Below are 72,089 nucleotides of genomic sequence, written 5' to 3'. Positions count from 1 at the left end.
TAGCTTTTGGATCTAGTTTGTCTAATGAACATGCAATTGAATATCCAAAGCTATAAACCCTAGATCTATCATACAATTAATCATATTAACATAAAATAGGGTTTAGATCTAACATTTGATTGTTATATAGCAATAACAATCTATTCCTTGGCTTCAGAAAGCTTAGTGCCTCAAGTGTTGGACCTCTAATGGAATCGCAAACACCACTAAGCAACAAGAATGAAGAGGGAAGAGAGGGGAGGCACCAAAAACGGCTGGAAACCCTAATCCAAGTGTTCACCCCGTTTTTGATGCCATAAGGGTTCCTTATATATGCTGGCTATTAGGGTTTACAACTAGGAAACCCTAATCTGACTGCTTAAGCCCTAAGCAGCCAATGGACTCCCTCTTTAGAAGCCTTGGACGATTTCTAATGGGTTTCCCCATAGAATTCGTCCACTCCAACTTCTATGGAGTCCATTAGCCCATCTATGTAATTATCTTATAATTACACAATAAGTTCCTTAAGTTTAATTAATCTCTGTTAGCCACAAAATTAATTCTTGACTAATATTAATTAAACAATATGATTTCTCTTTTAATATATTATTCTCATAATATATTAATAAATTATAATTAAACCTTTCTCTCTGGTGGTTGTTGAGGCCAACACAAATAATAACCCTAAATATTACACACTAAAATAGTGTATAGTGGTAAAGGGATCGAATCCACGGAGATTGGTTCAATTTGATAACTCTATGAAAAATCTCTTTGTAAAAATACTTGTAAAATAACAATAAAAATAAAATGGGGGGTTTTGGTGTTTTGAATACTTGATGCTAACTAGAATTAACTATGATTTAAATAGACAATTGCAACAAAAATAAGAATTTGATGTAAAATCAATAAGGGAAAGATGGTTGACTTAAAGTTTTCTCACTTTGACTTTTGATGAACATATCATTAGAATTCAATGGTGCAATACTTGTTTTAAATCCTCAATTTGGCTATAGTAATCCAAGGAGCTTGAGATTACCTAGACTTTTCTTAATTGTTGAAATGGCTAGAGAAGCTCATAACAATTTCCTTAGTCAAAGTCACTAATTCCAAATAGCATGTAATTAGTGAAAGTCAACTAGCATTAAGAACCAAAAAGTCACCAAATCCAAGAGGGGTCAAATGCTTTCACCACCATGTTGGAGGAAATGTTTTTATGATTGTGTGAAGTAAAATCAACACAAAAATCATTTGTTGCTTGCTAATTTGAGGATCCTTTACTTAATCAAGAAATTAGCCAACTAATCACCACAAACACATTTAAACTCATGAACTAAAACATACAAGTAATGATAAGATGTTAAAACACAAAACATTTCCATAAAGATTCAAGAACATGTTCATGGAATCTTCAACATTCAACAAAAGTTCAAAGGATTGAACAAAAGTCAACCAAGATTAGTTTAGCCAAGCATGGCTAAACACAAAGAAACAAAGTTAGAGAAAATTGTACCAAACATTAAGCAAGAATCAAGAGGTAAAAATATGATGTTCTTCAAGGGTTCTTGGCCTTCAAAAGTCTTCAAAACTCCAGAGAGAATCTCCAAAAATCGGATGTTCAAGAGTATGCAAAAGATGGGCACCAACCTTCCTCAAATAGCTCAAAAGAAGGAATTCCGAAATTGCCCCTGCAGGGCCTTGCGCGACCCGCGTGCTGGTGCGCGGGTGGGTTGCGCGGGTGGTCCCTGGGTGTAGCATCTTTGAAGTTTTGGGCCTTCATAGCTTAGCCCACTTGGCCCAGGTCGATTCCAATCACCTCCTAGCCCATTTTCTTCAAGTTTTTCTTCATTTAAAGCCCAATTTGACCTCTCCAAATCCTCCAAAGCTCGTGAACTCGCCCGATTAATAATTTTCATACGCTTGAATGTTCCCCCGCATCTTTCAAATTTAAAGCTCAATTCTTCCAAGCCTTCAAGCAATTGACAAGTCCACCCCATGAATCACCTTCATAGCCATCAAGCATGAAATCTCCAATTCCCTTCAAGCCCAATCGCCTCGCAAGAGTGCTGCCCCGCTAGTTTCCAAGAAAATCTGCAATAATGCTCAAGAAACTAGAAAGTACCCCGAAATGGTCATAAAAATAACAAAAGGGAAAATATGCATGAAAGTTAACTAAAATGAGAATGAAATGTACTAAAATAAACTATAAAAATAAGTAAATAAAATGAAGCTATCAAATCACCCCAAGCTTAAACCTTACTTGTCCTCAAGTAAGACAAGACTAAATGAACTTGGGATGAACTACCCTAGAAATAAAAAGAATGGATAGAACCATGGAACCTGTTCGACGTTAGTCAACATGGTCAGAATTGATTTCGCTGCTATCTCACAACTTTTTCATCCGATGACAATGGAACCATAAACCACAGCCAGGACAACTCCTTTAGGTGAGTAAGGAGGGATGAGCAGTCGCAGCCTCAATGGAACATGTATACAATGAAGAACATCTGTAGTAGGGAGAAAGCAACTGGATGGGCTCGGGTGGAGCGCTTCTTTAAGTGTACACTCTGATCTCACATTTGCTGGTTTCTCTCATGTGTAACTAGGTTTAATCGCTCGGGCACCGTTGTAGGAATCAGTTCACTTAGTGTTGGCCCAAACCTCCCGTAGTATCCGACTCGACAGTCTCTCTAACATCACCAATTTGTGAGAAAGAAAAAAAAAATAACAACTCGATCTATATACAATAAAACAGATCTATACAAATGAATATCAAATGTCGGGTGACCAAGATGTTGGGAAATTTGTTCAATAATCGAACCGGCCACCTATCTAAGATAGTTGCAACTGAAAATTTGCATGCTTCATTTTGTTTTTTTTTTGTTTTTTTTGTTTTTTTTGTTTTTTTTTTTTTTTTGTTTTTTGTTTTTTGTTTTTTGTTTTTTTTTTTAAGATGTTAAAACCCTTTGACTCAAAATTTGGTTCCCAAAGGTGTGTAGGTGGAACCGAAAGGGTAATGATATAATCCGAATGGCCTAAGTGTGGAAATGACCATGTGTGGAGCATAAAGATGTAATGTAAGCTCCTTTTCAAACTTGTGGTTTTTCAAAGATAATGAAAATGTCCAAGTGTGGACTAAAAGACTCTCTAAGCTCTAAGAAAATCGCAAAAAGATATGGTGATGTAAAGAGACCGGATATGGATTCTACTCGGGGACAAGCACCAATGCTTCATCCTAACAGTTCTAACATGATCAAGTGTGATCCTCTCCGCGGTAGTGACCGCAAGGCTAAGAACACCCATTGCTATAGTATATCCTACAGTTGTTAGTATTGTATGCATAATTCTTCATGAAAACTACCTGTCCATGATCACTTACCCCTTTAAGCTACCAGCATCTGATCCCAAGTATGAAATCCCAAACTGCAGATAGTGGTCCCGATTCGATGGGTGAGATAGCAACAAGATCCTGGACCAATAATGATACAATAACTGTGAACCTGTTCCATGGCATCCAAGAGAGGTGAGAATAAACAGACAACAAAAATGCATGAATGCTAATGTCTTAAGCTAAATGTTATGCAAAAATAAAAAGTAGAAAAGAAGAAAATAAAATCTTTTTGAAATTTTATAAAATAAAAAAAAAAGAATGCAAATTAACTTAAACTAATATGTTATGCAACCTAACTAAAAATGCATGAAAAAGAGTAAGAAAAAAAAGGGAAATGCCCCACCCCAAGCTTAAGAACAAGCATTGTCCTCAATGCTTAAGGAAAGGGCGGAAAGGACCTAAATCGGAGGGTCGGGCGGCGGGAAATGTCTGTGGCGGTGGTTTCGTGAAATTACGACCGGTAGAACTCCGCCAATCTTGAATTTTCAAGCAAGGTGGGTGCTGGAAGGTTATATGAGAGGAATGGAGTGGGAGGTCAAGATGATTAAATGAAGAAGAAGAGAAGCTGAACATTTTAATCTATGGGTCAAAAAGGGTCAATTTCGGTCAATGTTGGTCAAGAAAAGTCAAAAGGTCAACTCATTAAAACCTTTGGTCAACACCTGGTCAAATAATAGCCAAAAATAGCCCAAATTGCCCAGCACAGTGCGCGGGTCGCGCAGTGTAGCACGCGGGTCGCGCAGACCTTGCAGTTAAGTCTTGGACCAATGTCGCTTCATCACACCTGGCCGCGCAACCCACCCGCGCAACAGCACGCGGGTCGCGCAACCCCCTGATCCTGATCTTCATTTTTGCTTCATTTTTCTTCGTTTTTCACCCGTTCTCGCTTTGGAAGGCCCCAAAAACCTAGAAACTCTTGATTTCTTCAAAAACAATTCTTTTGAATCCCAAAAGCATCTTCAAAAGTCATTTATTCAAATTAAAAACACAAAAACACAATGCTTTCCAAAAATGCCATTCTTTAACGTCTTTGGCGAGACGCCTCCAAACTTCACTTTAACACTTTGGGGCATCCAAATGGACGACATCTTGGACATTTGAATCAAAAACTTCATTGAATGGCTTCAATCGATGTCCATTAACCTTGTAAATTTTCCCTGTGTCGACATTTTTTAATTTCCACACCTCCATTGAGACTCTTTTCTTGTATTTGACTTTCTTTTTACGGGAGAACCATACCGGACTCAAACCTTTGATAATAGCAATCATCCAACCATATTCTTTCTTGTACTTGTTCATTAAGGTGACCAACTCTTCCTTCTTTGACATGGTTTTTGAGTAGGTGACCGGTTGGGCGTCTTCTTTCTTGTGATACGTATCCTTTGAAGAGTCCGACAAATTTATCGCTTCCATCTCTTGTGGTTGGTCTACCAATGGAGTTAGTTTCTTAATGGTAGTGGGCGGCTCAACCTCTCTTTCATTAACCCCTATCACTTCCTCTATAGTTTCATTGTCAGCTTTTTCAATTTCTTCTTCTTCTTTGACAACCTCTTCCACTTCTACTTCTTCTTCCTCTTCTTCATATAACACTCTTGGGCCATCAAAAATTTTCTCATCATTCAAAGGAATGGAACATGAACTATGCGATGGGCTCTTTTCGGATGGTAATTTGTCTTGAGCTTCCATTAAACTAATTGATTGAGCAATTTGTGTTATTTGTTGCTCTAAGCTTTTGAGGCTAGCTTGGGTTGTTTCCTGAAAAATGTGGGTAGAAGTGGCAATGCTTTTAACAATGTCCTCTAAGGACATGCTTGGCGTTTCAGTTTGTTGAGGAGGGTAAGGATAGGGTTCTTGGAACAGTGGAGTTGGTGGGTATTGGTTATTTCCCCAAGTTTGGTATGGGTTTTGGTATTGGTTATTTCCCCAAACTTGGTTGTTGTCCCACCATTGATCATGTTGAGGTTGATCATAACTCGATTGGTTTGACAAATAGTAGCTTCCCTTCTCTTGCACGTCTCCCCATTCTCCTTGTAAATATGAACACATGTCGGAATGATGTCCATTTTGGGCACAAAAATCGCAAAGAAGAGGTGTGGGCTGCACACTTTGGTCACTTTCAATCATCATAACTAACTGAGCTAGCTCAGAAAGTCGCTCTTCGATGCAAGGAGTGTTCATCTCCGAACCATACTTCTTTTTTTTTTTTTTTTAATTTCAGGAATTTAAATTTGAGTACCTGCACAATGAGATCTAGGCATAGAGAAACAAATTGATTAAAAATAAACCAATCCCCGGCAGCGGCGCCAAAAATTTGGTGGTTGTCGAGGCCAACACAAATAATAACCCTAAATATTACACACTAAAATAGTGTATAGTGGTAAAGGGATCGAATCCACGGAGATTGGTTCAATTTGATAACTCTATGAAAAATCTCTTTGTAAAAATACTTGTAAAATAACAATAAAAATAAAATGGGGGGTTTTGGTGTTTTGAATACTTGATGCTAACTAGAATTAACTATGATTTAAATAGACAATTGCAACAAAAATAAGAATTTGATGTAAAATCAATAAGGGAAAGATGGTTGACTTAAAGTTTTCTCACTTTGACTTTTGATGAACATATCATTAGAATTCAATGGTGCAATACTTGTTTTAAATCCTCAATTTGGCTATAGTAATCCAAGGAGCTTGAGATTACCTAGACTTTTCTTAATTGTTGAAATGGCTAGAGAAGCTCATAACAATTTCCTTAGTCAAAGTCACTAATTCCAAATAGCATGTAATTAGTGAAAGTCAACTAGCATTAAGAACCAAAAAGTCACCAAATCCAAGAGGGGTCAAATGCTTTCACCACCATGTTGGAGGAAATGTTTTTATGATTGTGTGAAGTAAAATCAACACAAAAATCATTTGTTGCTTGCTAATTTGAGGATCCTTTACTTAATCAAGAAATTAGCCAACTAATCACCACAAACACATTTAAACTCATGAACTAAAACATACAAGTAATGATAAGATGTTAAAACACAAAACATTTCCATACGGATTCAAGAACATGTTCATGGACTCTTCAACATTCAACAAAAGTTCAAAGGATTGAACAAAAGTCAACCAAGATTAGTTTAGCCAAGCATGGCTAAACACAAAGAAACAAAGTTAGAGAAAATTGTACCAAACATTAAGCAAGAATCAAGAGGTAAAAATATGATGTTCTTCAAGGGTTCTTGGCCTTCAAAAGTCTTCAAAACTCCAGAGAGAATCTCCAAAAATCGGATGTTCAAGAGTATGCAAAAGATGGGCACCAACCTTCCTCAAATAGCTCAAAAGAAGGAATTCCGAAATTGCCCCTGCAGGGCCTTGCGCGACCCGCGTGCTGGTGCGCGGGTGGGTTGCGCGGGTGGTCCCTGGGTGTAGCATCTTTGAAGTTTTGGGCCTTCATAACTTAGCCCACTTGGCCCAGGTCGATTCCAATCACCTCCTAGCCCATTTTCTTCAAGTTTTTCTTCATTTAAAGCCCAATTTGACCTCTCCAAATCCTCCAAAGCTCGTGAACTCGCCCGATTAATAATTTTCATACGCTTGAATGTTCCCCCGCATCTTTCAAATTTAAAGCTCAATTCTTCCAAGCCTTCAAGCAATTGACAAGTCCACCCCATGAATCACCTTCATAGCCATCAAGCATGAAATCTCCAATTCCCTTCAAGCCCAATCGCCTCGCAAGAGTGCCGCCCCGCTAGTTTCCAAGAAAATCTGCAATAATGCTCAAGAAACTAGAAAGTACCCCGAAATGGTCATAAAAATAACAAAAGGGAAAATATGCATGAAAGTTAACTAAAATGAGAATGAAATGTACTAAAATAAACTATAAAAATAAGTAAATAAAATGAAGCTATCACTCTCCTTAATTCATCCTACATATTGCTATGGTGAAGGCAACCCAAAAGGATCATGCTCATAATCGGGTCAAGTACATACCAAAATAGTTATGGACTTAGACACTAATCCAATAGTCTCCCACTTGAATAAGTCTAATAACTATTTTGCATAACTTTAGAACCTGATCATCAATCGTAGCTTTCAAAAACCGTTGTTAACTCTGATCATATCAGATACGCGTGTCCTTTTAGATACGAGATCATATATTCCTCCATTCTCAAGATATCATATAGACACAATACATGAATTTTGATCATTCTTTCTATATTGTTTCCCGACATCCGATTTATGATGACTGACAACAGACTACAATTGAACACATCAAGTTAGTCCCGGCTTGGCCAAGCGCTTAGGTGTCATCACTAAATCATCGAGGGGACCACATATATCGCTTTTATCCCACTTTGGGTAAAAGGAATGAATAAACTTTGACTCAAATGTTCACTTGCATTTACTGATCGAATCACACACAACAATAAGTTTTATAACACCAAGTTACTAGTGCGTTTACTTATCATCAATGTGCAACTGACCAGCAAATAACAACTCACACGTCTCGGTTTCTAGATATACAATATTATCATCTCACAATCACTCGTGATAAAATCCATGAAGTAATTCATGTGAGCGTGGGTTTAATCCAATACTATAATCTTATCAAAGCACTCATGAACTCTACAACAAACTTTTGCTATGTCTAAACACTCTAGACAATCTACAGATAGATTCATGACATTCTTCCTTCATACCTACTTCCAACGTATGACCGACTGTGGAGGTTCGAATAACCCAATTATTCTAGAAGTCAAAACATGCAGATTGAAACACAATAATAATATTTAATCCTATATTGTCACACCCCCAAACCAGAACGGCGGAAACGTTCGGGGGCGGATAACTTCATGTGGTAACGTAACAAATGAATACATAGTAAAGAAAGAATACAACCATCATATATATATATATATATATATATATATATATATATATATATATATATATATATATATATATATAATTGAAAGTTACATTGTTTAAAAGAGTACATGTTCAAAACCAATTACAATATGATGCCAAAAATATGAATTTAAGCTGGCGCCGTAGCGTTCCTTCTTCAAAAAGCTGTTTGGTACCTGCAATTACTGAGTCCCTGAGACATACAAGTAGTTTTGAAAGAGTAGATCAACATTTAAGCTGGTGAGTTTCATAAGTATTTAAAAGATAGTATTTGTATGAACTAAAATTGTAACGACCCAAAATTTAAGACCAAAAATTTCTTTTAATAAATCATTACTTAAAGTAAAGTCATCATTCCAAAACATAATATGAGTATAAGTTTTCAAAACACATGTTCATTATCAGAGTAAACATTCCCAGGCTGTCTAATCTATGGTGTGTGCCATGCGATCACCCCGAGCTCTTCCCTCCGCTACCGAAAGTACCTGAAACCAAAACTGAAAACCGTAAGCACGAAGCTTAGTGAGTTCCCCACCCTACCACATACCATGCATAACCACATACTGCACATACTGGGCCACGCCCCCTATCTTGGGCCTCGACCCCTACCTCGGGCCTCGCCCGCTACAACGGCCCGCCGCTCCAGGCCCCGCCTGGCTTCGAGCCCCGCTCGGATACAGATCTGTTTACTTAGGCCTCGCCTGTCACAGGGCCTCGCCCGTCAACAATTAATAACACATAAACATTTCACAACACATAACTAACACATGCAACTGGTTCTGTCCTAAGGCCTCGCCTATCCTGGGCCTCGCCCATGTCCTGCTACTGATGAGTCATGGAACCCTGTCCACGCTACTAATGGTAGTAAGGTACGGGCCTAGCCCACTCTCACTCCTGTTCTAGTTCGGGCCTCGCCCCTATTCTGCTACTAATGAGATATGGAACCCCATCCACACTCTGCTATTGGTGAGATATGGGACCTCGCCCACACTCACCTCCCTACCAGGCACATACATGTATCACACAGACAACAAGTATAACTATCATATAAACAATTCCCTGGGCACCCGCCCGCTATTACTAGACCTCGTCCTGAAAATAATACTAGCATATTGTGCCTAGGGCTAACCCCTGGGTCTTCTACTCATAACTACATGGGCCGGCATTGTGGCCTTAGACCCATTCACACAAAGGGAAACTCACCTGCAGTGGCTGAACTTGTTGATGATCTCACTAGATGCTGCATGACAACTCACGGAACTCCTGCTCCCCTTGCTCCCCGAACTACCAATATCAATGCAACACTGAGTCTAACTGACTCCTGAAAGACAACCAAGTCCACCCTGGTCCAAAGTCAAAGTCCTGGTCAAAGTCAACCTTCCAGGTCAACCCTACTCGCCGAGTCACCCTACTGACTCGCCGAGTTCAAAATGATCAGATTCCTTCCATCCGCGACTCGACTCACCGAGTCAGTCCATAACTCGCCGAGTCTACCGATTTCTGAGTCCAGACCTATCCAACTCACTGAGTCTCCACCCGACTCACTGATTCGAGTCACAACTCGAAAGGTTTGGGGTTTCGCGACCTGACTCGCCGAGTCCAAGGCAACCTTCATACGACTCGACTAGTTGTTCATCCCACTCATCGAGTTTCTCCACAACTTCATGCTACTCGCCGAGTCCACTCAAAGGACTCGCCGAGTCCCTTCAGTTCTCCTTACATGCAGAGGATTTTAGAGTCATGCATGGACTCCAAACTGTAGATCTACCCTTCCCAAGCCTATTTTACACGTAAAGTTGCAAACTTTACGTGTAGAGAAGGAGATCTAGGCAAAATATGCCATAAACTAGGGTTTAAGGCCAAGGGGCTTCAAAATTGACTTAATGGCTGATACTTTATGCTTCTCCAGGCCATAACACACTTGGATCTGAAGTAGCAACTCCAGATCCGGCTTCTAACCCATAAGGGTGGCTAATCATGGCTTAAAATCCCCAAAAGTCACAACCAAAGTTAGATCCAAGAGAAGGAAATGACTTAATACCTTCAAATGCTCTGAAATGATCCCCAAACTTCGGATCCAAAGCCACACCTTGATGGTTCAAAGATTCCCACTTCTACTTCTTCCTTTAAATCACTCAAAAATGGCCAAAAGCATGAATGAGCACAATGGGCGCTTAGGGTGCGGCGTTCTGGGTGAAAGGGGCAGTAAAGGAACCCTAGGGGAGAGAATGGGATTTTTAAATAGGCTCTAAGTCCTGATTTTAGGGTTTTCCCCGCACAGACCAGACTCGTCGAGTCCCTTTGACCGACTCGCCGAGTCGGTCACTTATTCCTCGACTCGGATCCCGCTCGGACTCGTCGAGTCCTTCCTTGGATTCGCCGAGTCGACCCTTAAATTAGGGCTTTCCTTTCCTTTCTTGGCCCTTAAAACTTTGGGTGTTACAAAAATGAAATGGTTTGTTTTTTTTGTTTGTTAGTTTCTAGAAAATCCCATAAAATCAAAACCAATGTTTGTTAGAAAGTTGATGTTTTCCCATCTGTGAGTAGTAGTTTAAAAGTTCCAAACTTGTATCACAATTAGGTTTTTCATGCCTAAAGAAGTTAATTTATGTACGTATAAAACCTCCAATACGTCTGAAAAACCCCGTAAATCAAAGTGTTTTTAATACTCTATGTGAGTTTTATAACCATTCTATTGACTAGAAATGCCTATACACAACGTTCTTCAGGCATTGGAATGTTCTGACGTTTGTCACCCCAAATGGTGTACTGTAGCTAACAGTCAGAGTGTGGGGTTGTCAATCCCGTATAGATCTATACACAAACACCATGCTCCCCCTCCAAGGGATTCTGGTATATAATACAGGACTTGAAATGTGTACTCGAGCGTACATGAAGTTTAATGTCACACAAAACTTAGTATAAAATAGATTTACGTGTTAAAATGTTCGTTTGTTTTTGTATATGAAAGTAACTTCTTGAAATAATATTTCCAGTATGTAAAAGTTTGTAGTGTTCTCGTAAAACCATACCTATTATAGTTTCCTAAAAGTGCGTTTCGTTTGTATAATAATCCCTAGTGAAAATGCTCACTTGTTATGAAAAGTATAATCTTTGTAGTGCCAAAACTGGGCACATATACTTGTAGTATAAACAAAGTGTTTGATTTACATAAATACATAAATCATTTCTTATTTTAAAAGATAAGATGTTATCGTGGTATAATTTTCATACGAAAGTTTCCCTATAATAGTGATAAATCACATATGATTCCATTGATAAAAAGCGTATAATGAAACTTTATTATATAACACACGATAATAATCGAGTGTTTTACTTGTATCCCTCCCCCCTCCCTTAAAAGCATATAAAAGTATTTATAAAACATTTACAATTTTGGATTGTAGGGGTATGAACTCACTTGAAAGATCGAAGAAGGCGAGATGAAAACCGGACAGAATTTTGACTCGAGAAAGCGGATTTTCTCGGGATTCTCGGGAATCTTGGGAGCACAAACGACCTTTGGGACTTGAGCAAGGTAACCGGGACTTCGGGATAGCACATGCACGGAAAACAAGGCAAAAACGCAAGAAAGATGAGAGGAATTGGCTCTTCTCTTCGGAACCCTCGCATCCCTTTTATAGGGGGTGGGAACCGCCTCGGTACGTTGGGCGTACTCATGCGTCATGCGTGACCGCATCCTTGACTGCTTCGGACACTAGATGGGACGGGGCATAGCCTCGCATAGGGGCGACGTGGATGATCCGAGGCCTAGGACTCGAGTACGCTCGGCGTACGCGTATACGCTGGGCGTACTCGGCCCGTGACTCAGCCTTCGGATAATACCGAAATTAAATTAAAAAATATATTTTTAATATTTAATAAACTTCAAAAATTCATATCTTCTTCATACGAACTCCGTTTTCGACGTTCTTTATATCCACGCGTAGGTGAAACTATACTCTACAGCTTTCGTTTAGATTCCGTTGGCAACTTTTTGAAATTATTTTTATTATTTATTTTTAAAAGGTCGCGGTAAGAAAATTTCATTAGAAATTCATAACTTCATTATCAGAAATCTGTTTTTGCCATACTTTTTACCGTTGAAAACCCATTGTCGAGACCTTCGATTCTCATTTAGGTCATTCCGGTCAAAAGTCGCTCGATCTCTGTTTCGAGTTTTTAGCTGTCCGTTGCTAAGCCGAACTTGGAAAATTCATAACTTACGTATACGAAGTCAGATTTGGGCGTTCTTTTTACGTACGATCACAGTTTAATGACATTTAACATAATAGGTAATTTAATCAGTGATTTTTTGATATTTTATTTTCGAAGTTAATTTCATTATAACAAACGTGGTTACAATACTTGACTTTTTAGGTCGTTACATAGAGTTGAAATATCGGGTTGTCACATAATCCTCTGTTAGAGGGAATTTTGTCCCGAAATTTAAAGTAAGAAAGATACAAGTGAATCAGAGAAAAAGATGTGGGTACTTTTGTTTCGTCTGATCTTCGCGTTCCCATGTGAATTCAGGTCCTCGCTTGGCGTTCCAATGGACTTTCACGATGGGTATGCGACTTTGTTTCGTTTGTTTGACCTCTCGGTCAATGATTTCTACCGGTTCTTCCACGAAGTTGAGGCTCTCGTTGATCTCGATCTCATCGAGTGGGATAACAAGTCTCATCGAACAGACACTTTTTCAAGTTCGATACGTGGAAGGTTGGATGTATGTTACTAAGTTCACGTGGTAGATTAAGTTTGTAAGCTACAGGGCCGATTCTGGCGAGAATCTCGAAAAGCTCTATGTATCTTGGATTTAGCTTTCCACGCTTTCCAAAGCGTATTAAGTCTTTCCACGGCAAGACTTTCAATAGAACGCGGTCTCCTACTTGGAATTCCAAAGGTTTCCTCCGTTGGTTAGCGTAGCTTTTCTGTCGGTCTCTAGATGCTTATAACCGTTCACAAATCTGAACGATCTTGTCTGTCGTTTCTTGTATGATTTCCGGATCGGTGAGAGTGTTTTTAGTATCTCGTCCTTTAGCTAACTGTGTGTCGCCAACTTCCGTCCAGCACAGAGGGGACCTGCACTTACGACCATAGAGGGCTTCAAATGGAGCAGCCTTTATGCTCGTATGATAACTATTGTTGTATGAAAATTCGACAAGGGGTAAATGAATATCCCATGCCTTTCCAAAGTCAATCACACAGGCTCTCAACATATCTTCCAAAGTTTGTATAGTTCTCTCACTTTGCCCGTCTGTTTGTGGATGGTAGGCTGTACTCATGTCTAGTCTAGTCCCCAGGGAACTTTCTAGTGACTGCCAGAACCTTGATGTAAATCTACTATCTTTGTCAAAGATAATGGACATCGGAACACCATGCAATCACACTATTTCTCTTATGTAAGTTCTTGTAAGCCTTACCATCTTGTCAGTCTCCTTGATTGGTAGAAAATGCACGGATTTGGTCAATCTATCGACGATGACCCATATGGTATCAAGTCCACCCGTTGTCTTGGGCAACTTGGTTATGAAATCCATAGTAATCCATTCCCATTTCCATTCCGGTATCTCCGATTTTTGTAGTAATCCTGAAGGTTTCTGGTACTCGACCTTAACCTTAGCGCAGGTAATACATTTACTTACGAAGGTAGCAATCTCTGCTTTCATGTTAGGCCACCAGTACAGTTTCTTAAAATCCAGATACATTTTATTTGAACCTAGGTGAACGGAATACCTCGTGTTGTGTGCTTCGGTCATGACCACGTCTCTGAAACCACCATGTCTAGGTGTCCAGATATGGTCCATGAGATAATAGGCTCCGCCACCCTTGATTTCTAGATTCTTTTCCATTCCTCTCAGGGATTTACCCGTCACATGTTCGGGTTGCAAAGCTTCCAGTTGAGCCTCCTTGATTTGTGTGGATAAGTGGGAATGGATAGTTATATTCAGAGATTTGACTCTCCGACCAGTGTATTCTTTTCGAATGAGGGCGTCAGCTACTACATTGGCCTTTCCAGGATGATAACGAATTTCGCATTCATAATCATTGAGTAACTCGACCCATCGTCGTTGTCGCATGTTGAGCTCCTTCTGATCGAAAATGTGTTGAAGGCTCTTGTGGTCGGTGTAAATAGTACTCTTCGTTCCATACAGGTAGTGTCTCCAGATCTTCAAAGCAAATATCATTGCTCCTAACTCAAGATCGCGTGTTGTATAGTTTACTTCATGTATCTTAAGCTGACGGGAGGCATAGGCAATAACCTTCCCTCGTTGCATAAGAACACAACCAAGTCCTTGATTTGATGCATCGCAATACACTACGAAATCTTCTATCCCTTCGGGGAGGGATAGTATCGGTGCGGTGCACAAGGCCTGTTTCAGTGTTTGGAACGTCTTTTCTTGTTTTGCTTCCCAGTCAAAGACCACACCTTTCTAGGTTAATGTAGTAAGAGGTTTCACAATGCTAGAGAATTTCTTTATGAATCTGCGATAGTAGCCAGCTAGACCTAGAAATTGACGAATCTCTGTAGGTGTCTTTGGTGCCGACCAGTTCTTAATGGCCTTAATTTTGGAGGGGTCCACATGTATCCCTTTTTCGCTAACAACGTGGCCCAAAAATTTGACTCTTCGAATCCAAAATTCATATTTAGAGAACTTCGCATAGAGCTTCTCTGATCGTAGTGTTTCTAAGACTCTTCGTAGGTGCTGACTATGTTCTTCCATACTTCGGGAGTAGATAAGTATATCATCGATGAAGACGCTGACGACCTGATCCAAGTAAGGATGACACACTCTATTCATTAGGTCCACGAATACTGCTGGTGCGTTGGTTAATCCGAACAGAATCACTACAAATTCGTAGTGTCCATAACGGGTTCGGAAGGATGTCTTGGGAACATCTTCCTCTAGCACTCGTAATTAGTGATATCCGGATCGTAGATCTATCTTCGAGAAGTAGCTCGCTCCTTGAAGTTGATCAAATAGGTCGTCAATGCGGGGCAGAGGGTAACGATTTTTTACAGTAAGTTTGTTCAGCTCTCGGTAGTCGATGCACATATGGAACGATCCGTCTTTCTTCTTTACAAACAAGACCGGTGCTCCCCAAGGTGAGAAGCTTGGTCTAATGAATCCTTTTTGGTGGAGTTCGTTAAGCTGACTGGAAAGTTCTTGCATCTCTGCTGGTGCCAGACGATAAGGCGATTTTGCTACTGGGGTAGCCCCTGGAACTAAGTCGATTCTGAACTCGACTTGGCGTTGTGGTGGTAATCCCAGTAGTTCTTCTGGAAAGATATCGGGGAAGTTACGTACTTCTGGAATGCTGTTAGTATCTTTTACTTCCTGACTCGTATCGACAATGTGTGCAAGAAATGCATGATAATCCTTCCGCAAACACTTTCGAGCTTGGATGCACAAAATGATGTGAAGGTTTGTACCTGATTTGTCGCCGTAAATCACTAATGTTTCATCGTTAGGGAGATTTAGACGAACGGCTTTTTCAAAGCACATGATGTCGGCGCGAAGAAGACTTAACCAATCGATGCCAACTATGATGTCGAAACTTTTAATTTGGACTGGCATGAGGTTGATTGGGAAAGAGTGATCGTCTAAAGTTAATGTACAACTCATGTATATGCAATTAGTGTTTTCCATTTTTCCATTTGGCATTTATACAGTGAATGATTCTTCTAACATGCTAGGTTTATGTTTAAGTAAGTGAATAAAGTTTTGGCTCACGAAGCTTCTCTCTGCTCCACTATCGAATAGTATGCATGCATATGAATTATCGAGAAGAAAAGTACCAGCAACTACTGTAGGATCAGCTACGGATTCTTCATGACCAATAGCCAAAACTCGTCACACTCCACCGGTATTCGCTGACTTTGGGTAGTTTCTTTTGTAGCGGCCCACCTCGCCACAACCGTAGCATGCTTGGCCTACACCAGCATTGGGAACTTGAGTGATTGGCTTTACGGGGGCCTTGCAGAAACGGACAATGTATCCCTTTCTGTTGCAGTTGGAGCACTGCATTTTTGGGACAAGGTCCATTGTGGTGGTAATTACATTCGGTGTACTTTGGGAGGTTGCCCACATAAGGATTTGTTGGGTAGAGATTTGTAAAAATGGTAGTAGGTACAGTAGCAGCATTTACTGTAACCAGTTGTTGTTTCTTCGAGGATTCTTGGGAAGACCCACCCTTCCCTTTATTTCATCCTCTTTTCTTGTTATTGTTGTTGTTGTTGTTGTTTCCCTTTTGTGGTTCTGGTGCAGAAATTGTTGAGTTTTGATGATTTCTGTGATCAACAAGCGATTGTGTCAGCTCTTTGGCACTTTCAAAAGTGTTAGGTTTTGAAGCTAACACGCTTAACTGAATTTGGGGCGACAGTCCCCAAATGTATCTCTCAATTTTCTTGCTCTCAGGAGCAATCATATATGGGCAAAGGATTTCCAGATCGCAGAATTTGTTGGTATAAGTTGCTATGTCGGTACCAATCATTCCAAGAGTCCAGAGTTCGTGCTCGAGTTTTTGAATCTCTCCTCGTGGACAATACTCCCTCATCAGCATGATTTTTAAGCTCTCCCATCTTATTGAATTCACCACTATCAGAGTAAGTACCTTAACGTGGTCATTCCACCAAGTTAAAGCTCTATCAGTAAGTGTGTACGTTGCAAACTTGACTTTGCTGTGTTCGGGGCAGGAGCAGATTTCAAAGACTGATTCCGTCCTTTGAATCCACTGCCTTAAAATCATCATACCACCCGTTCCATTTAACATCCAGGGTTTAGCCTTCGTAAAGTCTTTATAGGTGCACTCCCGGGGTTGCCCATGACTATCGCCATGGTTGGAAGGATGTATGCCAACTCCTGAACCAGTAGTAACAGGGGTATTGATTTGTGACATGGCAGCCACCACAGCTGCGGTGACTGCTGCCTGGAATATGACAACATCAAATTAAGGAGGTGGAGGTATCGGTGCTTCCCCACCGTTGTTTCGTCTCGGATTTCTACGCGGAGGCATCCTTCAACTAAAGATTGAAAAGACAAGGGTAAGAAGTCCATAGTATAGAAAATGAATGTGTCTTATGAACTAAATCGCTATAGTTCAACAACAAATGATAGTATGAGTCTCAAAGATAGAAGAACGAAGGTTATTCGTAAATCCGAATATATGAACAAGCGTATGGTTTTTCCATAATATTTTAAAGATTGAACGAAATACTCAACGTAGTAATAATAGCGTGCAAATTATATTAATATAATAGATGATACAACGATCACGAAAATTTGACCCTTAAAAGGGTTTCCGGTTACAAGATTTTAAGAAAGTAAAAACTTTTAGCCGAGGTCCTAACTTATAACAAAATTTGAGGTTTTCGCAAGTACTACTTGCGATGTGTGATGCGCTTGGAGCTTGACTCCGCATCCGATTGCTTTGATTCCATAAGACGCCTATCGAAGGCGGCTTGTTGTTCCCTCAACTCTGCGAGGGTTGCAATCATTTGTGTTTAGAATGCATCGTCACGGAGATGGGTGTCATTCTGCAACATATCCAGACGACGGATGTCGGCCGTGTGAACTTGTACTTCCAAGTTGATTTCACAGATTCGATTTGCTTGGACCCCCGATTGATAGGACTGGTTGGCCATATTACCTACCATGACCGGAAGTGCTCGGTCGGCTGAACCTCCGTCCCTGATGTCGTAGAAGTTTCGACACATACCGTAGGGAGAGCATATCCCTTGTTGTTGGCTCCAATGGTGGAGGTGACTTCCCCAAACGGGGGTCGGTCCCTGGAAGTTCCTCCTAGTGGCTGGAGGTTCGACTACTTCTGGTTCTGAGTCTGTACCAGAGTCGTCCCCTTCTTCCAACTCGATAGGTTCTTCATCCTCTTCAGGATCCTCATCTACCCATCCTCCATTTCCCTAGGTCGCGTAGTAGGGGTCCCCTTGTGGGTGAAATCCAGCCATTTGACTATACGAGAATAGGGTTATAAGATTTGAACAAAATTTGAAAACATGTAACACTAATTAATCTATTGTATGCACCAAGAATTCCTATAGTATTTAAATTGTACGTTTGATACTAGTGTCCATTTTGGTAAGTTTTGACTTGTTGCTCACTACGATCATTCCTCGATATACGTTAGTCCAATCTCGGATAAATATAGTTGATCCGGCTATATTCGCCCTAAATTCGATTACATATCTCGAGAACTAATCGTAGCATCCAACTCGTCTTAATACTTTTTGTATAGTTCTCATCATGAAAATATGTCGTTATATGCATGTATTTTATATTTTCATGACCTAAAATAATCTATTTAAATGAAATAAGGATTTTAGGTGTGAAAACCTTTTGTCAGAGACTTTGAGTCCCTCAGCATTTATAGTTTGTATATCTTATGAGGTTCAATATACTTAGTTCACTATAAACATTTCTCTGATACAATCTGTCACACCCCCAAACCAGAACGGCGGAAACGTTCGGGGGTGGATGACTTCATGTGGTAACGTAACAAATGAATACATAGTAAAGAAAGCAATACAACCATCATATATATATATATATATATATATATATATATATATATATATATATATATATATATATATATATATAATTGAAAGTTTACATTGTTTAAAAGAGTACATGTTCAAAACCAATTACAATATGATGCCAAAAATATGAATTTAAACTGGCGCCGCAGCGTTCCTTCTTCAAAATGTTGTTTGGTACCTGCAATTACTAAGTCCCTGGGACATACAAGTAGTTTTGAAAGAGTAGATCATCATTTAAGCTGGTGAGTTTCATAAGTATTTAAATGACAGTATTTGTATGAACTAAAATGAAATGGTTTGTTTTTTTGTTTGTTAGTTTCTAGAAAATCTCATATTTCCTACTGGTATAAATGTAGCCTTAAATCAAAACCAATGTTTGTTAGAAAGTTGATGTTTTCCCATCTGTGAGTAGTGGTTTAGAAGTTCCAAACTTGTATCACAATTAGGTTTTTCATGCCTAAAGTAGTTAATTTATGTACGTATAAAACCTCCAATACGTCTGAAAAACCCCATAAATCAATGTGTTTTTAATACTCTATGTGAGTTTTATAACCATGCTATTGACTAGAAATGCCTATACACAACGTTCTTCAGGCGTTGGAATGTTCTGACGTTTGTCACCCCAAATGGTGTACTGTAGCTAACAGTCAGAGTGTGGGGTTGTCAATCCCGTATAGATCTATACACAAACACCATGCTCCCCCTCCAAGGGATTCTGGTATATAATACAGGACTTGAAATGTGTACTCGAGCGTACATGAAGTTTAATGTCACACAAAACTTAGTATAAAATAGATTTATGTGTTAAAATGTTCGTTTGTTTTTGTATATGAAAGTAACTTCTTGAAATAATATTTCCAGTATGTAAAAGTTTGTAGTGTTCTCGTAAAACCATACCTATTATAGTTTCCTAAAAGTGCGTTTCGTTTGTATAATAATCCCTAGTGAAAATGCTCACTTGTTATGAAAAGTATAATCTTTGTAGTGCCAAAACTGGGCACATATACTTGTAGTATAAACAAAGTGTTTGATTTACATAAATACATAAATCATTTCTTATTTTAAAAGATAAGATGTTATCGTGGTATAATTTGCATACGAAAGTTTCCCTATAATAGTGATAAATCACATATGATTCCATTGATAAAAAGCGTATAATGAAACTTTATTATATAACACACGATAATAATCGAGTGTTTTACTTGTATCCCTCCCCCCTCCCTTAAAAGCATATAAAAGTATTTATAAAACATTTACAATTTTGGATTGTAGGGGTATGAACTCACTTGAAAGATCGAAGAAGGCGAGATGAAAACCGGACATAATTTTGACTCGAGAAAGCGGATTTTCTCGGGATTCTCGGGAATCTTAGGAGCACAAACGACCTTTGGGACTTGAGCAAGGTAACCGGGACTTCGGGATAGCACATGCACGGAAAACAAGGCAAAAACGCAAGAAAGATGAGAGGAATTGGCTCTTCTCTTCGGAACCCTCGCATCCCTTTTATAGGGGGTGGGAACCGCCTCGGTACGTTGGGCGTACTCATGCGTCATGCGTGACCGCATCCTTGACTGCTTCGGACACTAGATGGGACGGGGCATAGCCTCGCATAGGGGCGACGTGGATGATCCGAGGCCTAGGACTCGAGTACGCTCGGCGTACGCGTATACGTTGGGCGTACTCGGCCCGTGACTCAGCCTTCGGATAATACCGAAATTAAATTAAAAAATATATTTTTAATATTTAATAAACTTCAAAAATTCATATCTTCTTCATACGAACTCCGTTTTCGACGTTCTTTATATCCACGCGTAGGTGAAACTATACTCTACAGCTTTCGTTTAGATTCCGTTGGCAACTTTTTGAAATTATTTTTATTATTTATTTTTAAAAGGTCGCGGTAAGAAAATTTCATTAGAAATTCATAACTTCATTATCAGAAATCTGTTTTTGCCATACTTTTTACCGTTGAAAACCCATTGTCGAGACCTTCGATTCTCATTTAGGTCATTCCGGTCAAAAGTCGCTCGATCTCTGTTTCGAGTTTTTAGCTGTCCGTTGCTAAGCCGAACTTGGAAAATTCATAACTTACGTATACGAAGTCAGATTTGGGCGTTCTTTTTACGTACGATCACAGTTTAATGACATTTAACATAATAGGTAATTTAATCAGTGATTTTTTGATATTTTATTTTCGAAGTTAATTTCATTATAACAAACGTGGTTACAATACTTGACTTTTTAGGTCGTTACATAGAGTTGAAATATCGGGTTGTCACATATATGACCCCAAACCTTTTGAGCGTAAATAAAACACTTTCATTTAAACACAATATTGTTTACTCATTATTCATTGTTTACTGTTTCAGAAAATCAACTTATTAGTTGAATTACAACAATAGTTGTCCCATGCTCCGAGCATGCACAACTATGTTTCCTATGGTCCATGCTTTGTGAAATAGATCAATTGAAAACTTTTCCAATGATGCTCATTTCACAATTCCTAATCCTCAACAATAGTGTAAGAATACAAGGTTCTTACCACTATTAGAATATGTTAGATTCTAATATATTATGCAACGATCCTTTTGTAAAGTCATAGCACAAAAGTCACCAAGATTAGCCAATGAAAATACAAGGTTCTCTATCAGAAATTGTTACAAAACAATTATATAGACGTGATGTCTCTCACTCAAACATTCCTTTGAACATCCTTTTTGTATAAAATTTTCTAATCTAGACATAAATTCTTAATTTCCAACTCCCAATATGGAAACATTTCCGTATTTTCCATACGACAACTCGTTCTAAATAGAATCTTATCTATTCACAATAATGTCGATATGGTCTAGCCAACACTATACTTCCAACTACTCACAAGCAACAAATCCTTGGCGAACCTTAGATCGTCCTTTGATAGTTGTTTAATAGTTTCAGTTAAAACCCGTTCTAGTACTTTTTCCCTCTTAATGCACTAAGCATTTGGAAAAATTTAGAGCGATCAAATGTTATAGCATATGCAATCGATCCTATACATGAAGCATATGGGACACGATTCATAATGTCTTACATAAAGACGTGATACTTTACCAGTCTTTTGCTATAATATTTCTAATTATCATGTTCTCACAATTTTGATTATGAAAAGGGATATCGTAATCAAAACCAAATTTTTAGAATGCAATTATCCTTTCCATATATATAACTTCCTCATGTTGAACCATTCCAACGCAACATTCATATGTATTTGATTAAATTTGATTAAAATTCCACAATCTAAGCCTTTATATTTGAAATGAAGTATAATATTCTCTCCCATAATTATAGCAAAACAACTTTTCAACCCTTGCGACTTTGCAAAGTATAACTCTTGTTTTCTATAATTAATATTGCTAACTTGCAATACTTACCATAATAGTCATGCTCCCACTAACATGATGATTATTTCCTTATTGGCATAACACTTATGCTCCCACAAGTTTTGACATGTATTCATAAAACAATGGAACTTCCAGAAGAAAATGCTTATTGAATTCCTTAAGTTCATATTTCTAATACTTGATGCTTTGATAAGCCTTTATCTAATCTTCTTAACTCCATACACCTTTTCCTTAGAAAGCTTACATGTGTGTATAAACAAATCCAGAACTTATGTTACACAACTGCTATCTCCTTAAAATCTCTCTTAGTGAAATCATTTCCTCGCAGTCATTTTTATGAAGGAGAGAAATCTTATGACACTTAGATTTTATAGCGTATGTGATCCTATCCATGTAAAGTTGTCATAACAACAATCACAAGACAATGTTTGTGACAAATCCAACTCATATGAACTAAACTTGTTCAATCTTAATTTCTTGCCTCATGGCAGCACGAGTGCCCACCATTGCTTCCAGGTTGTTAAGCAACTCACCCTTACCTATCAATGTATTTTCCATTGATCGGGGTATCTTGCCTTTATGCAACTAATTTATAACTCATAGAACTCACATGCATAATTAACTCAACTGGAATAACACATAAACAAAATTATGTCAACATGATAGGTTGTAAACCTCAATTCATGTGCTAGTGATGATTAACTAGGTTTATTGTTCTTGAAACTTTTCAAGACATTTAAGGCTCCCACTGGTTCCTTGACATATAAGGTTATCTTGTCAAGAAACATTTATTGATAAAACAAATATTCAAGAGTTAGTGTAGCTTCTTATCAAGTTTAACACTTCACTCAATTGGTCCTAGTTGGTCTTTGTCTTATCCAAGACATCACAACTTACCAATTTCAAATGTACAAGAATAAGAAACTTTCTTATTCTACATTTGATAAGTGTTAAAAACCTACTTAATACCTCTTACTCAAGTCACAATCTTGACTCTAAGACTTGATATTGGAACGAAGTATGATTGACTTCTTGATTTAACCATTTCTACAATTCTCGATTCCTCTTCTTAGACATGCAATTGCACTAAGACTCGCTTAGAGGATCAATTGAGACATGGTTCTTAATCACTAAGACTTATCATAAAACAGAATAAAAGGTACTCTCCCTTCTTCTTAGAATAGAGAAACTTTTATCTTTCTGCCTACTTGATTCTTATTATTTGTTCTGCTATTGATTGAAACTCTTTCAATCAACTCGAAATTATACTTAATCTTCTAAGTATAACCATATTTACTAAACTTTAGTAAATCATGACGAATATCTTTGTCACTTTTGTGGTAGACTTGATCAACGTACGACCTAGTGTACTTGATCTCCTAGTCCTTCAATTGACATTTTGTCAAAGAATTAGTCTAAATTTCCCAAATGTGAAAGTTTTTTCATTCATCATACAATACACATTGCATGATTCCAAGTTTCTATCCAGTTGAAACTTGGGCGATGAGAAACTCTCCCTATTTGGTAAACTCTCGACACTTCCACAAATAACCTAATTAAGAATCAAATCCATTTTGTTAATAATAGAAATACACAAACATCAATTTTTTTCATACACGCCATTGTAAGGATAAATAAATAAGATAAAACTCAAAATTTATTTTTTTGCGGGAAAACTTGTCCTTGCGATGCAATTCAACTAAAAAACTATGTTATTACATATTTCTTAGCAATCTACCCTAACTCTAAAGTAGCAGCTCAAAATCCGATCTTTGAATCCATGCGATCGAAATCCATTTCTTCGTGATCAGATTCAACACACTTCTTCCTTAAGTTTCCTTTCTTTTCTTCAATCCTGCAAAACATCGAAATGTAATCTTATCATATCATGTATTAAGAACCAAACTAGGAACTTATAGAGTAAGTTAATGGATTTTACCTGAAGTAGAGTCATACGTCTTGACTCTCCCATCTCTTAGATCTCTCATGTAAACAGGACAGCTTCGTCTCCAATGCCCCTTCTATTGGCAATAAAAGCAAATGGACTCCTTTGGAACATTACATGGGACGATCTCATGCTCAGTCCTTTCTGGACTTCCAATGTTGCCAGTGTCCGTTGAATCTTGGGAGTTTGACTCACCAGACAAATTTGCTTGACCGGCACACCAAATCATTGCTGATTCAGCAGCTATAAGCAAATAAGTGAGATCAACTAGGGTCACGTCGTATTCCATCATATAGTACTCTCTTACGAATTCACTATATGATTCGGGAAGTGACTAAAGAACCCAGTCAACAACCAACTCACCTAAAATCTCAACACCCAACATCCTTCACCTGTCAATGTCTGATTTCATCTCTAAGACGTGTGCACACACAGGTTTCCCATCTTCGTGTTTACTTGCCAAAAGGGCTTGAGTGAGTTTGAACTTTTCAATCCTTTGAACTTGTGGGTCAGGGAGAACAATTGGAAGAGGTGGAGGAAGTGATGCATGACTCTCATTTCCTTGATCGTATCTTGGAACGTCATCTTCATTTGGAAATCTTGTTCCATAGGATTTGGGAATACCATTGTAAGATTCAGACATCTACAAAACGGGAGAAAATTCAAGTTAAATTGATAAGAATCCTTGATGTAACACCCAAAATGAAACATCAAGGCTAGGATCCAACACAATACTCTACAACCTAGAAGAGGGATGTCGTAATCTAGTTACAGAATAGTAGGTAAATGACGATTCACCAATTTCCACCATGAAAAACGAAAATGAAGTTTAAGTTTTAAATGAATTGAAACTCCTAGATCTTTTAAGATTCATTGAACTTTTCAATGACATGTTTAATCTCGATTATGCCCTTCAAGTTTGCGACTGGGATGTTGAGTACCACAAACAAGGTGTGAATAACCATATAAATCTACGTGTTGCACTTAATCCTACTATCACCTAATCAATGTGTTGGTTAGCCACACACGCTCCATTGATCTATGATAAAAATCGAGCCACCCTTCGCCATCAATGCCAAACCCAAATTAGTGTGCCAGTTAACCACACACGCTTCACTAACGTCTCGACAAGGGTACAAAGTGTCATTCCATGGATTAGCATACAATTTCACATTTGGCCTAAAGTAACTGTGATTTGGGAATTTGAAAAACATTTAGTTACATTGTACTTCATTATACTTATAATGGAAGGTTTCGTCCTATCCTACCTGTTCAACTAACGACCCTCCACTAGTCAAGAGTGCGGTGTGTAAGAGTGGATACCCATTCAATCATCATTTTATAAGCAATTTCCTTAAACACCCCTTATAGATCAGCTTCGTGAATAAGGCCTACTAATGGTAAGACTGACCGTTTTCTCATACATATATATATATATATATATATATATATATATATATATATATATATATGTATATATATATATAATATTATACTTTTAATGTTATTTATAGTATAGGGTGTATTTTACACTTTTAAAATACTAGGTGGTCTAATTTAGTAAATTATACTTTTAATTTAATTTATATATTAAATGTAAACCAAAACTTTACGGGTTTATTAAATATCTTTTAATTATACACTTTAATTAATTAATAAAAACATAAGGGTGTAAATTGAACTTTTTAAATTACTTGGATTTTAGAATTTACAATTTCAAATTAAGACTTTTCATTAATTTTAAAATCCAAAAATTGAGGGTAAGTTTTGAAACTTTTTTAAACTTAGGGTTTATAATTTAAATATTTCAAAATTAAACCTTTAATCAACATTTCAAATCCAAAACTTGAGGACAAGTTTTTGAAACTTTTCAAAACATTAGGGTTTAACTATTTAAATTTCAAAACCAAAACTTTTAACTTCAAATTTAAACTATAAAACTTAAAGGGGGAAATTGAAACTTTTTAACAAGATAATTAAAATCTAAATTACAATTAATCAATTTTTATCTAATAAAACAAAGGATTATCTAAATTTTGACAATTATCTTATATTTTGGCTAGGATAATCTCCAAATATTGATAAAAATCAGATTTTATTAATAAAAAACGTTTTAGGTAATTATCCACAGCCAAAACAGGTTAAAATCCCGAAATTAGCTCCATCTGACTCTTTGACTCGTCGAGTTCACTATGGACTCGACGAGTCACCCAGTTGAATCGATGAGTCAAGTCGAAAAAACCCCAAAAATCGATTTTCAACCAATTTTTCGATCAAATAAGCATCAAATTCACTAACAAACAACCCTAGGCTCTAATACCACTGAGCAATACATCATTCCTATGGTGTACATGCAAACCCTAATAGCTTTTGGATCTAGTTTGTCTAATGAACATGCAATTGAATATCCAAAGCTATAAACCCTAGATCCAGCATACAATTAATCATATTAACATAAAATAGGGTTTAGATCTAACCTTTGATTGTTATATAGTAATAACAATTTATTCCTTGGCTTTAGAAAGCTTAGTGCCTCAAGTGTTGCACCTCTAATGGAATCGCAAACACCACTAAGCAACAAGAATGAAGAGGGAAGAGAGGGGAGGCACCAAAAATGGTTGGAAACCCTAATCCAAGTGTTTACCACGTTTTTGGTGCCACAAGGGTTCCTTATATATTCTGGCTATTAGGGTTTACAGCTAGGAGACCCTAATCTGACTGCTTAAGCCCTAAGCAGCCCATGGACTCCCTCTTTAGAAACCTTGGACGATTTCTAATGGGTTTCCCCATAGAATTCGTCCACTCCAACTTCTATGGAGTCCATTAGCCCATCTATGTAATTATCTTATAATTACACAATAAGTCCCTTAAGTTTAATTAACCTCTTTTAGCCACAAAATTAATTATTGACTAATACTAATTAAACAATATGATTTCTCCTTTAATATATTATTCTCATAATATGTTAATAAATTATAATTAAACCTTTCTCTCCTTAATTCATCCTACATATTGCTATGGTGAAGGCAACCCAAAAGGACCATGCTCATAATCAGGTCAAATACATACCAAAATAGTTATGGACTTAGACACTAATCCAACAGGCATACCATTGGGTACGCTTAGCATACTAGTTGAGAAGCTAGTACGCGGGTGATAAGATGTTACCATACTTGAAGGTAATGTAATAACAACCCTTTGACTCAACATTTGGTTCCTAAAGTGTGTAAGTGGAACCGAAAGGGTAGTAATATAATTTGAATGGTCTAAGCGAGAAACTGACCATGTGTGGAGCATAAAGATATAATGTAAGCTCCTCTTCCAATTTTTTTTTCTAAAATAACGAAATTTTCCACATGCGGACTAAAAGACTTCTCTAAAATCCTAAGAAAATCGCGAAAAGATATGGTGATGTAAAAAGACTGGATATGGATTCTACTCGGGGACAAGCACTAGTGCTTCATCCTAACGGTTCAAACATGATCAAGTGTGATCCTCTCGGCGGTAGTGACCGCAAGGCTAAGACATCCATTGGTATAGTATATCCTACAGTCATTAGTATTGTATGCATAATTCTTCATGAAAACTACCTGTCCATGATCACTTACCCCTTTAAGCTACCAGCATCTGATCCCAAGTATGAGGTCCCAGACTGCAGCTAATGGTCCCGGTTCGATGGGTGAGATAGCAACAAGATCCTGGACCAATAATGATACAATAACTATGAACCTGTTCCATGGCATCCAAGGAGATGAGAATAAACAGACAACAAAAATGCATGAATGTTAATGCCCTAAGCTAAATGTTATGCAAAAATATAAAAGGTGAAAAAGAAGAAAATAAAATCTTTTTGGAATTAAAAAAAATGAATGAAAATTAGCTTAAAACTAAAATGTTATGCAACCTAATTAAAAATGCATGAAAAAATAAAAGGAAAATGAAATGCCCCACCCCAAGCTTAAGAACAAGCATTGTCCTCAATGCTTGAGGAAAGGGCGGAAAGGACCTAAATCGGGGGGTCGGGCGGCGGGAAATGCCCGTGGCGATAGTGGTAGTCCCACATATCCTGGACCTGGCGGGAAGTGTGAGGGAAGGACTGCTCCAATCGATCAACACGGCTTGCCACATCTAGGATGGCTCTCGAATTCTCTTGCGTTTGGGCGTCGATGCGCTGCACCGTGGAGAACATTGTGGCAAATTGGTCAAAGAATGTGGGGGGGGGAAATATGGTGGGACTTTGTGTCCCTCCTGCTGATGCGGCTGGTCAAAATGGTGTGGAGGGGCCTGGAATTGATCATGCGAAAACATCGGCTGCTGCATCGAGGGCTGGTCAAAATGGTCCTTAGCTTCGGGCATCTCGTCGTTCTCTTCGTCATCTTCTTCCTCTTGTTGCTCTGCGTCGTCACCCTCATCATCACCGAATTCTGGGAATACACCTGCTTGGGTCAACTGATCTGGAGGAAGCCAAGTGTCTGGGTCGCCTGTATCGAATGAAGAACCGATCCAACTTGGCAGGATGTAAACCAAGGCTTTGTCAGAGTCTAACCAACTGTACGTGCGGGTTCCCCGATCGAGCAACATCTCCATCCGGATAAGAGTGTCACAGTATAGCAGGAAGTTCGGTGGGGTGTCGACAGGTATGTACTCAGGAGCCGGGAAGTCTAGGCCGACGGCTCGACCTATGATCGTGATAAGTCCCCCGATGAAAATTTCCCCTGAGGAACATTGGCGTATGGAGTCACATTTGTCTAAAAAGAAGCCTGAAAAACTGAGGGGGAGTGCACGCCTCATGCTTCAGAGGAAAAATAGCTCACATCTGTTGATTTGACCGGGCTCGAGACGCCCGAAGATACTCGTCATAAGGACTCGGTGAGCAATTCGCCAGCAGGGGTGAACGATGTGCTTGGCTCGCTGTCGGCTTGGGTTGAAGGTTGCGAGACCGGAAATTTGCATCTAAAAGTTTGCATCCGGGTAACGCAGAAAATCTTGGTACTCTTGATTTTGGGGGCTGATGCGGAGTGGATCGTCTATACCCATGATAGAATCAAGCTCTTCGTATGTGAGCCTATGATGCTCCCCTTTCAACTGGAATGTGAGGACTTTCATGTCATCATCTCGTGCATATGTGCTAAGAAATTCCATTGTGGGTTCCTTGTAAGTTCTGTCACAAAGTCGAAGAAAACCACGCCAACCCAGTTTTAGGAACAAATTGTATACACCATCATGCACCCCAAGCTTTTTCATGGACTTTTTATGGTAGAATTTTGTCGGCCGGATTACGTGACCCCGAAGATTGGAGCGATAGGTTTTGATCTCAGCATTTGTAAGGGAAGGATCGCTTCCCTCTTCTCCTCTTTTTTTTCGTTTACCGGCTGCTTTGCGTGATGGACCGGCGACATCCTTTTGCGGGTCAGGATCGATCGATGATCCATGGGTGTGCGTCTGAGCTGCAGTTTTGCCCATTTTCGAAACCTACAATATCAAAAACAACTTCACCAACGTAATCCCTCACCTCATCACTCTCAAATCAATGCAACTATCTTTAGACCGAACACAAAAAAAAAAATCCAAGAAATAATGACACCCAACTTTTGACAATGTAAAATGGTTTCAACAACACCACTCGGTTAATTTGATAATCCCAACAAAAATTCGGCAGCAATACGAGACAAAATGAGAAAATCCCAACCAAAGTTTAAACAATTTTTGAACAAATTTCCAAGCAAATTAACCAATCTCAACCTTTCTCAAATCAATGTTTCCAAATAAACCGGGCAACAACTAACGATCTTAGGCAATTTCCAAAGCATAATTGGATGCAATTATCGAATTGAAACAATGCAATGTAATAAAAACCAAGGAAAGAGAATACCCGTATTATCCCAAAATTGAACTTGAACCCGGAATCCGCTACCGTGCACCCCAAGCTTTGGTTATTCGTGGGTGCCTAAATGCAAGACTTGTTCATTGAAGGGATATTTTCAACTTGATTTGTGTGAAAAATCCGGCGGCAGATCGTGGTGGCTCAAAAATTATGGGAAAATTTTTGGTGAGATTTTGAGGTTTTGTTTGGTTAGATGTAAAGATCCCTAAAAAAGAAACACTTTGGTGGTGTTGGAATTGCGAGAGGTGGTAGGAGTTGGCCGGAAAATAGTCGGAAAGCAGCGAGTTGGGTGGTGTTGGCGCCCTTAGACCCGGCGATGGATCGGAGTAAACTTCAGGTGGGGTTTGTAGAGCACGGAAAAGGGTGAAGAATGGTGGTGGTCTCGTCGTATTCCGACCGGTGGAACTCCGGAAAATCAAATTTTTGTGAAAAGTGGGTTTATGTGTTCTTGAGAGTTTAAGAGAGAATGGTGGGGTTTTTGAGAGAATGAAATGAAGAAGAAGAGTTGCTGGAGGTTTTCAATCCATATTCAAGTGTGGTCAACACCTGGTCAATGTTGGTCAACTCATTAAACCACCTGGTCAACGAAAGTCAAAGCTGGTCAACAAAATATGGGCTGGTCGTCAAAGCAGCACGCGGGTCGCGCAGAGGGGGCACGCGGGTCGCGCAGATCATGCAGTTAGGTATCTGATTTTTGTTGCAAGTTGAAGACCGGCCGCGCACCCGTGCGCAGGTCGCGCAGATCACTGCTCCCGGAAATTGATTTTTCTCTGTTTTCTTCCGTTTCTTCACTAGTTCTTGATCCCAAATGCCCCAAACACCTAGAAACTCTTGATTTCTTCAAAAATGACTTCAAAAGACGCATCAAAACATTTTCAAAACTTCTTTATTCGAACGTAGAAACACGAAAGCATAAAGCTTTTCCAAAAATGCCTCTCTTTAACGTCTTAGGCGAGATGTCCTTCTAGCTTGGTTCAACACACCGGGACATCCAAGTGGATGACTTCAATAACACTTGCATTAAAACTTTCATAGAATGGCTTTAATCGGTGCCCGTTAACTTTGAAAATTTGTCCCGTTTCTTCACTTTGGATTTCCACCGCTCCATGGTCAAAAGTCTTTATTACAACAAATGGGCCAATCCACCTTGATCTTAATTTGCCGGGGAATAACTTCAACCGTGAATGGTAAAGTAAGACCCTATGTTCCGGTTCAAAATTCTTCCGGGTGATGGACTTGTCGTGGAAGAGCTTCGTTTTCTCCTTATAAATCCTGGCGTTTTCATAGGATTCGTTTCTCAATTCTTCTAGCTCTTGGAGTTGAAGTTTCCTATGCCTTCCAGCCTCGTCAATGTCGAAGTTGCATTTCTTGACCGCCCAAAATGCTCGGTGCTCTAACTCGACGGGAAGATGACAAGATTTTCCAAAAACTAATCTGAAGGGTGACATTCCAATCGGGGTCTTATAAGCGGTCCGATATGCCCATAAGGCATCGTCAAGTCTCAAACTCCAATCCTTCTTTGTCGGATTCACCGTTTTCTCTAGAATAGACTTCACTTCACGATTCGAGACCTCCGCTTGACCATTCGTTTGAGGGTGATAGGCAGTGGAGACACGATGAGTCACGTGATACTTCTTCAATAGAGCCTCCATCATTTTGTTTCAAAAGTGCGTCCCTCTATCACTAATCAAAGCCCTAGGCACACCAAATCTCGCAAAAACATTAGACTTTAAAAACTCGATAACCGTTTTGGCATCATCCGATCTTGTGGCTTTGGCTTCAACCCATTTAGAAACATAGTCAACCGCGAGTAAAATATAAACGTTGCCAAATGATACGGGAAATGGGCCCATAAAATCAATCCCCCATACATCAAAAATTTTACAAACAAGGATTGGATTCTGGGGCATTTGGTTCTTTTGCGAAATGTTTCCCGTCCTTTGGCACCGCTCACAACTTTTGCAAAACATATAACAATCGTGTGACATGGTTGGCCAAAATAATCCACATTCAAGGACCTTTCTCAAAGTCCGGCTAGGTCCGAAGTGTCCCCCACAAGGAAATTCATGAAAGAATTGCAAAATGGATTGGTGCTCTTGTTGGGGCACACATCGCCTAATGATTTGATCAGGACAATGTTTCCACAAATAAGGTTCATCCCACACATAGTATTTTGCATCACTTTTCAACTTGTCTTTTTGAGCACGCGTGAATGTGTCGGGATACCTTTTTGTGACCAAAAAGTTAACGATATCGGCATACCAAGGAATAGATTGGGTAAGGGAAAAGAGATGCTCATCCGGAAACTCGTCCCGCAATGGGAGAGGATTTTCATTTGAAGTGATCCGACTTAGATGATCGGCAACGAGGTTCTCGCATCCGCTCTTGTCCCGGATTTCCAAGTCAAATTCTTGTAACAGTAGGATCCACCGGATGACTCTCGGCTTTGCATCTTTCTTCGTCATCAAGTACTTAAGAGCTGCGTGATCCGAATACACTATGACCTTGGTACCAAGTAGGTATTGTCTAAATTTCTCCAAGGCGAACACTATGGCCAATAGCTCCTTCTCCGTGGTAGAGTAGTTGCTTTGGGCATTGTCTAGTGTCCTTGATGCATAATAGATCACATGGGAGGCCCTCCCATTCTTTTGACCCAAAACGGCGCCTATCGCATAGTTGCTTGCATCACACATGATCTCAAAAGGGAGATCCCAATTTGGTGCTTGCATGATGGGAGCGGATGTAAGCAACTCTTTGAGCTTTTCAAAAGCTTCTTTGCACGCCTAATTGAACTCGAAATCGACCTCCTTTTGCAAGAGTTGGCACATTGGTCTTGTTATCTTTGAAAAATCCTTGATGAACCTTCGGTAGAAACCTGCATGGCCCAAAAAAGAACGAACTTCCCGAACACAAGTCGGGTAAGGTAAGCTTTGAATAACATCAATTTTGGCCTTATCTACCTCAATTCCTTTTTTAGACACAATGTGACCCAAAATGAGACCTTGACTCACCATGAAATGACATTTCTCAAAATTCAAAACCAATTTTGTTTCAATGCATCTTTTTAAAATTTTTGTGAGATTAGTCAAACATTCTTGAAAAGAGTTGCCATGTACCGTGAAATCATCCATAAAAACCTCAATTATGTTTTCAACATAATCCGAAAAGATACTAACCATACAACGTTGGAAAGTGGCCGGGGCGTTACACAATCCAAATGGCATTCTCCGGTATGCAAAAGTACCAAATGGGCATGTAAATGTTGTCTTTTCTTGGTCCTCCGGTGCCACCGGGATTTGGTGAAAACCAGAGTACCCGTCTAGACAACAATAATGGGATTTCCCGGCCAACCTTTCTAACATTTGGTCAATGAAAGGCAATGGAAAATGATCTTTTCGTGTGCTCGCATTGAGTTTGCGGTAGTCAATACATACTTTCCACCCGTTTTGCACACGGGTGGGGACCATCATACCTTTGTTGTTCTCGACCACCGTGATTCCCGTCTTCTTTGGAACGACTTGCACCGGGCTCACCTACTTGCTATCTGAGATTGGATAGATCATCCCCGCATCAAGAAGCTTTAATATCTCTTTCTTCACAACTTCCATCATTGGTGGATTTAACCTTCTTTTCGCGTCTCTACTTGGCTTGCATTCATCCTCCATTAAGATCTTGTGCATACAAGTGGAGGGGCTCAAACCCTTGATATCCGCAATCGTCCAACCCATGGCTTCTTTATGCTCCTTCAACACCTTGAGGAGTTGCTCTTCTTCAAATTCGGTTAAATGAGTTGAGATGATAACCTGAAGGGTTTCATTCTTTCCCAAGTAGGCATACTTCAAGTGTTGAGGTAAGACCTTTAATTCCAATTCGGGTGGTTGAACAAGGGATGGAGACAATTTTGTATGAGTTGGGGACAATTCAATTTGCTTGACATCTAATCTTTTGGATTTTTTCATTTCCATTTTATTTACCAACTTCTCAACTTCCGGATCCAAAGAATAAAGCTTTAATTGCTCGGCTAGCTTCCCACAATCGAATCCTTTGCTTAAGATCATCTCCAACATATCACCGTTAGATAACTCAAACAATTCTTGAGTAATTGGCTCAACAACATCAACAAAGTACAAAGATGAAACATCACTAGGATATCTCATGGCATCATAAATATTAAGACTTATTGTTTCACCATCAAACTCCATTGTCAAACTTCCCGCATACACATCGATCTTTGTCCTAGCCGTCTTCAAAAACGGTCTCCCAAGCAAGATTAGAGCCTATTTGGAAGACACTTTCTCATCTAGATCAATCACATAGAAATCCGTCGGGAAGACTAATTGGTTAACTTGCACTAGGACATCTTCTAAAACACCTCTAGGAAAGACACTTGATTTATCCGCAAGAGAGATTATGACACCGGTTTCACTTAAGGGTCCGACATTTAATGATTCATACAATGAATAGGGCATGACATTGATAGAAGCACCAAGATCAAGCATGGAACTACTAAAAGTGACATCTCCAATCTTGCAAGGAACCGTGAACATTCCGGGATCTTTGCATTTGGGTGGAAGTTTCCTTTGTAAAACCGCGGATGCGTTTTCATTCATCAAAATTTTCTCATTTCCCTTCAACTTCCTCTTGTTGGTACAAAGCTCTTTCAAGAACTTTGCATATCTCGGGATTTGCTTGATTGCATCAAGTAGAGGGATGTTTACTTCCACCTTTCGGAAGGTGTCCAAAATCTCTTTCTCCTCCATATTCTTCTTTGAAGTTGCAAGTCGAGAGGGGAACGGTGGTTGAGTGGCTATTGGTGTTACTAGAGGGGCAGTCTTCTTTGGAACTCCAGCTTGTGCATCATTCTTTATTATAGGTACTTCAACGGGAATAACTTCTATCTCTTCTTCTTCTTCCCTCGGCTTCTTCTTTGAACTACTTTCTCCGGCTTGTTTACCACTTCTCAAGGTCACCACATTAACATTTGGGTTCTTTTCGGTTTGAGAAGGGAGTTTACCACGGGATTCCAACTTGCTTATGGATGTAACTATATCTCCCATTTGTGCTTCAAGGTTGGAGATACTAGTCCTTGTTTCTTTTTGGAATTGTTGGGTACTAGTGGCTAGAGATTTGACAATGTCTTCAAGAGACATTCCGGAGCTACTTGGTTGAGATTGATGAGGTTGTTGATGATGATGTGGAGGGTGCGGTTTGGGTTGATAGTGTGGTTGTTGATGTTGGTAATGAGGTTGTGGTGCTGGATAGGATGGTCTAACCAATGCATTTTGAGGCAATGGTCTTGGGTTGTAGCTCATATTGGGATTTGGCTTCCAACTTGAATTATATGCATTTTGGTAGCTGGATGGTTAGTTGTGGTAGTTTTGGAACTCTCCCGTGGCATTCACATGCTCCGCATCTTCTTGAAGGATGGGACACATATCCGTAGGATGTCCCATTGTTGCACATATTCCACAAACCATCACTTGTGGAGTTTGCCCCATGGCTAGCTTTTGGACAACGGAGGTTAGATCTTTGATTTGAGACTCGAGATTTGATGTTCCCACTTCATTGACTTTGTGTTGTGTGTCTCTTTTCATATCTTGGCGAGGGCCAAAATGTTGTGAATTCGCGGCTATGGTGTTGAAAAGTTGTCTTGTTTGCTGTGGGGTTTTACTAAAGACATCTCCACCACTTGAGGCATCAACTAGTCTTCTCTCCATTGGCAACAATCCCTCGTAGAAGTGTTGAATGAGGATTTGTTCCGGGATTTGGTGTTGTGGGAAACTATAGCACAGGTTGTTGAACCTCTCCCAATAATCATGGAAAGTCTCATTTTGACCTTGGCGGATTCCACAAATCTCATTTCGAAGACTTGAGACTCTTGAGGCGGGATAAAACTTGTCAAGGAAAGCTCTTGCCATGTCGGTCCATGAGTTAATCGACCCCGGTGGAAGATAGAATAACCAATCTTTTGCTCTATCGGCCAATGAAAAGGGGAATACCCTTAGCTTGATTTGGTCATCGGTTGACCCTTGTGGCTTCATGCTAGTGCAAATAATGTGGAACATCTTCAAATGCTTATGAGGGTCTTCATTCTCCAATCCATGGAAAGTCGGTAGGTGATGGACTAAACTTGACTTCAACTCCGAGCCTCCTTCCAAAACTGGGTAATTGATACCGGTTGGAGTTTGTGTAACATCGGTCTCCATCATTTGCCTCAAAGTTCTTTCGGGAACTTCTCCTCCGTCCTCCATTTCAATTGGTTCAATTTATAACTCTATGAAAAAAAATATCTTTGTAAAAATACTTGTAAAATGACAATAAATATAAAATGGGGGGGGGGGGGTTTGGTGTTTTGAAATACTTGAAACAAACTAGAATTAACTATGATTTAAATAGACAAATGCAACAAAAATAAGAGTTTGATGTAAAATCAATAAGGGAGAGAAGGTTGACTTAAAGTTTCCTCACTTTGACTTTTGATGAACATATCATTAGATTCTAATGGTGCAATACTTTGATTTAAATCCTTAATTTGGCTATAGTAATCCAAGGAGCTTGAGATTACCTAGACTTTTCTTAATTGTTGAAATGGATAGAGAAGCTCATAACAATTTCCTTAGTCAAAGTCACTAATTCCAAATAGCATGTAATTAGTGAAAGTCAACTAGCATTAAGAACCAAAAAGTCACCAAATCCAAGAGGGGTCAAATGCTTTCACCACCATGTTGGAGGAAATGTTTTTATGATTGTGTGAAGCAAAAACAACACAAAAATCATTTGTTGCTTGCTAATTTGAGGATCCTTTACTTAATCAAGAAATTAGCAAACTAATCACCACAAACACATTTAAACTCATGAACTAAAACATACAAGTAATGATAAGATGTTAAAACACAAAACATTCCCATAAAGATTCAAGAACATGTTCATGGATTCTTCAACATTCAACAAAAGTTCAATGGATTAACCAAAAGTCAACCAAGATTAGCTTAGCCAAGCATGGCTAAACCCAAAGAAACAAAGTTAGAGAAAATTGTACCAAACATTAAGCAAGAATCAAGAGGTAAAAATATGATGTTCTTCAAGGGTTCTTGGCCTTCAAAAGTCTTCAAAACTCCAGAGAGAATCTCCAAAAATCGGATGTCTAAGAGTCTCCAAAAGATGGGCACCAACCTTCCTCAAATAGCCTTCCAAATGGATTTCTGAAATTACCCCTGCAGAGCCTTGCGCGACCCGCGTGTTGCTGCGCGGGTGGGTTGTGCGGGTGGTGCCTGACATGGACTTCTTTGAGATTTTGGGCCTCCGAAGCATATCTCACTAGCCCAGATCGAATCCAATCACCTCCTAGCCCATTTTCTTCATGTTTTTCTTCATTTTAAGCCCAATTTGACCTCTCCAAATCCTCCAAAGCTCGTGAACTCGCCCGATTAATAATCTACGTACGCTTGAATATTCCCCCGCATCTTGCAAATTTAAAGTTTATTTCTCTCCAAGTCTTCAAATAATCATCAAGATCACTCCATGCATCATCTCCACTACCCATCAAGCCCAACATCATTTTTGTCTACCAAATCTCATCGCCTCCCATACGTCCCGAACACTCCCGCTCCGCTAGACCCGAAAACCTGCAATTATGCTCACAAGATTCGAAAGTACCCGAAATAGTCATAAAATAACAAAAAGGAAAGTATGCATGGAAATTATCTAAATTATGAATGAAATATGCTAAAATAAACTATAAAAAGAAGTAAACAAAACTAACTATCAAATCACCCCAAGCTTAAACCTTACTTGTCCTCAAGTAAGACAAGACTAAAATGAACTTGGGATGAACTATCCTAGAGAAAATAAAAAGAATGGGTAGAACCGCAGAACCTGATCACAGTTAGTCAACATGGTCAGAATTGATCTTGCTATTACCTTACGAATTTTTCATCCGATGACACCGGTACCATAAACCACAACCAGGACAACTCCTTTAGGTGAGTAAGGAGGGATGAGCAGTTGCAGGCTCAATGGAACATGCATACAATGAAGAATATCTGTAGTAGGGAGAAAGCAGCTGGATGGGCTCGGGTGGAGCTCTTCTTTAAGTGTACACTCTGATCTCACATTTGCCGGTTTCTCTCATGTGTAACTAGGTTTAATCGCTCGGACACCGTTGTAGGAATCGATTCACTTGGTGTTGGCCCAAACCTCCCATAGTATCTGACTCGACAATCTCCCTAACATCACCAATTTGCGAAAAACAACTCGATCTATATACAATAAAACATACCTAAATAAATGAATATCAAACGCCGGGTGACCAAAATGTTAGAAAATTTAGTTCAATAATTGAACCGGTCACCCTTCTCAGATTTCTGCAGCTGGGAATTTGTCTGCACACCATTTATTTATTTATTATTTTTTTTTTTCTTTCACAAAAATTTGGTGGTTGTCGAGGCCAACACAAATAATAACCCAAAATATTACACACTAAAATAGTGTATAGTGGTAAAGGGAACGAATCCACGGAGATTGGTTCAATAATGGGTGGATTTTGTTGTAGGGGTGGTGTTTTGGGAATTTCTTGGCGAGGGTCGGGACTAGAATCGGGCTCTATGTCGCTTAATGAAGCGGTTTCGACCTCCGGATCCCCGTGAGGATTAGAAGTTTGACCACGTTCAATTCGCTTTTCCTTCGCCAAACGCCTTGCTTCTTTTTCGATTTCTGGATTGTAAATCAAGTCACCTGTACGCTGAGATCTGGGCATAGAGAAACAAATTGATTAAAAATAAACCAATCCTCGGCAACGGCGCCAGCGGGGCGTACCACACGATATGCTTAGCGTACTAAGTGGGATTGATCGCAAGACCGAGGCCTCGTACACTGGGCATACGAGGATTATGTTGGGCGTGCGAGGGTTTAATGAAACCCTAATTTTAGGATGTTGCACCCTATATAAACTTCTTAAGTCATTAGGGTTGGTCTCTTTACCAGCCTCAATACCTCATAAACCCTATATTTCGACTCTTAGCCATTATTTTGTGTCTTTGAGCTCTTAAGAAGAAGTTGGTGCTTATTTTTCTCATTTTGAAGGGATATAATAATATTGAAGGTGCATTGTTTAGTGTGAAGCTTATAGATCTATAATCATCACTCCTTTAGCAAGTCTATTGAGGTATAAAGTTCATACATTGGGTACTCTTTGTTTATATCTCTTCATGTTATGGTTATATGCTTCTTTGTCCGTTTTTGGTTGATCTTGATGGGTTAAGTTCGTTTTAGAAACTAAATCATGTAGATTTGGATGTTTGAAGAGCTTCTTGAGCTTAAAGGTGCAAACTTTATGGTGTTTATGGTCTTTTGCATACATTAAATAATCTATCAAGTCCTTTTGAGCTTTAAGAGCTTCATTAAGCCATGCATGCACGTAAATTGGCAAGTTTACATGGTAAACCACCTCAAGGATGTTATATCCAAGTTTTGGAGTGGGTCTTAATCGATTAAGATATGGAAAGTGCAAGTCGACCAAATAGAGGATTACGTTGGGCATATAAGTAGGTACACTTAGCATACAAGCCCTAAAGCAAGTACGTTGTGCGTATGTATAGAGTACGCCGTGCGTACTCAGCCAGTTGGGCTTCGGACATTTGGATCTTTGGTTTGGACCATGTTTGGGCTTAGATGATTAGGGTCTAGTTGGTCTATCATGTTTTTGGGTTGATGCTTATCCTATGTTCACTTGGTGAAGGCCCACAAAAGGATTTGAGCCCAATTTAGAAAATCCGTCCATGATTGACCCTTGGTTGCTTATTTTGGATTTTGGGCCTGTTGGATTGTAGGTTAGGGCCTTGCTCTTGGACAAAATTATGTAAGGGATAAAATAGTATTTTTACCCTAATTTTAGACTGATGGTTATGGATTGGAATCCAATTATTAATTGGATGTTATTGGTATCGATAACACGAGGATTTGTCGGACCAGCAGTCAGAGATTTATCAGTGTGATTCAGCAGCTCGAGGTGAGTATCCTCACAGTGTTTAGCGGGTCGAAAGCACCAATGCTGACCCATGATTAAGTTATGTTAGGATGCTAGATGTCTGCGTGACTCTTGCATGTGTTATGTACTCGTATGCTTATCGGGCGGGGCCCGATAACCATTTTGTATGTTATGTATCTTTGTGATTATTGCATGTGTATGTGTAACATCCCCAATTTTATGGAAAAAAAATATCGATTTGTTTATACTTATTTAAAAATCATAGTATCCTTTTTGAAAAATAGTATTGAGAAATTTGTTCCTAGAAAAAAACATGATAATAATATTATCAAAGCATTTCCGATGAAATGTATTTTTATTTATATTAAAACAATGGTATATCATCGTCAATACAGAAACATAAACATAACAAAATATTACAAGCCTTGGAGTCATTATACTAGTGGCCTAATACTCATTGAATCTCTCGATATAATGTATCTTTCATATAACTACCTATGATACAATAAACTGAGTGGGTCAGGTTGGGAAACTTGGTGAGTACATAGGGTTTTAAACTTGCATTAATATATTTATTACGTTTAATCATCAAACAATTAACCCAATTTCTTGTCCCCATTATCTTCTTTATGGTATCAGAGCCATGATTGGTTTCTATTGTATTGTTGCTTGATATGTTTGCAAAATCGTTTTTTGGGCTTTCTGGCTGAGGAACTCGGTGAGTACCACAGTGTACTCGGCGAGTAGACCTCTACTAGGCGAGTACAGTGTGATACTCGATGAGTTCGAGCATCAGACAGAGGTATATCCGGGATTTCTTGCTGTTTTTGCTTATGGATAGTTACCTTATCATATTAGATCAATATAAATACGACTTTATGATATATTTGACTATATTCTTGATCTAATTGAAGATATTTATCAATTAATAAAATATTTGTTTCCTTATGTGATAATTGATTAATTATTTTGAGTAAATTGATAAATTGTTTTGCAAGAAATCATTAAATAAATCAAATATGGATAATTATGTGATTAAATGTTAATTTGAATTATTTGTTATTTGATCCTTGTTGTTATGAAAAGTTTCATATTTTTCCCTTTAGGTTTTATAGTTTAAATTTGAACCCAAAAGTTTTGAAATTTAAATAGTTCAAACCCTAATGTTTTGAAAAAGGGTTTCAAAACTTGCCCTCAAGTTTTGGAATTTAAATTTTGATTAAATGGTTCAATTTTGATGTATTTTTAAATTCTAAACCCTAATGTGTTGAAATGTTTCAAAACTTGCCCTTAAGTTTTGGAATTTAAAAGTTGATTAAAAGTTGATTAGGAATGTTAAATTCTAAAACCCTAGTAATGTTTTGAAAAGTTCAAATCACTCCCTTATGGTTTTATTAATTGATTAAGGTGTATAATTAAAAGAGATTTAATAAATCCATAAAAGTTTAGGTTTACAATTGAATTAAAAGTATAATTGATAAATCTGATCACCTAATATTTTAAAAGTGTAAAATGCACCCTATACTATATATAACATTAAAAGTCTAACATTATATATATATATATATATATATATATATATATATATATATATATATATATATGTATGAGTAAAAGTCATTCTTACCATTAGTAGGCCTCATTCACGAAGCTGGTCTATAACGGGTGCTTAAGGAAATTGCCTATAAAATGGCGATTGAATGGGTATCCACTCTTACCCACCGCACTCTTGACTAGTGGAGGGTCGTTACCCGAACGGGTAGGATAGGACAAAACCTTCCATTATAAGTATAATGAAATACAAAGTAACTAAATGTTTTGCAGATTCCCAATCTTAGTTACTTAGGCAAAAGTGAATTGATGCAATTCCATAAAATTACACTTTGTGCCCTTACGAAGATGTTAGTGGAGCGTGTGTGGTTTACCGGCACACTAAATGGTTATAAGCAAAGGTAGCAAAGGGTGACTCAATGTTTGTCATAGTTCGGTGGAGCGTGTGTGGTTTACCGGCACATCGAATAGGTGACTGTAACATGTGAGGGCACCATGTAAGTTTGCATGGTTATTCACACCCGCTTTGTGATCCTCGGCATCCCAGTCACAAACAAGAGGGGCATATCGAGATTTAAACAATCCATTGAAAGTTCAATGAATCTCAAAGGATCTAGCAGTTTTCATAGATTTAAAACTTAAATTTCTTTTTCGTTTTTCGTGGTGGAAATTAGTGAATCGTCATTCACGTACCTTCAAATATTCTTCAATTAGGTTACGACATCCCTCTCTCGAGTTGTAGAATATTGTGTTGGGTCTTAGCCTTAGTATCTCATTTGGGTGATTTACTAAGGACTCAATCTATCAACTAACTTGAATTTGTTTTCTCCCGTTTTGAAGATGTCAAAGTTCGACAACTATGGTCTTCCCAAATTCTGTAGAACAAGCATTCCACATGAAGATGGTATTCCACGATTCAATCGAGGAACAAGAAATCATGCTTCACTTCCTCCTCCTCCTCGCGTTGTTCTCCTAACCCACAAGATCAAAGAATTGAAAGGTTCAATATCACTAAAGCCCTATTGGAAATGAAACATGAAGATGGTAAACCCGTGTGTGCCCACGTTCTAGGAATGAAATCAGACATTGATAGGTTGATAATGTTGGGTGTGCCATTCCCGGATGAGTTGGCTGTTGATTGGGTTCTTTAGTCACTTCCTAACTCGTATAGTGAGTTCGTAAAAGAGTACTATATGATGAACCACGACGTAACCCTTATTAATCTCACCTATATGCTTATTGTTGTTGAATCAGCAATGGTTTGGCGCAATAGAAAAGCAAAGTTGATTGGTGAATATGCCTTCAAGACCTCTATGGATATAGACAATGGCAATGAAATACATGCAATGATCGAAAAGTTTGATCACAAGAGAAAGGCGATGTCTGAAGTAGTTCCATGTGTTGTTCCAAAAGAGTCAATTTGCTTTTATTGCCGAGAGAAGGGGCATTGGAGACGAAGTTGCCCTATTTACCTAAGAGATCTAAGAGATGGGAGAGTCAAAAGTATGACTACGCTTCAGGTAAAATCCACTATCTAACTCTGTTAAGTTCCTATTCATTGATTCTTAATACATGATGTGATGAGATTGCATTTGAATGTTTTGCAGGATCGGTGAAAAGAAAGGAAGCTTGATAAGAGAGCAAGATGAATCTAATCACAAGAGATGGATCTCGATCGCATGGAGTTGAAGATTGGATTTTGAGCTTAGATAGTTATGATAGAGTTGTTAGAAATTTTCCTTTTACATAGTTTTCAATAGATTTTACATTGTAAGGACAAATGTTTTTCCGCTGCTTTTATAAATTAATTAAATTTTGTTTGACTTATTTATTTATTTGTTTACTTCCTTGCAATGAAATCGTTATGAAAATTGATGTTTGCATATTTCTACAACGAACGGATATGATTCTTAGTTATGTTATTTATGGAAATGTCGAGAATTTACCAAATAGGGAGAGTTTCTCATCGCCCAAATTTCAATTGGACTGAAATTTGGAATCACGCAACTTGGTTGCATGATGAATGAGAAATTTCATATTTGGAAATTAGACAAATTCATTGACAAAGTGTCAAGTGAAGGACTAGGAGATCGAGTACACAAAGTTGTGTGTTGATCAAGTTCACCATAAGAGTAACAAAGATATTCGTCATGATTTACTAAAGGTTTAGTAAATATGATTATACTTACAGTATTAAGTGTAATTCTGAATTGATTAAAGGGTTTAGATCAATAGTAGAACGAATAAGAAGAATCAAGTAGGCAGAAAAATAAAAGTTTCTCCATTCTAAGAAGAAGGGAGAGTAGCTTTTATGCTTTATGATAGATCTTAATGATTAAGAACCATATCTCAATTGATCCTCTAAGTGAGTCTTAGTACAATTGTATGTTTAAGAAGAGGAATCAAGGATTGAAGAAATGGTTAAATCAAGAAGTCTATCATACTTCGTTCCAATAACAAGTCTTAAAGTTAAGATTGTGACAATGAGTGAAAAGTATTAAAGGTTTATAACATTCATCAAATGTGGAAAGTTGTGATGTCTTGAATAAGACAAAGGCCAACTAGGACCAATTTATGAAGTGTTTTGATAAAAGCTACACTAACTCTTGAATAATTGTTTGTCAAGAAATGGTCAAGGAGTCAGTGGGAGTCTTAATGGTCTTGAAAGGTTTCAAGAACAAATCAAATAAACCTTATTGATCATCACTAGCATACGAGTTGAGGTTTGCAACCTATTGTGTTGACATTATTTTGTTTATGTGTTATTCCAATTAAGTTAATTATGCATGTGAGTTCTTTGAGTTCTCATTTGAATGCATAAAAGGCAAGGACCTTGATCAATGAAAAGTACATTGATAAGAAAAGGTGAGTTGCTTAACTACTTGGAAGACGTGGTGGGTAGCTGTGCTACCATAAGGCAAGAAATCAAGATTAAGAAAGTTCGATCCATATGAATTTGAATTTGTCGTAAACTTTGGTTTTAACAAATTCACATGGATAGGAACATATACACCATTAAAATCTAAGTGTCATAAGCTTTTCTCCTTCATGAAAATGATTGTGAGGAAATGCTTTCACTAAGAAAGATTTTAAGAAGATAGTGATTGTAAAGTTGCATTCTCGAATTCAATTATGGTTACGGTATCCCTTTCCATGATTTGAATTGTGAGGTTTGGCAATTAGTCTTAATAGTTTAGACACACATATGAACTATCTAAAGCAAAGGTGTATAAGCTTAAGAGGCATTGATAAAAGATTATCAAAAGCATTAAGTATTAGAAACATTGACTTAAGAAATTCAATAGGTATTTTTTTCTGAAAGTTAAGATGTTTATGAATACATGTCGAAGCTAGTGGGAGCATAAGTGTTATGTATTATAATAATCATCATGATAGTGGGAGCATAAATGTTATGATTGTATGATTATTAAGGCACGTATTGCAAGTTGGCAATATTAATTATAGAAAACAAGAGTTATACCTTGCAAATCCTTCCCAAGAAGTCCTAAGGACGAATTTCTACCTCTCTCCTCTCTCTTTATACCTTCTACATTTGCTCTTGGTGTTTGTAAGCCATTAGAGGAGTGACACTTGTGACTCTAAGCATTCCAAAGTCAATTCAAGGTGGAATTGGGATTGTTATTGCTACATAACAATCAAGGTAACATCTTAAACCTAATTATATGTTAATATCGATTTCCATATGCTAGAATTAGGGTTTATAGTCTTGGATTCAAAGCATGTACAATAGAGAAACCTAGATCCAAGCATTAGGGTTTGTATGAGCACATAGGATGTCTTATGACCAAAACCCATCACTTTATTCTTAAGGATATCCCCTAATAATAATCTATTATTCATCTATTTATTCATAAGGATTGTCCTGAGGAATAGGCACGAAGTCTATTGTTGTTGTGGTTTATCTAACGTACACTAAATCCAGAGTTGTCGGTGTTATCTATTAGGCGCATATGCCAATGTTGTTTTTTAGTCATCAAGTCCATAGCTGCCAACGTTCATTTATAATGCACTAAGTCTATAGCTTCCAGGGTTTTTAGAGTACATCTGGTGAACACGTAGTTCAAAAACACCTACAAATTGCAAGCCAGCTAGCGTTCCACTGGACTGTCTAGAATAGTCTGTGGTTGTCATCTATACTCTGCTAGATAACTGTATCATCTTTAAAGTCAAGACTTCTTATCATCTTTCACCTTTCACCATCTATATAATCTTTCATCCCTCATCATTCGTATACCCATCTTTTACCCAATATATTTATAGATATAAAAATACATATACAGTTTAAATCACATAAAATATGTATAAATCATTCATCTAGTATAGATATCAGGATCACATATAATAAGCACATATAGCATGTATTAATATTAAATAGATCATATCTATGTACAAAATGAAAGCAACTATGCAGTCACTTGTTAAAATGACGATTCAAAATTCGGACAGCGCTTCGCTTCTAGCAATTATCTTTTTCTTTGACATAACCTAGTATTATTATCACTAAGTTTTAGTCTATTATTTATTGCGGCTAATTATTAGTCTAGATTCATCATTAACTCAAAGTCTACTTTTATGATCTATTAGGTAAGGATCAGCCAGGTAGGACAGTTGGGAGCCGAACCATTTCGGTGTATAGCCTTTTTGAAATCCAACAACCAAGTCAATGTGACCATTATAGACACCTCTCCCATAAGTAGATCAAGCAGTATAATGACTTTGAATCACTGATAAATTTTGTTTATAAGTTCATAATAACGATAATTAACTTAAACATAAGTTATACTTAACGTACGGTAAACATAACTCAACTTACAACGGGTTTTACCGAGGAATCAGGCTTTGCGCAGGCTGAACTTCTGAGCCGAAAGCTCTTCTTGTTGGGGCCTTTCGGTGCTCTGGGGATTGCTACTAACTCCTAGGGAAGGCTATAGAAAATGTATTAAGACCTTGGGAGGTTTGAGAGAGAATTTGTTGAAGAGGTGTGAAGAAAAGTGTGAGAAATAACCTCTATTTATAGCTGTCAACGCCCAAGTACCCTGAGCATACTTAGGAATTACACTGGGCGAAATGGCTTTTTAAGGGTTATGCTGGCGTACTAAAAATTACAATGGACGTATGTGCCATGTGTCGCGATCTCGTGCAAAGTAATGGAGAAGAAGTAGTGACTCAGATTTTTCCACGTGTCACTTGCTGGTTAATCCCAAAAATTAATTATCTTCTAAAATCTATAACTTTCGCATACGATCTCCGTTTTTGACGTTTTTTATATCCACGCATAGGTAGCGACGTGATCTACAACTTTCCTTTAGGCTCTGTCGGCTAATTTTGAATTTAATTTTAGAGTTATATTTTAATAGGCTTAGACAATTGAAGTCCGTTAAAAATTCATAACTTTGTCATCCGGTGTCCATTTTTGACTGTCTTTATAACTTTGAGCTCCTATTAAGGGGATCTTTAATTCTCGTTTAGGTTGTGTCGGCTAAAAATGGTCGATCTAAAATTCGATTTTCAGGTTGTATATTGTTATGCTAAATCTTAGAAACTCATAACCTTCTCAAACGAAGTCATATTTGGACATTCTCTACATGCACGTTCTTGGTTTAACATCTACTACAACTTTTTTTTAGACTTCTAAGGCTAAAAAAATATTTCGTTTCGACTTCAATGGTCTTATTTTGGGACGTTTACAATTGATATTAGAACATTGGTTTTAGGGATTTAGACATACCCTCGGGTGTGTCTAAACTTAAACAGAGGATTTGGTAAAGTTTTTCAAATTTTTTTTGTTAGAAAAGAGTTTTTTTTAAGACAAGAAAAGGTGTGGTGCATGCAATCGACCGAGCTCAAGTAAGTCTTCCCAAAATACCCATGCATGTTATCTGATATGATTTGATATGTGAATCACATGCTAGCTAGGGCTAAGGATTTGCTCAGTTTTTGCATGATAGAATGCTAGGAGAGATGCCTTGTATGCCTATTGTATGAGCTTGCTGACTTGCATATTAGTACTGATCAGTCAACGATATGATGGTCTTATTAGTTGATGATTGGTTATGATTACTTGATGCTTGAATGTTACTTATTTTGTGATTTTTATGAGTTATCACTAGCCTCAACTATCTAGTAAACGAAGATGCTACTTTACATATTATGGTAACTAAATAATTTTAGAAGGTTAGGTTTAAACTTTATTGCGCAACTCTTGTATGAGTCCAGCCGTTGTAGTGTGAGACCTTTCATTCGAAGAATTATCTGGTTTTAGTGATATGTAGCTATATTTTTGAGCTAGTTAGAGGAAGTTAGTTGGAGATCCTTATTCAGATGATGGCGGAGAGAGGTGTGGAGTTTGCCCTAGGAAAACCCAAGATGAGACCTAGTGTTGGGAGCCTTATTTTTTGATGGGGGTTAATTGTATGGATTAATAGTGACATAAAGGATTCAAGGTAATCCTTGAGGAAAGTACGGATAGATGTGGAAGGTAGTATGGGCCCGTACTGCTTGAAGCAGAGGATTCATGCTCAATTTAAAGAGAGTTACAATGAAACCAGGAAGATATTAGAAATTGTGATCCCTCGATATATTATGATGCTTATTATGATGCGTTATATGACCTATTTTTAGTATGGTGACATTGCGATGTAGACCTATTGGCAGTTATGGTGCTGGAGAGGGCTCAGGCTCAAGTTCTGGAGCCGGGCGACTAGATAGTCAGACGAGGGAGTTCATCTCGTTTGAGATTACACGTTACATTCTTAAGCATACTCCTATGATATTTCGTACGGTCAATGAGGGCATTTTGGAGATTCTAGATGAGCGGTTGTGTAATGACCCGTCTCTGGTATGTGGTTTTTAGTATTTCCTTTTGAAGTTCGTAGAGGAACTCGGCGAGTCTATGTCCCGACTCGTCGAGTTGGGTCGCGTTGTTGATCAGCGTATAGATCGGCGACTCGGCGAGTCCATATTCGGGACTCGGCGAATCGGCCTGCCAGGTTGAAACCCTAAATCTTCGGGTTTGCTCACTATTTAATCCACCTTATAGCCCCCATTCTCGCCTCCTTCACCCTCAGAACGTTGTGAGAAAACCCTAATCCATCCTTGAGTGAACTAAGTGTTCTTATGTTGATTTGTGAAGGCTTGAAGAAGGAGAAGAAGAAAGGAGCAAGGAGAAGAGGAGTAGTGCAAAGATCCAAGGGCAAATCAGAGTTCTTTGAGGTATTCTTCGGATTCCCTCTTGTTTTATGCTTTAAACCTCCATTAGGACTCTTCTAGATCTAGTTGATGCTTTTCCCAAGCCTTATGATTGTATGGATGCCCTAATAAGTCGAGATATCCTTAGATCTATTCATTTAGAAGTTTCAGAGCCCAGATCTATTGCCTTTATGAAGATACTTTGCATGGAAACCCTAGATCTAGCCTTTATTATGCTTTTTGAGCCATTTTATCTTCATGAATGCATATGGGCACGTAAAGATAGAATCTTTACGTGCTAATCGAGTTAAGGGAGTCCAGATCTATAAGTTTTATGCACTGGATTCAAGCAGAATCAAGTTTTGAGTTACTGCATGCAAGCGACTCGGCGAGTCGGAAGAACGACTCGGCGAGTCGAGCCGCGAGTCCCCGATTTTTCCCTTTTTGAGTGATGCCGAGTGGGACCAGTTAGTGATGGAGTGGACTCAGCGAGTTGTGGTTAGACTCAGTAATGGAGGGACTCGGCGAGTTGTTCATACAACTCGGCGAGTCCAATGCAATCTTCTTAGCTCGAAGAACAACTCGTCGAGTTGTTCATACGGCTCGGCGAGTCCGATGCAGATTGCCTGAAGTTTTAGATTCGAAAGGGAACTCGTCGAGTTGATGCCATACTCGACGAGTAGCAGCGAGTAGGGTTGAGAAATGAGAGTAGGGACTCAGCGAGTTGGCGGCCCAACTCGGCGAGTCAGGTTAACTGTAAAGTTGACTTTGACCAGGAGAGTTGACTTTAGCCAGGGGTAAAGGAGTCATTTACCCCAATACAATTATTAATAATTTGATTGAGTGTAATTGTGGATTTGTAGCCGGGGAGATACCGGAGCAGCAACAGATAGTTCCCGGAGCCACACACTCAGCAGCCAGATCACGAGGTGAGTTTTCTTTCAGTAGGAACGGGTCTAAGGCCACAATGCCGGCCCGTTTAGCTAGCAGTAGTATCCGGACTTCGGTTCGATGCAGATTCTAGTATGTTTGATGCCTTCGTGGCTCAGACAGTATTTTGTGTTATGTGTTTCGGGGTACATCCCGATGTAGTATGCTATCTATGTACTCATGTTAGTTGATATGCTTATGAGATGCTATGTTCAGTATGTTCCGGACTTCTGTCTGATGCAGTCAGTTCCGGACTTCGGTCCGATGCAGTAGTTCCGGACTTTGGTCCGATGCAGGAGGCAAGGCCTCAGTAGTTCCGGATCCCGATCCGATGCAGAGGGCAAGGCCCTGGTTACTTCCGGACTTTGGTCCGATGCAGTTTCCGGACTTCGTTTCGATGCAGTGGGCAAGGCCCAGTATGTGGTTATATGTATTATATAGTATGTGGTAGTTTGGGGGAGCTCACTAAGCTTCGTGCTTACAGTTTCAGTTTTGGTTTCAGGAACTTCCGCAAGCAAAGGGAAGAGCTCGGATTGATGGCATCGCACACACACACCACAGCTTCAGTTGTCCTGGGAGTTGTTTTGATTCTCATAGATGTGACTGATATATTCTTGATTCATTTTACTCATAACACTTTACTTTTGTTTGTGAGATATTGACGTACGAGTTTACCTTATGATTTTATTATGGTGTTTTAGTAATTATTCAACAAAAATTTTTGGGTCATTTTTTTTGGGATGTTACAAGTTGGTATCAGAACCTTGGTTTGAGGGATTCGGATACACCCCCGGGTGTATCTGAACTCAAACTAAGGGAGAGATAAAAAGATTTTCAAAAAGGAAAAATGTTTTCGAATGAAATTTTGAAAAAAACACTTAGAAAGAAAAGAATTTTTAAACAATATAAGGGTGTGGTGCATGCGATCAGCCGAGCTCAAGTAAGTACTACCAAATTACCCATACAAGTTTTATAATTATGAATAATTGTTCCAGTTTCAGTAGAACAGCATGCTAGTATAGGACTAAGGATCTAGGAGGATGCCTTATGTGCCTGCGATATGTGTTTAGCTTTATGAATTGCATGCTAGTAACGAGTAGACATCAGTAGGATAGCCTGTTTAGGTTATGCCTGGTAGCGCGAGCGTAGCATTGTATGCTAGATCGGTTTCTCATTATGAGAGTAGGATTGCTTGGGTAATTTCCGGTGTCCGAATGCTGCTTGCTTCGTGCTTTGTAGAACTCTTTGTAATGAGAGTTAGCCGTTAGGTGAAAACGTCACGTCACATGTGATCAGGGTTGAATAATCTCAGAGTGTTGGATTTGGACCTATTGGGCAGCTCTCATTTGAGTCTAACCGTTGTAGGGACGAGCCTTTTACTCGAAGGATTATCCAAGCTGTTGGGTCTTATACAAACAATCATATGTGTGCATGCAACCCTAGTATTGGATCTATGTTTTCACTATTAATTATACAGCTTTATGAACACAAAAAGAAACCTGGCATGCTACTATAATTTTCGAAATTCATATATAAAGCTAGAATACATACCTTTTGTTGTTATATAGCAATAACAACTAGTTCCTTGAATTTCCTTAGCTCTTGAAAGCAAGTACCACAAGTGTAGTACCTCTAATGGAGTCACAAGCACCATATGCAACTTGGATGAAGAGGAGAAGAAAGGAGGCTGCCCCCAAAACGACTAGAAACCCTAGAGAATCAATTGTGTACGTTTTTGGGGCCTAAGGGGTCCTTTATATACTTGTGTGGGCTGCTAGGGTTTCAGTCAAAACCCTAATGGACAGCTTAAACTCTAAGCAGCCCATGGAACCTTCTGGACAAGGCTATGGACGAAAATATGATGGGCTTCCATCATAATTTCGTTCACCCCTTATTCCTTTAGCATTCCTTAGCCCAATAACTCAATTATCCAATAATTGCAGTCCAGTCCCCTATATTTAATTAATCTCTTTTAGCCACAAAATTAATTATCAATTAATTCTTGACTAATATTAATTAAACAATATGATTTCTCCTTTAATATATTATTCTCATAATATATTAATAAATCATATTTAAACCTTTCTCTCCTTAATTCATCCTACATATTGCTATGGTGAAGGCAACCCAAAAGGACCATGCTCATAATCGGGTCAAGTACATACCAAAACAGTTATGGACTTAGACACTAATCCAATAGTCTCCCACTTGGATAAGTCTAATAACTATTTTCCATATGACTTCAGAACCTGATCAGCAATCGTAGCTTTCAAAAGCCGCTGTCAACTCTGATCTTATCAGATAGCGTGTCCTCTAGATAAGGGATTATATATTCCTCCATTCTCAAGATATCGTATAGACAAAAGACATGAATTTCAATCATTCTCTCTATACTATTTCCCGACTTCCGATTCATGACGACTGATAACAAACTACAATTGAACACATCAACTTAGTCCCGGCTTGGCCAAGCACTTAGGTGTCATCACTAAATCATCGAGAGGCCTGCATATATCGCTTTTATCCCACTTTGGGTAAAAGGAATGGATAAACTTCGACTCAAATGCTCGCTTGCATTTACTCATCGAATCACACACAACAATAAGTTTTATAACACCAAGTTACTGGTGCGTTTACTTATTATCAATGTGTAACTGACCAACAAATAACAACTCACACGTCTCGGTTTCAAGAATATACAATATTATCGTCTCACTAATCACTCGTGATAAATCCATGAAGTGATCCAAGTGAGCGTGGGTTTAATCCAATACTCTAATCTTATCAAAGCACTCATGAACTCTGCAGCAAACTTGTGCCATGTCTAAACACTTCAGACAATCTACAGACAGATTCATGACAATCTTTATTCATACCTACTCCCAACGTATGACCGACTGTGGATGTTTGAATGACCTAGTTATTCGGGAAGTCAAAACATGCAAACTGAAACATAACAACAATACTTAATCCTATATGGCCCTAAACTTGTGAGAGTAAATAAAACCCTTCTATTTATCCACCATATTGATTACTCATTATTTATCATTTATTGTTTCGGATAATCAACTTATTACTTGAATTACAACAACAATTGTCCCATGCTCTAAACATGCACACTTTGTTTCCTATGGTCCATGCTTTGTGAAATAGATCACCTGAAAACTTTTCCAATGATGCTCATTTCATAATTCCTTAATCCTAATTATTAGTGTAAGAACACAAGGTTCTTGCCACTACTAGAATATGCTAGATTCTAACATTTTACGCAACGATCCTTTCGTAAAGTCATAGTACAAAAGTCACTAAGACTTGGCTAATGAAATCACAAAGTACTTTCTTAGAAATTGTTACAAGACAATTCCATAGATGTGAAGTCTCATATTCAAAGTACATTCCTTTGAACATCCTTCTTGCACAAAGTTTCTAATCTAGACATAGATTCTCAATATCCAACTCCCAATATGGAAACATTTCCACATTTTCCATATGACAACTCATTCTTAATAGAATCTTATCTATTCATAATAATGTCGATACGGTCCATCCAATACCATACTCCCAACTACTCACAAGCAACCAATCCTCAGCGAACTTTGGATCTTCCTTTGATAGTTGTTTACTTATTTTGGTCAAAACCAATTCTAGTCCTTTTTCCCTCTTAATGCGCTAGACATTTTGAAAATTTTAGAATGGTAAAATACTATAGCATTTGCAATCGATCCTATACCCGAAGCGTACGGGACACGATGCATAATGTCTTACATAAAGATATGATACTTTACCAATCTTTTGCCATAATTTTTTTTTTATGTGTCATGTTCTCACAATTCGAACTATGAAGAGGGATGCCGTAATCATAATCGAATTTTAAGAACACACAATGTATCCTTTGACTGAAAATATTAAAATTTCTTAATCTAAGCTTTAGATTTTGAAACGGAGTATAATATTCTCTCCCTTAATTATAGCAAAACAACTTTTCAACCCATGCAACTTTGCAAATTGAATCTTTGTTTTTCTATAATTAATATTGCTAACTTGCAATACTCGCCATAATAATCATACAAGCATAACACTTATGCTCCCACTATCATGATGATTATCATATAAAACATAACACTTATGCTCCCACTAGCTTCGACATGTATTCATAAACATCTTAACTTTTAGAAAGACAATAACTATTGAATTTCTTAAGTCCATGTTTCTAATACTTAGTGCTTTGATAATCTTTTATCAAGGCTTCTTGAACTTATACACCTTTGCCTTAGATAGTTCATATGTGTGTCTTAACAATTAAGACTAATTGCCAAACCTCACAATTCAAATTATGGAAAGGGATACCATAACCATGATCGAATTCGAGAATGCAATTTTACAATCACTATCTTCTTAAAATCTTTCTCAGTGAAAGCATTTCCTCACAATCATTTTCATGAAGGAGGAAATCTTATGATACTTAGATTTAAATGGTGTATTTGTTCCTATCCATGTGAATTTGTTAAAACCAAAGTTTATGACAAATTCAAACTCATATGGACTGACCTTTCTTAATCTTGATTTCTTGCTTTATGGTAGCACAGCTGCCCACCACGTCTTCCAAGTAGTTAAGCAGCTCACCCTTTCTTATCAATGTACTTTCATTGATCAAGGTCCTTGCTTTTTATGCATTCAAATGAGAATTCATAGAACTCACATGCATAATTAACTCGATTGGATTGGCACAGAATCAAAATAATGTCAACACGATAGGTTGTAAACCTCAACTCATGCGCTAGCGATGATCGATAACGTTTATTTGATTTGTTCTTGAAACTTTTTCAAAATATTAAAACTCCCACTGACCTCTTGACATATATGATTCTCTTTGTCAAGAAACATTTTTTGACAATCAAATATTCAAGAGTCAGTGCAGTTATTATCAAGACAGGAACACTTCACAAGTTGGTCCTAGTTGGTCTTTGTCTTATCCAAGACATCACAACTTACCAATCTCAAATGTACAAGAATAAGAAAACTTTTCCAAGTTCCATATTTGATGAGTGTTATAAACCTACTTAAAACTTTTCACTCAATGTCACAATCTTGACTTTAAGACTTGATATTGGAACGAAGTATGATTGACTTCTTGATTTAACCATTTCTACAATACTTGATTCCTCTTCTTAGACATGCAATTGCACTAAGACTCACTTAGAGGATCTATTGAGACATGGTTCTTAATCTTTAAGACTTATCATAAAACACAATAAAAGGTACTCTCCCTTCTTCCTAGAAAAGAGAAACTTTTATCTTTCTGCCTACTCGATTCTTCTTTATTCGTTCTACTATTCATTGAAACTCTTTCAATCAATCTCAGAATTACACTTAATCTTATAAGTCTAATCACATTTACTAAACTTTAGTAAATCATGACGAATATCTTTGTCACTCTTGTGGTGGACTTGATCAACGCACAACCTAGTGTACTTGATCTCCTAGTCCTTCAACTGACACTTTGCCAAAGAATTAGTCTAAGTTTCCCAAATGTGAAAGTTTTCCATTCATCATACAATACCCATTGCATGATTCCAAGTTTCTGTCCATATGAAAATTGGGCGATGAGAAAGTCTCCCTATTTGGTACACTTTTGACATTTCTATAATTAAGAATCAAATCCATTTTGCTAATAATAGAAGTACATGAACATCAATTTTTCATATATTTCATTGTAAGGATAAATAAATAAGACAAAATCAAAATTTATTTTATTGCGGAAAAAACTTGTCCTTACAATGCAATTCAATTGAAAAACTATGTTAACAATCTATTCTAACTCCAAGTTGTAGCTCAAGAATCCATTCTTCAAGTAATGCGATCGAAATCCATTTCTTCATGATCAGATTCAGCTCACTTCTTTTCTCAAGCTTCCTCTCTTTTCTTCGATCCTACAAAACATCAAAATGTAATCTTATCACATCATGTATTAAGAATCTAGAATAGGAACTTAAAAGAGTTAGTTAATGGATTTTACCTGAAGCAGAGCCATACGTCTTGACTCTCCCATCTCTTAGATCTCTCAGGTAATTAGGGCAGCTTCGTCTCCAATGCCCCTTCTCTTGGCAATAAAAGCAAATAGACTCCTTTGGCACAACACATCGGACAATCACAGACTTAGTTCTTTCTGGACTTCCAATGTTGCCAGTGTCCATTGAAGTTTGGGAGTTTGATTCACTAGACAAATTTGCTTGACCAGCACGCCAAATCATTGCTGATTCAGCAGCTATAAGCAAATAGGTGAGATCAATTAGGGTCATGTCGTGGTCCATCATATAGTACTCTCTAACGAACTCACTATATGATTCAGGAAGTGACTGAAGAACCCAGTCAACAACCAACTCACTTGAAATCTCGACACCCAACATGTTTAACCTATCAATGTATGACTTCATCTCTAAGACGTGCGCACACACAGGTTTCCCATCTTCGTGTTTACTTGCCAAAAGGGCTTGAGTGAGCTTGAACTTTTCAAGCCTTTGAACTTGTGGGTTAGGGAGAATAATTGGAGAGGTGGAGGAAGTGAAGCATGACTCTCATTTCCTTGATCGTATCTCGGAACGTCATCTTCATTTGGAAAGCTTGTTCCAAAGGATTTGGGAAGACCATTGTAAGATTCAGACATCTACAAAACGGGAGAAAATTCAAGTTAAGTTGATTAGAATTCTTGATGCAACACCCAAATGAAACATCAAGCTAGGATCCAACACAATACTCTACAACCTAGAAGAGGGATGCCGTAATCTAGTTGCAGAATATTTGAAGGTAGGTAAATGACGATTTACCAATTTCCACCATGAAAAACGAAAAAGAAGTTTAAGTTTTAAATGAATTGAAACTCCTAGATCTTTTGAGACTCATTGAACTCTTCAATGGCATGTTTAATCTCGATTATGCCCTACTATTCGTGACTGGGATGCCGAGGATCACAAACAAGGTGTAAATAACCATACGAATCACGTGGTGCACACAATGCTACTATCACCTAATCAATGTGCCGATTAGCCACACACGCTCCATTGATCTATGATAAGCATCGAGCCACCCTTTGCCACCAATGTCATCCCTAAATTAGTGTGCCGGTTAACCACACACGCTCCACTAACGTTTGACAAGGGTACGAAGTGTAATTGTTGGGTTTTGAGCAATCTAACACTTCCTAAGTGTGCATGCAACCCTAATAAACCTTGGATCTATGTTTGTCTAAATACATGCAAAATAATAATTTTCCAAGGTTTATAACCTATCTAACATGGCATGGGGAACATTTCAACATAAAAGAGTTAGAAGAGATTACATACCTTTTGGTGTGTTGGGTTCTTAGGAGTTTGAGGGCCAAGCACCAATAGTGTGAATGCCTCAAATGGAATCACAAACACCACAAAATCTTGGAAAACTTTGATGAGAGTATATACACCTTGTATAAATCGGCCACACACATGCACACACACACTAGAACACTAGCTTTCTCTTAGTGTATCTTAGGCTCTTTTTCATGCTCCATAAGCATGCTTATATAGTATGCATGGTTAGGGTGAAACCCTAATAACCCATGTTTTTTCCTTTTCCAAGGATCCATGGGTTAAAAGCTCCATGGATCATCCATGGACTTCCACATAAGCCTAGCCCATTAACAAATGAGTATTAGCCCACACTATATAAAACAAATAGCCCATAATTTAATTAGTATTCCTTTTAATCTCTAAATTAATCCATAATTAATTTAAGACTAAAACTAATTAAATAACGTAACTTCATATTAATATATTATAACTCATAATATATTAATAAACATATGTGTATAACTCTCATAAAATTATCCATAATAGTTTGGATGAGATGCAACCCAAATGGACCATGCCGGTCGGGTCAAGTATATACCAAATAAGTTATGGACTTAGACACCTTATCCAGCAGACTCCCACTTGGATAAGTCTAATAACTATATTTGCCTATAACTTCAGGAACCAACCAACAATCGTAGCTCTCGAAAACTCCCTCGAACAATGAAGACTCTGTCGAACTATGAAGCGCCATTTTAGATAAGTGATCACATAATCCTCTGTTCTCATGATATCAGCCGGACAAACACATGGAACTATGTCTTGCTTATTGTCTAGCAGTTGTTTCTCGATTATCCGATTTGTTTAACGAAGAACTTCACTGAACACATCGGTTTAGTTCTGACCAGGCCTGGTACATGGGTCAACACAAAATCATCGAGGGGCCCAGATATCGCTTCTATTTCTAGAAGGAACAGATAAACTTCGACTGATATGCTTGTTCTACTACTCATTGAATTGTACACAAAGGCACATTTTATAACATCAAGTTACTGATGCGTTTACGTGCAATCAATGCACAACCAACTCATAGGTAACAACTCATATCTCTAGGTTTAAAGATTTATATGATGTTATCGTCTCACGATCACTCGAGATAAATTCCATGAAGTGATACAAGTGAGCGTGGGTTTATACCAATACTCATAACTTATGAGTACTCATGAATGTTGCAGCAACCATTGCCATGCCTAAACACCTTTAAGGCATCTACAAACCCAATTCATGACAATCTTGATTCATACCTACTTCCGACGTATGATCGATTGTGGAGGTTTGAATAAATTAATTATTCTGGAAGTCAAAACATGCAAAACTGAAACAATAGTAAATAATTGACAATGATAGTAACACTTTACTCATAAATAAATCACAAATTTTATTCATCATCAAACGTCGATTACATTTTACAAGTTTCAGGAAAGCTATCTAATCTGTAAAACTAATATCGTCCCTCAGCCCGATGCGTCTCGCATGCTGAAAATGCTTAACCCTCGTCAGTCCCTTCGTAAGGGGATCTGCAGGATTCTCATCTGACGATATCCTCCTTGTCACAAGGAGTCCTTCTTCAATCTTGTGTCTTAAGAAGTGATATTTTCTGTCAATGTGTCGGGATCTGCCATGATCTCTCGGTTCCTTGGCTAAGATAACCGCAGCATTGTTGTCACAGAAAATCTCTATAGGTTCCTTTATAGCTGGTACAACTCCAAGGTCTCCGATGAAGTTCTTTAGCCATATCGCCTCCTTCGCTGCTTCACTCGCTGCTATATACTCTGATTCACAAGTCGAATCAGCCACCGTCTCCTGCTTGGAACTCTTCCAAGAAATCGCCCCTCCATTTAAGGTAAAGATCCAGCCCGACTGAGAGCGGAAATTATCCCTATCAGTCTGAAAACCAGCATCACTATACCCTAATATTTTCAAGTCATCACTGCCACCAAGGGTAAGGACCCAATCCTTAGTCCTCCGCAGGTACTTGAGAATGTTCTTTACCGCGGTCCAATGAGCCTTGCCAGGGTTCCCCTGATACCTGCTGACCATGCTCAAAGCAAATGCCACATCAGGATGGGTACAAGTCATAGCATACATGATCGAGCCAACTGCGGAAGCATATGGTAATTGGCTCATCTCAGCTAACTCTGCCTCTGTACTCGGACTCTGAGTCTTACTCAGTTTGGTATTGCTTTGGATCGGTAAATCTCCTTTCTTGGAATTCTCCATGTTGAACCTTTTCAACACCTTATCCAAGTAGATACTCTGACTAAGTCTAATTAGTCTTCTACTCCTTTCTCTTAATATCCTTATCCCTAGGATATAGGTAGCCTCCCCTAGGTCCTTCATAGCAAAGCACTTCCCAAGCCAGGACTTAACCTCCTGCAAGGTTGGGATGTCATTTCCTATGAGTAGTATGTCATCCACATACAGTACCAAGAAGCTAACTATACTCCCACTAGCTCTGACATACACGCAAGACTCATCTTCGCTTCTCAAGAAGCCAAACTCTTTTACCTTCTCATCAAAACAAAGATTCCAGCTACGAGATGCTTGTTTTAATCCATAAATGGATTTCTTAAGCTTGCATACTCTATTAGGGTATTTTGCATTGACAAAACCCTCTGGCTGATTCATGTACACATCCTCAGCCAACTTTCCATTAAGGAAAGCGGTTTTGACATCCATTTGCCATATTTCATAATCATGAAATGCTGCAATGGCTAACATAACCCTAATGGACTTAATCTTTGCTACCGGCGAGAAGGTTTCATCATAATCAATACCTTGAGTTTGAGTAAAACCCTTCGCAACCAGTCGAGCCTTATAAGTATGCACTTTTCCTTCCATGTCGGTCTTCTTTTTGAAGATCCATTTGCACCCGACTGTTTTACGGCCCGGTACATTGTCAACCAAGTTCCAAACTTGATTGTCATACATGGACTGTATCTCGCTGTCCATAGCCTCCTTCCATTTAGCAGACTCCGGGCCTGCCATGGCTTCCTTAACACTGCTAGGTTCATCCAAATTTACTAGTGTACTATCACTAATAAACGTATCACCTTCCGTAGTAATATGAAAACCAAAATAAAACGAAGGTGTGTTCCTAACCCGTGTGGAACGTCTCGGAGGTACAGACTCGTCAGCTGGATCAACAGGAGTTTCTTCCTCAGGTTGATTGCTAGTGTCTGAGGTTCCTTCACCAATTGATTCTTGAATTTCTTCAAGATCAATCTGCCTCCCACTGTCTCCTTGGCTTATAAATTCTTTCTCGCGAAAGATCCCTCTTCGTGCTACAAAGACCACATTCTCACTGGGTCTGTAGAAAAGGTAACCGAAGGATTTCTGTGGGTAGCCGATGAAAATACACCTTTCACTTCGGGGTTCAAGCTTATCATGAGTTTCACGCCTCACGAAGGCTTCGCAACCCCAAATTTTGATGTGGTCCAAATTGGGAACCTTCCCAGTCCACATCTCATGAGGTGTTTTGGTAACCTTCTTTGTAGGGACTAGATTAAGGATATGGGCGGTAGTCTCTAAGGCATACCCCCAAAAAGAGATTGGTAACGAAACTCGACTCATCATAGAGCGAACCATGTCCAACAAGGTACGATTACGCCTCTCAGCTACACCATTCAGCTGTGGTGTCCTGGGAGGAGTCAATTGTGAGACAATCCCACACTCCTTAAGGTAGTCAAGGAACTCGGTACTAAGATACTCACCACCTTGATCGGATCGAAGCATCTTAATGTTCCTGCCCAATTGATTTTCTACTTCCTGCTTGAATTCCTTAAACCTTTCAAAGGTTTCGGACTTATGTTTGATTAAGTAGACATACCCATATCTACTAAAATCATCAATAAAAGTCACATAGTACCGATTAGCGTCCCTTGTGGCGGTTTTGAATGGCCCACATACATCAGTATGTATTAGGTCCAACAAACCCTCACCCCTCTCACAAGTTCCAGTGAAGGGTGATTTTGTCATTTTCCCAAGTAGACAAGATTCACAACTATCATCCGATTTGAGGTCAAATGATTCCAAGACTCCACTCTTTTGGAGTTGGCCTATGCGTTTCTTGTTTACATGTCCAAGACGACAATGCCACAATGATGCTTTATCTAGGCTAGTAGAAGAATCAATATACAACACATTATTTCCTAAGTTGTCTACAATCGACACAGTTTCATACACACCATCACAAGGTAATGCTTTAAAATAAAACACATTATTAAAGAAAGCATTAATACCACCACATTCATTATCAAACGAAAAGGTAAAACCTTGTTTGTACAAAGCATGAAAAGAAATAATATTCCTCGCCATTTCAGACGAGTATACACATTTATTCAAATCTAATTTTAACCCATTATTAAGCAACAAAGTATAAACCCCAATCTTGGAAACAGGTGAAGCCTTCCTATTCCCCATGATTAAGTTTATATTCCCGTGCTCCACATCCTCACTTCTTCTTAGGCCCTGCATATCAGAACATATGTGAATACCACATCCTGTATCAAGCACCCAAGAGTTAGAATATGTTGAGTAATTAGACAATATAGTGTAAATACCTGCATAGGTGGGTTTCACTTTCCCATCCTTTAGATCCTGCAAGTACTTAGGGCAGTTTCGCTTCCAGTGTGCCTTTTCATGGCAATAAAAGCATTCAGCATCCTTTGGAATGGCAGAAGGAGTGACAGAACCGTTCTTAGTCTTTGATGAGGAGCCTTCAAGAGACTTTCCCTTGGTACCCTTCGAAGGGTGCTTCCTCTTTTTCCCTTTGCCTTGCCCAATAGCTAAAACAGGGGTAGAAGTTGGAGTAGGAGTAGTAGAGGTAACAACCGCTTTACCCTTAAGACCGGTTTCCGCGGTCTTCAAGAGTCCTTGAAGCTTGCTGAGGGTAACTTCCTCCTTGTTCATATGATATGTCATTCGAAAATGATCATAACAAGAAGGCAAGGAGTGCAAAATGATGTCAATTGCTAACTCCTCGGGGATGTTAACATTCAGCTTCAGCAAACGGTCCACATACCTTTGCATCTTTTGCATGTGGCCCGTGACGGATTCACCGTCCTTCATGCGGGTAGTTATTATGGAGGAGATTATTTCATACCGCTCCTGACGAGCACTCTGATGGTACCTTTCCATTAGGTCTTGGTGCATCTCAAAAGGGTAGAAATCTTCATACGACTTTTGGAGCTCGGCTGTCATCGTGGCCATCATGATACATGCCACCTTAGTAGCATCTCTCTCATGAGTCCTGAATTCAGCGATCTCCTCAGGAGTAGCAGTAGACTCATCAAGTTCTTTTAACTCCTTATCGAGGACATATTCCTTGTCCTCGTAACGAGCAACCATCCTGATGTTCCTAATCTAATCCATGAAGTTGGAACCATCAAAGATGACCCTCCCACAAAGATTCATGAGAGAGAAAGAACCAGTTGGGTTAGAGCCTGAAGCATTAGTGTTGGAAGACATCTGAAAGAAGAAAGTAAGTTTAGATTAGATATTTAGGATCCTTAATAAGACACCCAAATGTAATATTAAGGCTAGGATCCAATCACAATATATTACACTTAGAAGAGGGATGCCGTAATCTAAGTAATAATATATTTGAAAGGTAGGTGAATGACGATTCACCAATTTCCACCATGAAAACGAAATGATTTATTAGGTTTAATTGGATTTGAAAATCCTAGATTCTTTTGAGATTCATTGAACTTTTCAATGGCATGTTTCAATCTCGATTGTGCCCTTCAAGTTTTGTGACTGGGATGCCGAGGATCACAAAACAAGGTGTGAATAACCATGCTAACTCACTTGGTACTCCTAATATTATCACCTAATCAATGTGCCGGTTAACCACACACGCTCCATTGATCTATGACAACATTAAGTTACCCTTCGTGATCCTTACTAGTCTAATTAGTGTGCCGGTTAACCACACACGCTCCACTAACGACTTGGTAAGGTACAAAGTGTGAATTCCATGGATTAGCACCATGTTCACATTTTCCTAAAATAACTAAGATTGGGAATTAAAAGAGTTTAGTTATTTTATAATATTCATTATACTTTTAATGAGGATTTGAAGTCATTGTTCTACCCGTTCGGCTAACGACCCTCCACCGATCAAACAAGCGGTGGGTGAGAGTATACACCCATTAAGTCGCCATTTTATAGGCAACCACCTTATACCCACCTTATAGACCGGCTTCGTGAATGAGGCCTACTAACGGTAAAACGACTTATTCTTATACATATATATATAATAATTAACCATTAATGTTATAAATAGTATAAGGGTTGAATTTTAACTATTAAAACTCTAAGGTTTGGAATTAAAGTTTATTAAAGTGTGTGAAACTTTACAAATTCCAAAACTTGAGGGCAAGTTTTGTAACTTTGCAAAACTCTTCATTTCATAACTTATGAATTAAAGGTTCATAAAAATGAAGACTCTTCATTTTCATGTAACTTATGTGTTTTAAGTGTGTGTTAAATGGAAGTGACCTTTGGTAATCCATAACTTGAGGACAAATTATGGACTCCATTAAAACACATAAATGATAAAGAATTAATCCTAAACAATTCAGCAAATAATTCCTATCATTTTCTAAATTCATAAGAACATGAACATGATCATCAAAATTCAAGAATTATATGAACACATAAAACCATGGAATTTTGATATATGCTATTGTAAATGGATTAGAACAACCATTACACCAACTAAAATAAGTTTTATAACACCAAAACAATTTAGGGTAATGTTTCTAGTCCATTTCCAGCAGCAAAAGTCGAGACTCTGCATTCATTCGATCCTACTCGCCGAGTGCACGAACGGACTCGTCGAGTAGGTTGAAGTTTGCCTTGGACTCGGCGAGTCCCACCAATGGACTCGGCGAGTCTAGCATGCAGACAGCAACGATTTCGACTTTTTTCACTATTTTGCATCAAGTATCAAACAAGCAAACCTGGCTCTGATACCACTGTTGGGTTTTGAGCAATCTAACACTTCCTAAGTGTGCATGCAACCCTAATAAACCTTGGATCTATGTTTGTCTAAATACATGCAAAATAATAATTTTCCAAGGTTTATAACCTATCTAACATGGCATGGGGAACATTTCAACATAAAAGAGTTAGAAGAGATTACATACCTTTTGGTGTGTTGGGTTCTTAGGAGTTTGAGGGCCAAGCACCAATAGTGTGAATGCCTCAAATGGAATCACAAACACCACAAACTCTTGGAAAACTTTGATGAGAGTATATACACCTTGTATAAATCGGCCACACACATGCACACACACACTAGAACACTAGCTTTTTCTTAGTGTATCTTAGGCTCTTTTTCATGCTCCATAAGCATGCTTATATAGTATGCATGGTTAAGGTGAAACCCTAATAACCCATGTTTTTTCCTTTTCCAAGGATCCATGGGTTAAAAGCTCCATGGATCATCCATGGACTTCCACATAAGCCTAGCCCATTAACAAATGAGTATTAGCCCACACTATATAAAACAAATAGCCCATAATTTAATTAGTATTCCTTTTAATCTCTAAATTAATCCATAATTAATTTAAGACTAAAACTAATTAAATAACGTAACTTCATATTAATATATTATAACTCATAATATATTAATAAACATATGTGTATAACTCTCATAAAATTATCCATAATAGTTTGGATGAGATGCAACCCAAATGGACCATGCCGGTCGGGTCAAGTATATACCAAATAAGTTATGGACTTAGACACCTTATCCAACAGTAATTCCATGGGTTAGCATACAATTTCACATTTTGCCTAAAGTAACTATGATTTGGGAATTTGAAAAAACATTTAGTTACCTTGTACTTCATTATACTTATAATGGAAGGTTTCTGTCCTATCCTACCCGTTCGGCTAACGACCCTCCACTAGTCAAGAGTGCGGTGGGTAAGAGTGGATACCCATTCAATCGCCATTTTATAGGCAATTTCCTTAAACACCCCTTATATACTAGCTTCGTGAATGAGGCCTACTAACGGTAAGACTGACTTTTTAGTTATACATATATAATATTAAACTTTTAATGTTATATATAGTATAAGGGTGTATTTTACACTTTTAAAATACTAGGTGGTTTAAATTATACTTTTAATTAACCAAAATCATTATGGATTTATTAAATCTCTTTTAATTATACACTTAATTAATTTAATAAAACCATAAGGGTTTAATTTAAACTTTTCAAAATCAGGGTTTTGGAATTTAGACTTTCAAAATTAACTTTTAATCAACAATTTAAATTCCAAAACTTGAGGGCAAGTTTTGAAACTCTTCAAAACAATTAGGTTTTAATCTTACTTAAAATTTTCGAATTTAAGACATTTAAATTAAAATTTTAAATATTAACACTCTTGATTTAATAATTACCATAAATTAAACAATTAATTTAAATTATTAAATCACAAGGGATTATCTAGATCATGAGGATAAGTACCAATTATACATCTAAGATATCCTAATCCCTTGAATCCCTCTCTAAATCTCGAAAATAAGGGATGGGATAATTCAAGATCTTTAATTACCATATTTAACAATTAAAAGATAATTACAAGATATGGGATTATCCAAATCCCTAAAATTTAGGATCTAACCTTGGGGAAGGAGGTAATTTCGAAATCCAAGGGTTGGATAACCCTAGATTTCAAAATCTTGGAGGCTAAGGAAAGGATTTGGGAAACCCTAGCAAAAATCGTCATCTAGGGTTTTGCAACCCTAATTGCGAAAATTACCTAGCCTTTAGGGTTTATTAGCCATAAACCCTAATATGTCAAGTTCACAAATTTGAATAAAAGCTAATTGAAAACAAAAACCTGGCTCTGATACCACTGTTGGGTCTTATACAAACAATCCTATGTGTGCATGCAACCCTAGTATTGGATCTGTGTTTTCACTATTAATTATACAGCTTTATGAACACAAAAAGAAACCTGACATGCTACTATAATTTTCGAAATTCATATATAAAGCTAGAATACATACCTTTTGTTGTTATATAGCAATAACAACTAGTTCCTTGAATTTCCTTAGCTCTTGAAAGCAAGTACCACAAGTGTAGTACCTCTAATGGAGTCACAAGCACCATATGCAACTTGGATGAAGAGGAGAAGAAAGGAGGCTGCCCCCAAAACGACTAGAAACCCTAGAGAATCAATTGTGTACGTTTTTGGGGCCTAAGGGGTCCTTTATATACTTGTGTGGGCTGCTAGGGTTTCAGTCAAAACCCTAATGGACAGCTTAAACTCTAAGCAGCCCATGGAACCTTCTGGACAAGGCTATGGACGAAAATATGATGGGCTTCCATCATAATTTCGTTCACCCCTTATTCCTTTAGCATTCCTTAGCCCAATAACTCAATTATCCAATAATTGCAGTCCAGTCCCCTATATTTAATTAATCTCTTTTAGCCACAAAATTAATTATCAATTAATTCTTGACTAATATTAATTAAACAATATGATTTCTCCTTTAATATATTATTCTCATAATATATTAATAAATCATATTTAAACCTTTCTCTCCTTAATTCATCCTACATATTGCTATGGTGAAGGCAACCCAAAAGGACCATGCTCATAATCGGGTCAAGTACATACCAAAACAGTTATGGACTTAGACACTAATCTAACACAAGCCTCATCACATGTGATGGTATTCAGGTGATGGCTAATTAGCATTACAAGGAGGCCTTCAGCAGCTGAGGACTGTTTTGAGCAGAGTCAAGATTTCCCTAGGGTAAGCCTAGGATGAGAGTAGCAGAGATCAGCAGTAGTAGAAGTGACTTGGTGGAGTCAAGGCAGTTCTTGAGGAAATTACGGATAGATGTGGAAGGTAGTATGGGCCCGTACTACTGAAAGCAGAGGATCCGTACTCGAATCAAGGAAGGCCAAGACAAGACCAGGAAGCTAGTAATAATATCATGATCCTTTGAGATATTTCAGTTTTCTAATGTTGTTATGATATGTTTCAGAATGGTAGTTTTGCGTTCGAGACTAGCAGTCGGCAGTTCAGATGCCGGAGGGGGATCAGGACCAGGATCAGGCCCGGAGGCCGGGCAGATGGATGAGCAGATCAGAGAGTTTCTTTCTTCTGAGGTCACCCGCATCATACTGGAGCAGACTCCTGTGATCTTCGGTTCGATCAAGGAGGGTATTCTAGAGATGATGGATGAGAGATTGGGCACTTTCCGTGCCGAGATGGCGGCCATGATGGGGTCGCGCACACTTACGTTCAGGGAGTTCAGGGCATGTGGAGCTCCAGACTACCATGGGGCGCGGGACCCCATAGCGAGTACGAGATGGTTGGCGGATGTGGCCAACGCATTCCACACTAGCAGGTGCCCCGAGGGGGACAAGGTTAGATTGGCGTCCTGTCTTCTGAAGGACAGGGCACGGGATTGGTGGGAGGAGGTCGGTCATACCATTGGAGATGATGCAGCGTTAGATGCCATGACCTGGGTTGATTTCTCTACCAGGTTCAGGGCGGAGTTTGCACCAGTTATTGAGGTACAACAGTTAGCCCGAGAGTTTCAGGACCTCACCTAGACTACAGAGACCGTGGCGGAGATCACCGCCAAGTTCAGGGAGAGGGGCTCTTCTTGTTCCTCAGTATGCTGCCGATGAGGAGATGAAGAAGGCCCGTTATCATGAGATGTTGCGGAGTGATATCCGCATGTTTTTGAGCCGGTCCAGCTGTAAAATGCTGGATAACATGATTGCTAGAGCTCGGGAGAGGGAGATTGATCTAAAGATGGAGAAGAAGAGGAAACCGGAGGCGGTTTCGGGTTCAGGAGGTTCGGGCAAAAAGCCCAAGGTATCTGATCACAGGTCCAGGAGTCAGCAGAGCCACAGTCGATGTGGCAAGTGTGGGAGATTGCACGAGGGGACGTGCAAAGCAGGGAGTTCTGGCTGCTACAAGTGCGGTCAGACTGGGCATTTGAGCAGGGATTGTACGGCCCCTGCTACTGCTGTTGCAGCATCAGATCTGATTTGCTTTCAGTGCAATCAGAGGGGACATAAAAAGTCCCAGTGTCCAAGTTTAGCTGCAGCAGGGAAGGTGGTTGCACCTGCCCCTGCTACTTTGAGGATTACAGATGGCCGTCAGGGCCGAGCAGAGGCACCAGTGGCTAGGAGTCGAGCTTTTCAGATGATAACAGAGGAGGCGCGAGCGACTCCTGATGTGGTGATGGGTATGTATTTTCCCTTCATCTCTATATTATTGTTATTATTATTGAGTATTGCTTATGGTTATATGTTTTGTATAGGGTCGTTCCATGTGAACGGCATCTCTGCTACAGTATTATTTGATTCGGGGGCTACCCGATTGTTTGTATCGCTAGCGCTTAGCAAGAGATTTAGTAGAGCTCCTGGGGAGCTGGATTGTCCACTAGAGGTCGAGATAGCAGATGATAGGACCGTGAGGGTCGCCAGAGTACATCGAGGATGTTCTCTTCAGTTGTTCGACGAGCAGTTTTTGGTGGATTTGGTCCCTATTCCCCTGTGAGGAAATAAGGTTATAGTAGGCATGGATTGGTTGAGTCCCAACGGGGCCGTGATTGATTGCGAGTTGCAGCTAGTGATGGTTCGCACTCCCAGTGGAGGAGAGTTAGTGATTCAAGGCGAGAGGCCACAGCGTGGACCAGTTCTTTGTTCAGCCGTGAGGGCGAGATGCTATTTTCAGCAGGGTTGCGCAGGCTATGTAGCCTACGTTATGGATGCCCGGGAGGAGGGCAAGTCGACAGTGGATGATGTTCCGGTAGTACGAGACTTTCCGGATGTATTCCCGGAGGATTTACCAGGAATACCTCCCGAGAGACAAGTCGAGTTTAGGATCGACCTAATTCCTGGTGCGGCTCCGATAGCCAAGGCACCGTATCGGTTAGCTCCCCCTGAGATGCAGGAGTTGTCTACGCAGCTGCAGGAGTTGCTAGACAAGGGTTTTATACGGCCGAGTAGTTCACCCTGGGGAGCACCGATCTTATTTGTGAAGAAGAATGATGGGTCGCACCGTATGTGCATCGACTACCGGGAGCTGAATAAGGTAACGATGAAGAACCGTTACCCCCTCCCGAGGATAGATGATTTGTTTGATCAGCTTCAGGGAGCGTCTTGGTTCTCCAAGATCGATTTACGCTCCGAATATCACCAGATGCGAGTTAGAGGCGAAGATGTGCAGAAGACTGCTTTCAGGACCTGATATGGTCATTATGAGTTTGTAGTGATGCCTTTTGGGCTCACTAATGCTCCAGCCGCATTCATGGACCTCATGAATCGCGTATGCAGACCGATACTGGATCAATCTGTGATAGTATTCATAGATCATATCTTGGTGTACTCCAAGACTCAGGAGCAGCATGAGGAGCACCTGAGGGAGGTGCTAGAAGTGTTGAGAAGGGAGAGGCTTTTCGCGAAGTTCTCCAAGTGCGAATTTTGGTTGCGTGAGGTGAAGTTCCTTGGTCACCTCATCAACCAGAAGGGTATATTGGTAGATCCGACCAAGATAGAGGTCGTGATGCAGTGGGAAGTCCCGAGGTCTCCATCCGAGATTCGGAGTTTCCTGGGGTTGGTAGGGTATTACCGGAGGTTCATTCAGGATTTCTCCAAGATTGCAGTACCGCTCACCCGACTGACTAGGAAGTCGGTGGTGTTTCGTTGGGGGCCTGAGCAGCAGACGACATTCGAGACCCTCAGGCAAAGGTTATGCGAGGCTCCGATTCTTTCCCTGCCCGAGGGGATAGAGGATTTTGTAGTCTACTGTGATGCCTCAATCACAGGTATGGGAGCAGTGTTGATGCAGCGGGGGCATGTGATAGCTTACGCCTCGAGACAGTTGAAGCCTCATGAGGCTAACTATCCTACGCACGACTTGGAGCTGGGGGCAGTGGTGTTTGCCCTCAAGATTTGGAGACATTATCTTTATGGGGTCTGTTGTACCATCTACACGGATCACAAGAGTTTGATATATCTTATGGATCAACCGAGTCTAAACATGAGGCAGAGGAGATGGTTGGATGTGCTGAAGGATTATGATTGTGAAATCCTTTATCATCCAGGGAAGGCCAACGTAGTGGCCGATGCCTTAAGTCAGAAGGTGACAACAGCCCCTATCAGAGATTTGTGTTTGAGAATGGCAGTGATTACTCCGTTGTTGGAACAGATCAGGGAGGCTCAGGTTGAGGGTCTCAAGGAAGAAAAGCAGAAATGTGAGAGGATTGTAGGCCGAGCAGCTGCGTTCGATTATGATAGTCGGGGGTTGTTGACCCTTCATGGGAGAGTGTGGGTACCGTACGGAGGTGGAGTATGGCAGGTGTTGATGGACGAGGCTCATAAGTCTCGATTTTCTATCCATCCAGGGGCAACGAAGATGTATAGAGATCTTCGACCCGATTATTGGTGGCCCTGCATGAAGCGGGATGTTGCTTGGTATGTGGAGAGGTGTCTGACCTGCAGGAAGGTCAAGGCAGAACATCAGAGGCCTCACAGAAAGATGCAGCCATTAGACATTCCCGTGTGGAAATGGGAGGACATCACTATGGATTTTAAAACCAAGCTTCCCAAGACCGCACGAGGAGTAGATTCGATATGGGTAGTAATGGATCGGTTGACGAAGAGTGCCCATTTTATTCCGATCCAGGAGAGTATATCGGCAGAAAAGTTAGCCGATATCTATGTGCGTGAGATTGTGGCACGCCATGGAGTGCCGGTATCGGTGGTGTCAGACCGAGATGTCCGTTTTACCTCCAGATTCTGGAAGCGGTTCCATGACGAGATGGGTACTCGTCTCCACTTCAGCACCGCTTTCCACCCTCAGACGGACAGGCAAAGTGAGAGGACGATTCAGACTCTCGAGGACATACTTAGGGCATGCGTTTTGGATTTTGGTGGCAGTTGGGATACGTATCTTCCGTTAGCGGAATTTTCGTATAACAACAGTTATCATGCGAGCATTGATCGACCTCCCTTTGAGATGCTTTATGGGAGAAAGTGCAGGACCCAGATTTTTTGGGGCGAGGTGGGTCAGCGAGTCATTGGGAGCATAGAGGTGGTGCTCAAGACGACCGAGTTGATCCAGCAGGTCCGTAGTAGACTGCAGACTGCGCAGAGTCGGCAGAAGAGTTACGCCGATAGGAGGCATTCAGACTTGGAGTTCCGGGTGGGTGACATGGTTCTTCTAAAGGTCTCACCTTGGAAGGGTGTTATCAGGTTCCGGAAGAGGGGCAAGTTGGGTCCCAGGTTTATTGGTCCTTTCAGGGTTTTGGCCCGGGTCGGTCGGGTTGCTTATCGGTTAGATCTTCCGGCAGAGCTTAGCCAGATCCACGATACTTTCCATGTGTCTCAGTTAAGGAAGTGTTTGGTGGACGAGTCAGTAGTTGTTCCTTTAGAGGATATCCAGGTGGATAGCAGCTTGAATTATATTGAGAGGCCGGTCGCGATTCTGGATCGGAAAGCAAAGACCTTGAGGAACAAGGTAATTCAGCTAGTGAAGGTGCAGTGGGAGCACCGGAAGGGGTCTGAGTGGACGTGGGAGGCTGAAGATGAGATGAGAGAACATTATCCCGGGTTATTTGCAGATGCAGTAGCAGACTTCGAGGACGAAGTCTGAGTCAAGTGGGGGAGAGTTGTAACGACCCGTCTCTGGTATGTGGTTTTTAGTATTTATTTTTGAAGTTCGTAGAGGAACTCGGCGAGTCTGGTATGTGGTTTTTAGTATTTATATTGAGAGGCCGGTCGCGATTCTGGATCGGAAAGCAAAGACCTTGAGGAACAAGGTAATTCAGCTAGTGAAGGTGCAGTGGGAGCACCAGAAAGGGTCTGAGTGGACGTGGGAGGCTGAAGATGAGATGAGAGAACATTATCCCGGGTTATTTGCAGATGCAGCAGCAGACTTCGAGGACGAAGTATGAGTCAAGTGGGGGAGAGTTGTAACGACCCGTCTCTGGTATGTGGTTTT

Source organism: Lactuca saligna, chromosome 5 (assembly GCF_052625555.1).
Source record: "Lactuca saligna cultivar CGN05327 chromosome 5, ASM5262555v1, whole genome shotgun sequence".
Lineage (NCBI taxonomy): Eukaryota > Viridiplantae > Streptophyta > Magnoliopsida > Asterales > Asteraceae > Lactuca > Lactuca saligna.
Note: the sequence above shows the minus strand (reverse complement) of the source record.